At 39.5% G+C, this 69,072-nt stretch overlaps 6 protein-coding genes, 1 long non-coding RNA gene and 1 pseudogene across 7 annotated transcripts; 3 read left to right on the forward strand and 5 right to left on the reverse strand.

The window, feature by feature from the left end:
• Window positions 1–18,082: 18,082 nt before the first annotated feature.
• On the reverse strand, window positions 18,083–19,414 carry LOC131687607 (uncharacterized; annotated as a pseudogene).
• A 5,311-nt stretch (window positions 19,415–24,725) lies between these two features.
• Window positions 24,726–28,147, forward strand: LOC131687608 (uncharacterized). Its single transcript, XM_058971692.1, has 2 exons — window positions 24,726–24,801; window positions 26,049–28,147. Exons 1-2 carry the CDS (start codon window positions 24,726–24,728, stop codon window positions 28,145–28,147), a joined length of 2,175 nt encoding a protein of 724 aa, XP_058827675.1.
• Window positions 28,148–28,249: 102 nt separating this feature from the next.
• LOC131687609 (uncharacterized) lies at window positions 28,250–29,951 on the forward strand. Its single transcript, XM_058971693.1, has 2 exons — window positions 28,250–29,096; window positions 29,197–29,951. Exons 1-2 carry the CDS (start codon window positions 28,250–28,252, stop codon window positions 29,949–29,951), a joined length of 1,602 nt encoding a protein of 533 aa, XP_058827676.1.
• A 3,344-nt stretch (window positions 29,952–33,295) lies between these two features.
• On the reverse strand, window positions 33,296–34,997 carry LOC131687610 (uncharacterized). The gene is made up of 2 exons (XM_058971694.1): window positions 34,151–34,997; window positions 33,296–34,050 (listed from the first exon to the last, which is right to left on the reverse strand). Exons 1-2 carry the CDS (start codon window positions 34,995–34,997, stop codon window positions 33,296–33,298), a joined length of 1,602 nt encoding a protein of 533 aa, XP_058827677.1.
• Window positions 34,998–35,099: 102 nt separating this feature from the next.
• Window positions 35,100–38,466, reverse strand: LOC131687611 (uncharacterized). The gene is made up of 2 exons (XM_058971696.1): window positions 37,603–38,466; window positions 35,100–37,439 (listed from the first exon to the last, which is right to left on the reverse strand). Exons 1-2 carry the CDS (start codon window positions 38,464–38,466, stop codon window positions 35,100–35,102), a joined length of 3,204 nt encoding a protein of 1,067 aa, XP_058827679.1.
• Window positions 38,467–39,748: 1,282 nt separating this feature from the next.
• Window positions 39,749–41,154, forward strand: LOC131693059 (uncharacterized). The gene is made up of 3 exons (XR_009306149.1): window positions 39,749–40,293; window positions 40,353–40,520; window positions 40,677–41,154. It is a non-coding gene; the product is annotated as an uncharacterized LOC131693059 (long non-coding RNA).
• A 391-nt stretch (window positions 41,155–41,545) lies between these two features.
• On the reverse strand, window positions 41,546–59,724 carry LOC131687612 (zinc finger protein 93-like). The gene is made up of 2 exons (XM_058971697.1): window positions 59,107–59,724; window positions 41,546–41,941 (listed from the first exon to the last, which is right to left on the reverse strand). The coding sequence occupies exons 1-2, from the start codon at window positions 59,722–59,724 to the stop codon at window positions 41,546–41,548; spliced, it is 1,014 nt and encodes a 337-aa protein (XP_058827680.1).
• Window positions 59,725–59,812: 88 nt separating this feature from the next.
• Window positions 59,813–60,610, reverse strand: LOC131687613 (uncharacterized). The gene has a single exon (XM_058971698.1). The coding sequence runs from the start codon at window positions 60,608–60,610 to the stop codon at window positions 59,813–59,815; it is 798 nt and encodes a 265-aa protein (XP_058827681.1).
• Window positions 60,611–69,072: the final 8,462 nt, after the last annotated feature.

Here is a 69,072-nt window from a genome sequence, read left to right on the forward strand (position 1 = left end):
CTAGATACAAAATCGTTAAAACTAGTTTTCTGAGTTCTATCACATAGATAGTTTTCAAACCACTTATGTGCTATCCCTCCGATACCAAATCGCTCTAAAGTTTTCAAAAGTAAAGGTCTCGAAATTGTCTCAAAAGCGCGTTTCAGATCCAAAAATACAGCAAATATAGTCTCTTTAACCTCGATTTTCTCTTTCCATTTTGCTAACACTAGATTCAAAGCGGTTTCGCAAGAGTGTCCCTCTCGGTATCCCGATTGCTCCGGAATTAGCAAATTATTATTATTCAAATAACTCATCAGCTGGCCCTTAACAACAAGTTCTAAAATTTTCTCTAATGTGTGCAACATGTTAATGGGGCGGTACTCTTCGGCTTTATCCGTCCCAGTAACTTTGGGAATAGGAATCACAAGTGACTCCTTCCAAACTGTCGGCACGTGCCCAGTTTGTAGCGATTCATTTACAAGATCCAGCAGATCGTGTCCGATGACATGAAAGCAATCCTGTATCACTTTTGCATTGACATTATCGATACCAGCCGATTTTCCCAAAGAAAAACAAATATCTTTCAATTGTTCAAAAGTGATTGGGTGAAATCCGTCAAATCTACAGTTAGTATTAATCGGCTGTGTTATTTCCACAGGTTCACTGACCAGCTCAATACTTTGATTGATCAGTTGGACACTGTTAACGAAATAACTGTTCAATTTTTCAGCTATTATTTGTTCAGATTGTTCTTCTATCCCGTTAAAAGTTATGGACTGCGAGGAACTACGTTTAGGTTTAATTAAATTCTTTAGGATTTTCCATAACTCTTTGCTGTTGTTTTGATGTTGATCGATCTTCCTTTGAATATATTCACATTTGGTCTTCTTCAAGGCCCGTGAATAAATATTTCGCGCGTGTGTGTACCCATTCCAAAGACGTTCACTATTAGTTCTGCAAAATTTCTTGTACTTTTTATCCCTTTTACGTTTAAGACGCAAAAGATCTAAAGAGTACCAGCTGTTCGATTTATTTGAATTAACAAACTTTTGAGAAACTAAACTATTTGTACACTCTTTTAACACGTTAGTTAGAACAGCTGCCTTGTTATCCAAATTTCCATTCAATTCCGTAAAATCCATGCTTCTCGAAACCAGTTGAGACATAGCTTGTTTCGAATATCTTTTCCAGCACTTGATTTTAACTTTATCCTCTTCATGGTTAGGTTCATTCTCCAGTAAAATTGAAATTGTCTCATGGTCTGAAATTTTACAATCGGCCTCTACATACGAATGAACCCCATCAAAATTGGAATACACGTGATCTATCAATGTTCTACTGTGTCTGGAAATTCTTGTAAACTCACTAACCGTTTGCTTGAAATTGAAAAACTCTGCCAACTGCTTCAACTGATTCGAATTTTGATCATTGAGCCAATCAATATTGAAATCGCCCGAAATTACATTAAGTTTACTTAAGTCAACGAAATTCTCCCACCAGTTTTCTAAAATTTCTAAAAACCGTCGATCGCTTGAACTAGGAGAATGGTATACTACTGCAAAATTTCCCATCTGCATGCCTCTTTCAACTGATATACCCAAGAACCAATTATTATCAACTGCTTCGTTTAACCGAACGTTGAATTTAATCGATTCTTTGGCGTAAATAGCAACTCCACCGGTATGTCTGGAATGAGATAGGCAAAAAGCAACTTTATAACCCGGAATGCTATACTGATCAAATGCATCAGCATCAACAATATGTGTTTCTGATATTAAAACCAACAATGGACGTTTGTTTTCTACAAGATGTCGCATTGCGACAAAGTTTGTAGATAACCCAGCTATATTTAAATACAATGTTTCAGACAACCTCTCGTTTGTTAGTTGCTATTCACTTGACCAAACGTTGCTTTTTTTCAATTCTAGCAGTCTCCGATATACTGAACACTGCTTACTAAATGCCGCATGATTTACGTCCAAATTCATTTTACGTTCATTATTCTTTTTAATACAATTAACGCATTTAAAATCCGTTGACGAGCATTCAGATGTTCTATGTGCTCCATTACATCTGGAGCATGTTTCTTTATTCACGCATCCCGTGCTCTTATGACCATATTCTCCACAGTTGAAGCAGCGCAGCACGTTAAAGGCCTCAAAAACAGAACACCTATCCCAACCAATGTTTACCGCACGGGCTGACATCAGGCTGCTATAAGTGTCCTTATCAACTTCAATTATAACATTGTATTTGTTATATTTGAAGCGTGGATTTTGGAAATTGGCAACAACTTTAACATATTCAAACGGAATACCCTCATTCTGACTCTTCAATAAGTCAATGAAGACTTCTTCAGAGTATCGATCACTCATCCCCATTATTTTTATCTTCGGTTTACCGGGTATCGGTATAACAGCATTATACTTTTCACCCAGATTGCTTACAATGTTTTCTTTCACCGACTCAATATTATCCCGAGTTGCACACTCCACAATAATCGAGCCATCTTTACCGTTTTTAAAGTTGCTAATTTTGTGCACCTTTGGATCTAATTTATTTTTTAATTCATTCCTCGTGTCGTCACTCGATTGCAACGGCTCGACTGGTTTAATCACAATGACCGGGCGAGCCTTACGTTTCGTTTGACTTCTAGTTCTAATTTTATTCGTCCCTGTAGCTCCCGACAAAACATTCGCATAAGTAATTCTACTATTTTTATCAAAAACCTCGTCATTATTTCCATCATCGTCTATTTCAATTAACATCGGTTCATCTTCTTTATTCGTCAAAATTTTTCGTTTTCTACTGGGATTCCCGTCCGATTCAGAATGAACCTTCGTATTACTAAAATTCCTCTTTCTGTTCATTCCAACTAATTCAATTTCACGCTTAACATTTTCATTAAAACAACTTTTAAAATCTTCCAACTTTTTGGCAACACTGTTTTCCAAGCCAGCCAATTTACTCTCGAGAGAGTTGTTGAAAGACCTGATCAGTTTTTCTATTCCGTTTTCTACTGCGATGTTTATCTGTGCATCGATGTTTTTTCGGGCATCAGTGAGAGATTCAGAAATGGAAGCGAATTGTTCCATTTTCTTATCCAACTCAATGATTATCGAACTGACATCCTGCACACCAGAAGACTGGGTTGATAAACATTTTGCACATTTGTAGCAAAGACTTGCATTATCAGCCACCCAATTTACCATGGCCTTTGTTAACCCGGAACATTTTTGATGGTATTTATCGCCGCAAAAAAGGCATAGTACAAGACCTTCGGCGAGACTCACCGTGCCCGTACACTTTGCACACAGGCCACTCATTATAGGCAAATTAAACAACAGCTGGAGAAGCGGGACAAAACAAAAAAATATAACACTGCGTCACCTCGCTGCTGGGAAACGTACAAAGCCAGCCGATGCAGCGAAATGAAATCCGAAAATCACAGAACAATAATAGTCTGTATGACTACACACTATACTTATCTGAATGATATTCCGATTAGCGATTAGCGCCCACAAAGTTTTCAACGAAAAGCAAAGTATTTCTCACAAATTTAAGCGATTGCTTCCTGCACTATGTACACACAAGTTACCATATTCACTTTCACAAAAGCAACATACACACACACATATGCACATACACACACATACATACATACACACATACATACACACACAGACATTTGCCGAACTCGACGAACTGAATCGAATGGTATATGTCACTCGGCCCTCCGGGCCTTCGTTAAAAAGTCGGTTTTCAGAGCAATTGCAATACCTTTCTATTGAGAAAGGCAAAAAGGTGCGAAATCGGCAAAGTCCCAAAAAGTCGATTTTTATAAAAAAATAATTTTCGAGGTAACATAAAATCTCGACGTTTCATGCATTTTAAAGATGTTTGGCATCAAGAATACGAATTCTATTTCTGAAATTTCATGGGGTCCCCCCTTTGAAAAAAAAAATTTGAGTTCCGGCTTATATGGGAATTTCATATGTGACCGGACAATTTAGTCTATATTTCCGGACCCATATAAGCGATCCGTACGAAGTTTTATAGGCATCTATGGGGATATTATAGCTATCATTTGGGACTAAGTTTGTGAAAATCGGCCCAACCATTTTCGGGAAACTGATGTGAGTTCGTAAATTTTGAAAGATGGCCGCTTTTCCCGGGCACTTCCGGAACCGTCTATGGTGGTGAATGTAGTCAACGAAAGTTTGATTGGCCGTCGGTGACCTAGAACAGCAAATTTAAGTTGTTTGAGAGACATTTTAGCGAAATTTTTACCTTTTTTGCTTTCATCGGAGTATCGGTTTGAATAACAATTTGCTATGTGATCGCACGCCACAACCTGTAACTCCGGAACCGGAAGTCGGATCAGGATGAAATTAAATAGCCATTTACGGGGACGCAATACCTTTCATTTGAGGCCAAGTTTAGTCGAATCGGTTTAGCCATCTCCGAGAAACCGATGTGACTGTTATTCTGAATTTAGATACTTCCGCCGGGGCTTCCGGAACCGATGATGGTGGCCAATGTGGCCAAATAGACTTTGAATGGATGTTAGTGACCTAATACTACAAATCGAAGCAGTTGTGGTCACATTTTGGAAAATTTTTCACCTTTATACATTCATTGCAGAATTTATTAAAATCGACATTTTCTGCGTGTTCGTACTCATCACCCTGTAATTCCGGAACCGGAAGTCTGATCCATTAGAAATTCAATAGCAGCCTATGGGAATGTTGCACCTTTCATTTGAGACTAAGTTTGTCAAAATCGGTTCAGCCATCTCTGATAAAAATGAGTGACATTTTTGGTCACATACACACACACATATGCACATACACACATACATACATACACACACAGACATTTGCCGAACTCGACGAACTGAATCGAATGGTATATGTCACTCGGCCCTCCGGGCCTCCGTTAAAAAGTCGGTTTTCAGAGCAATTGCAATCAGGCCTTAAAAAGGGAGCTTCATTTGAAATAATGCGCTGATCGGCGAACGTGCGCCAAATCATCATTCGCATCTTGACGAATTCATTCGTTCGTGCTTCAATATACCGTTCGTCATAATAAGAACGATTGCTGCTTTTTCGTGCGAGTGTTCATTTGACCGAAGCTGGCAGTTGGGCAGCTATCACTCCTCGTGTTGCCGACGCGATCACAGTCGTTGTAAACAACCAACAAACTTCATTCATCTTGTGCTACCGTTCGTATTCCCTTGACCACAAAGAGGTGTGATGCATTGCAATAGCATTCGAACGAAAATTTCGTTTGACATTTTGCTGCCATAGGATTCGACTGTTTCGGCGATTGTGAAAAATAGCCGTGGATCTATACGGCATATTTTGCAATTCAATTCATGTAAATATGAGTGAGATAGTATCAAGAAGTTCAACTTATTTGTGGTGCAATTCCGAATTTATGATTTTAATAACCTTCACAACCGACTTTCATCATACAATACTACTTCAAGGTGAATCTTCTGACATACCATTTTAATAGACATGCTTTATGTTGGTGCAATGCATTGATGCTGCACTATCGAGTACGGTAGGTACTGTTTCTCGAATATAATATATATATATATATATATATATATATATATATATATATATATATATATATATATATATATATATATATATATATATATATATATATATATATATATATATATATATATATATATATATATATATATATATATATATATATATATATATATATATATATATATATATATATATATATATATATATATATATATATATATATATATATATATATATATATATATATATATATATATATATATCCTCTGCATCTTACTGCACGAATGGCAACCTGGTATTAAGACTCTTCTAATCATAGCTTATTGTGGTTGTTCATATATATTCACAGGTTTGAAGGGGGCGAGTGGCCAAGTGTGTAATAAACAAACAAATATAATAAACGAGCGGCAGCGATAATATTATTGAAAATATTAGCTGGGTTACGTATAGTATAATGTAAAAAATCCACCGATAAATATCACATTAATGATGACGTATTTGGTGAAATAAATTCTTCTGCACATGCGTTATTGAACTTTTCCTGTAACTGAATATTAAATGCTACTAACTCGATTAGTAAAAATTTTATTATCATACCGTTGGTCCCATTAGACACATAAGCTAATTTTAGACTGAATAATGTTTTCCTATCTTTCAGCAGAAGGATTCAAGTAAGCATTTAGAACTAAAGTTGTGGAGATGTAGCATACCTAAAGATTAAGAGATTATAGACAACAAGAACAGTTTAATAAATTACAGTAAAAGTATTGTTTAAATATGGACAGTTACATAATTCCATTAACTGGAAGCTACGAGTGGATTATTCAACGGAACATTTCACACTTTCTAATGTTTCCTGGGATATACTGAGAGTATTTATTTTTGATTTTTAATCGGGTTTTAATTTATCGAAATTGTTTACTAAATATTTTACTTTATGCTAGGATAGGACTCGACAGCTCAGTCCCTGATGTTGAACAAATCTCGAACCAGCTCATAATTGGATAAAATAGACATTGTGCCTCGATAGTACGTACACCTACCATCAAACTTTTTTTTTCGTTTGATTTTGTAAACTTCAACAAAATAGGACAAATTTTATGAAACTTCTATGGGTTTCTCCATACTTTAGAGAAGTTGTGTGCTACTTAGAGTAATTCTGCAAAGTCCAGAAAAGTGTTTTAAACTTTGAGTAAGCCACAACTAAATCGTGGAAATCTAACAAGTATAAAAAATTCTGCAAGCTTTAAGGACGCCCTACAAGTTTAAGGAAAGTCTAAATTTTGGAGGATTGCTAACTTACAAGGAGATCCTTAAAATTTCAGATAATTTGTACGACACTCAGGTTAGTTATAGTTTGTTTTTAACAAACTTCAGAGCATCGCAATGAACTTTAAGGATGATGATGTATGGAATTTGGGAAATACTTCTGACTTTAAAGACTTTCAATACTAATAATTTCTATAGAAAGCAGAATGTTCACGATTTTCACACACATTTTACCGACGTCGGGAAATTCTGCGAACTGAATATTCAGAAATATTATTACAGTTTCAGTAGATGAACTGAACTTCAAGAAAATCCTACGATATCAAGTAAAATCTTTAGAATTTATAGAATGTTCGCAATGTTTCAAGAATATTCTAAGGATTTATGGAAAAAATTTAAACATCAGGAGGCATCTGCACATTTCATCACATTCTATCAAAAATGCCAAGTGCATTTCATGAAACTCACAATTAACTTCAACGAACATAAGATTTGAGTGCTGAGTCCCATACATTCTAGGAGATGCAATGTTTGGAATGGAATGGGTGAGATACGCATGACTAGCGACTTCGATGGAAGCTGGTAATTCATAGAGCTGAAAAACGCATCTAAATGAGCATTTTCTCAATACCTCGTTTGGGATCTTGTAAACGGGATTAATAAAATGTATCCACTATGTTGGTGTGGTTTAAGAAATATTTCCTAGCGCAGTAAGACCTATCTTGTGTAGTCGAAAACTATGGTTTATATACTCTTTAGCTCATATGCCGGCATGATTTTAATTTAAAGTTATATCGCCTTTGCAAATATATTTAAATCTCCGTTTTCGGGGTTTTTGAAATTCATTAACGACCAAAAAGTGAAAAAAATAAAAAACAATCTGAAATCTTGTATGCAACTGAGTAGAATAGTCATCGCAACCATAAACTGGGAACTTTTAACCACAAACTGGGAACTTTTAACCCATCAAATTTTGGGTTGTTCCTATAGTTTCATAAACTGTACTGCTATTATTCAACGAATAAAAAAATACAAAAAATTCCTTCTGCTTCAGGAAAAACAAAAAAATCAAGAAAATCTTCAGGGAATTCGTAGGAATTTCAAGCAAATCTTACGAATTTCAGAGATTTAGGATAATTCTAGAACTTTCAAAAAGTCCTACGAAAATCAATGAGACCAAAGAATGGAATCCATTTTCAACCAACCTGGTTGATGGAAACCATAACATTTTAAGATTAAGTACTCGGTTATAGGACAATTTATCACTAATGGGGTGATGAATTTTGTGATAAGTATTATTTTTGTAAACGTACACGTAGAATTTAAGGGGCGCTTAAAGATTTTGAAATCAGTGTAAATGATTGCAAAAGTAATTTCAAACTGATAAACTCAAGTGAATATTTCGTTTTACAAGTTTAACCACTACTGTTTGGGCCATCGAAATTAAAAAAACAAAAAATAAAAAAATCAATCCACTTAACGTTCAAAATCGGGCTGTTTAATATATTATGTAAATATATTGGTTTTAATGCTTAACTTTTACAATCTTTGAACATTTATTGATGTCTCAGATGATGATTCAGAACTGCAGGATTTGCACAGTCAAAATCTTCTCCAGAGAGGAATTTCTTGAGATCATCTTGACAACTGTTATTTTGTATTTTTCCTAAAACTTTTTCATGAGAACAAATGAATATCCAACTATACGCAAGAAATAACACTATATTGGGTTTTGTCCAAAAACATTACGTGAGTTCTGGGTTGTGGTTCCGAATAAGTAATTACCTCAACCGCGTACTAACTTCATCGTGTTTGCATAAATATATCTAGTTGAATCGACTAGACACTAGAATGTTGAACACAATTCTCTTTAAAACCCCGAGAATAACAAAAATTCAATTTCTCTTCCCCCTCGTAGACAAACGTAGAATTTTGCTAGACCCCCGGTTTCCCACCACAATGAGCCTAAGTGGTTTATAAACGGCTTCTAACGTTATTTTTTAACTTTTATCCTTTTTCATGCGGATCAAATGAATCAGGTGACAAGGTATAAGTCACATCAAAAATAATTCTTCTATAATGTCTAAGCTGACCTAATTTTACTGTTCAAGTCAATTTTCATGAAATTGGTTCATATAGAATAAATTTTTAATCTAAATAAGCAAAGTACAGTACAAAACCAATAGATTGCGAACAGTTTATATTACTTTCAACAGGAATAAACAAAATATGAATATGTTTTTTGCGTAGCAAATGAAGTGGATTCTGTCCTAGACTTCGTCTGTTATTTGACGATTTTTAAGGAACAATTACAAACTTATTAATTACAACGTAGCGAATAATAATAATAGTAACGCAGAAACCGAGTAGTGAAAATAATCGTATGATTCCTAACCAATGTTGAAACATTATTTGGGACATTGGACAAAGAGCAACGCTATTTTTATTCAGCATGTTACTCATTCTATAAGCTGTTCATTTTTTATTGAAATTGAGTATGTGCTAATTCAAAATAAATACTTATGTTTTCTTATCTTGGATTGGTGCAATAGTATGTATTTATAGCATACATTCAATAATAAAACAGCATTTACATGTTCGCCAGGTTCAAGGGCGTATTCAACATAATCTGAACTGGAAATGGTACACTGAAACCTCAACTTATTTTATTTTGCCAGTAGAATGTCCTAAATAGCTATCTGAACGTTTATGATATTCGATCTACTGTATCCATTCTATTTGTAGACTCATTGTAATGTGTTTGAAATAACGATCAAAGGCTTTTCAAATTTTAAATATCTTCAAGACATTTATTTATTTCCCTCGTCGCTTAACTCGCTATTGTTGAATAAGGCGAATGATAACACTGTTGTTCGCAATATTTTAAAATACACATCGATATATCATTTGCCGTCCTTATCAAATACGAACAACACGCTCATGTCAATTTCCACATGATTATTAATCTTTTTTGTCAAATAAAAAGCATAAGTTACACTGCTATGTTTAACTTTACCACACTGATATATGTTTCGAAATTCGTAACGTAATATTAATATTCCTTTTAGGAATATGTATTACTATAAGTAGAAGCTTTGTTAGTGTATCCATACCACCATGCGAACCAAGCCCGAAAAAAGCAATCCAAACAGGCAGTAAAAATATCAAACGAATGCTTTCGTCTGAACTTCAAATCAACGTGTCATGCCACCTTGTATTCATGGGACTACGAACGACCGGTAGCGCTGATCGATACATCAACGCAGTTCATGCTATTGTGAGAACGTAATCCAATGATAGCTTTAAACTGCAACAGATTTTTTTGTGCCTCGCCCGAATATGGCGTTCATTCAAATGAACGCACTGCCCCCGTTGGTTCGATCGAATATGTTACGAAGGATTGGCGATTCTACGTTAAAATTAAAGATAGCGCTGGAAGCAAAGTGTTGCTGATTTCCTTCTTTTCTGTCATAGTGCATATATTTTCTGTAAACATTGGTAAGAAAATAACTTTTAAACAACATATCACCGATTGATTTGTTGATAATTATTAACGAAAACAGAGGAAAACTATTGTTTTATAAGATGGTGAGTAAATATCGTTGGAAAATCGTGAAAAACATAGTGATTTTTGCTAATATTCGTAGAGCTACAAGCTGAAATGTGTAGTTCCGGAATGTTTGAGAAGCACCGCGGCCGCCGCAACATTTCCCGTTCCTCCTAAATCAAGCAAAACCTTTTCGAGATGGTGTAAATTTATGAAATTGTCTGGATCGCGAGAGGAAAGAATATGTCGGGCTCATTTCAAGAAAAGTGATTTCATATACTGTAAGTTTTCATATAGCAATCAGATCAATATTTTAAACTGAGGATAACTATTCACTTCAGATTCGAATAAAAAATTGAAATCATGGGCTGTTCCATCCGTTAACATACCGGAATCGCGAACAAGAATAAAGGCTAAAAGTAGCTGCTGCGTCTTGGGATGTCGGACACAAACGCGCAAGAATCTAATTCGATTCCCATCCTCAAAGAAGTCAAATCTTCTACATCTTTGGAAGGACGTTTTCCTGATGAACGACGACGACAATACATTGAATATGAAAATATGCGAGAAGCATTTTCGAGAGCGCGATTTTAAAACAGGTATGCTCTTTTAATATTTCCTTTTATTTCATTTTTTTTTTAATTTCATGTCTAATGTTTAGTGCAATCGCTGTTCTTACGACCAAAAGCAGTTCCATCGATTAAAGTTAAACGACAAATAAGCCATCCTCGGAAATATAATCACTGTACCGATGGGAACATTCTCATCAGTGATCATACATACTGCATGAGCTTACCAAGATCTGTAAGATATCGAATGTGCACTGTAACAGGCTGTAAATCACGTGCTAGTGATACAGTAACATTACATAGTATACCAAAATGCCCAAAGAGTATCTCTGAATGGAAGAAAATTCTACGACTAAAACATTTGACGAAAAGCTCGAAAGTATGCAGCAACCATTTTATGAAGTGTGATTATATACCAGGTAAATGAAACTTTAGATAATAATTTTAGTTTGAAAGACTCATTAAACAGAGACTGATTAATCGAAAATCGAGACCGTTAAACAATGTATTCTGCTTACAGGTGGAAAACGTTTAAAAAGCAACACAAAACCGTCTAGAAACTTGCCTGTCATTGACGAACTATCTAAACGTAATCCGTACAACAAACCACGTATTTCATACCGTCGAGCAGTTCCTCGATTTGATGTTGTAGCAAAAGAAATTGCTCAAAGCGCAGGGTCCGCCGGGACGACTCCATACATCGATAATGATCCTACATTGGATTCTTCATCTACATTTGTAAATGTTGTAGATGTACGTAACCTTGAATCATATGATCACACGGACACTAAATTTATAAAGAAGCTGAGTAATTCAGAAGGATCATACGATAATTTAGGCAACATGACCTGCACTCAGAACTTGCAAGTACCTACCAATAATGATATGGTAATATCCCACAAAGGAAAGAGAAAAGAACAGTTTAAGTTTGCTGACCTCCTTGAGAGTGCCGATGATTTGAATACGTGGACCGGTCTACCTTCGTTTGATATGTTACAAGAACTGTGTTTGGCTTCAAAAAAACTCGAAGACTCAGTCTATCCAAACAAATTCAGCATGCAGACAGAGTAATTTTAGTTTTTGCAAAGCTTAAGCAAAACTTGTCATTTGTTGCCATGGGAATTCTCTTCAAGACTCACACTTCAACCGTAGCTAAATATTTTAATTATACGGTGCAAATATTAGCTCAAATTCTCTCTCCATTTGTTTACATGCCTGAAAAAGAAGAAATAAGGCAGAATATACCTCATTGCTTCAAAGGAAAATTTGCTAACGTTTCCATTGTGCTAGACTGTACCGAGATACCTTTGGCCACCTTGAAGTGTCTCAATTGTCGTTTAGCTACTTATTCTCAATACAAGTCAAGACGCACGATTAAGATTCTGATTGGAGTTAGTCCAGCGGGACTTATCACCTTTTGTAGTAAAGCATATTCTGGAAAGGCATCGGATAAATTTATATTTAATCAAGAAAATCTTATCGCTTCATTACATCCTCATGTGGACGAAGTTATGGTTGACAAAGGTTTCACCATAGAAAATGAGTTGTCAATGAAAGGAATAAAATTACACATCCCACCATTTATGCGTAATAACAAGCTCACAGCATCAGAAGCAGTTACGAACGAAGCAATAGCCAAGGCGAGAATACATGTTGAGAGGATCATGCAACGCCTAAAAATATTTTCAATCCTTAAGGATATCGTGGATTCACATACTGTGGGTAATATCGATGATATCATGATCATCATCTGCGGCACTGTTAATTTGACTCGTCCCATTCTTCGTGAAGATAAATTTTAGAATATAGCCAAAATGTAAAGCTAAACGATTTGGTATCATTAGTAAAGAAATACAATACTATATCTTGACTACCATATATTTATAAAAAATGCATGTAATAAAAAATAAGAGAGTATGGGCGAATGACCAACCAGGTTACAGCCCCAATAAATATACAATACAATAAAAGAGTATATTTTATTTAATTGTACGAAAGCAAAACACGATAAAACGATAACTTTTTGAAGAAAGAACTACTGTTCTCAATTAATTTATAGTCGCAACACATATTTCGTTTCAGCATATTGTAATCATAACTTTGAAATGCACTTGGTATTTGACATAAATTTGGCCTTAAACTAGAAAACCTTTCAATTAACTAGTATAGTATATTCGATTAGTAAATACTAAATAGTATTTCCGATAGTGCGATTCCAGCACATAAAATTTAAGACGAGTTTACTTTCTTTTTAAGTTTTCGCAAACCTTCATTCTGAATGGAATCGTTCCTTTAATTTTCAAAGTTAAAACATTGTGATTAGGAATTTTCTCTTATTAAAAGTAAATATATTTAAAATGTAAACTTTGTACTCCTAGAATAACAATAATATATCAAAGCAAAATTAAAAATGGATTTTAATTTGATACATTTATTTGTTTGAAATAAAATAATTACTATAATAATACTAAAGTTAATTAGAGATATCTCGGATGTAATAATTAGTACAAACTAACACATTAGATTTTAACAATGTTATTTACGATGTACTACCATCTGAAATGGGTTAATGGGGTGTGTAGGTGAACAGTACACTTTGCGCATTGCCGTTGTCCAGCATCACCATATCTGAAACGAAAATGAATTAACATATTAATGTGATAACACCGCTATTTATATTATTCGGATCGGCAAATTCTCAACCGAAATGCTAATAATAAGATCCGAAAACGTCTTCGCGTACCAACAAAATCCGAAATTAATTATCATAATTTAGCTGGCGGGATGTACAATTCCGAAAAATCAACCAGGTCTACATTCTTCCTGTCATGTCAGTGTCCGGTTGTAGACGGCTAGACGATCAATTTTCCCTTCAAGTAAGTAATGTAGAATTTCGTAGTGTGGCAGTTGATGAACTGGGCAGGTAGATTTTCAACTTAATGCTTCCATTGTACTCCCTCTTCGTTTGCTGTTGAGCAGTATCAATCATGCATGTCGCAATGTAGTATAGGACCAACGAGACCGTCAAGATTAGCAGATTAACGAGTAATGCCTTGTCATAGGTAAACGCAACTTTGTGCTGGTTGCATTGCCTTGGCTGTTACGCGGTTTCATCCGCGATAAATGACAATAGTTACTGATCACTCAACATATTAGGTTTCTTGTAATACTTATTCTTACTAAGAATACAGGAACGATTTGCTTCCTGTTTGCTCAGCAATACTTCCAGTTTCTTAAGGTACTTGGATTCCCGAGGGGTTGCCTACTAATATGCATATCATGTACAGGAGGATGAATAAGCACTAATGACAATTTGCCGGTGACCATGTTGAACACTGTCTATTGTCGTTGAATGTAAAACGATAACCTGTACGACGATCGGTAAGCGTATCTTCATGATCTACCAAAACAGGTAGTTTTAGACGGTTTTGAGCAAGGCAGTTTTTGACGAAATAATTTTTTTGCCAATCTTTCAATCACTCATGGAACAGATTTTACCATACTGGCCGTTGGACGAGGAAGTTGCTCCCGCGGTGTTATACGATTCCATATCTGCGAATTAAAAGAACAGATAAAATTGGCTAGAGAATCGATGAGATGGATTTTGTTAAATTTATTGTACAAACCTGTCTCCGGATTTACTGACAACAAGCTGTAAAACGTAACAGAATTTGCAGCATCCCACAATTGCCAAGCAACGTAGAAAAAGCACATCACGACTTTGGGAACTAGGTACACGGTAAACTGAATGTACCTAATAAATAAGTACTAGCGTAGTACCATAAAACAGGTAGAAATTCCACAATTTACTTATGGCGTTTTTGCTTGACCCCGAAACTGAGTCAGGTTCTAACCCCAACCGCTGTCAGTTCATACATTTTGACAGCAGTTGGGGTTAAAACTGACTCAGTTTCGCTTCAAGCAAAAACGCCATTAGAAAACCTGAAAAGTGCGCGAACGTAGAAGTAAATCACTCTACCTAAATTAGGTGATTATTAACACACTCACAGTAGCTTTGACCTGGATATGGATAAATATTACATTATTTTCAGCAATTAAGCAATCCATGAGTTCGGCAATATCGTTGATTCGATCTAATATCAAACGAATCGGACTAACGAAATATGTTTATCGGACGAGTTTTTCTGTCGCAGGAGTAGAGCAAAACAATCTTGTTGACAAAACCCACCGCTGAATTGTCAAACAAACGTCTCATGGACTGCCTAATTGAGTTCAGCAGGAAAACGAACCGGAATTTTGGCTGGTTTTGGTTCGTATTCCGGCTCCAGTGGCACAAGTCCTTCTAATTAGAATCGATTGTGTCACTGGAGCCGGAGTACTTATTGGAACCAGCAAGTAATCCGACTCATTTCCGGCTGAAGTTACTGGTTAAGTTCTCACTATAGTTTATGGATACTACCCAGTAAAATCAGTCTGAAAATGTGCCGGATTTCTGGCTGGTTCTAATAAATGTTCCGGCTCCAGTGACACTATCGATTCTGGTTAGAATCGGCTGTGTCCTTGGAGCCGGATTTCTAGTTAAAGCCAGTCAGAATTCTGGCTCATTTTCCGACTGGACTTACTGAGTACGCTAGTACTAATTCCCTAAGTATATCAAATTTACCGTGTACGATGTTATTCAGTACTGCGAATTTAATTATTCCATTAAGTAATATAACGCACGATACATCAGCTTTCTCCAACGGAACAGGACCTCAAAGTCACGTCACCGTTCCATCAGGACAAGTTGCATGCATTTTTTGTATATGCGCGTACACACGTTCGGTACATCAAAATGTTCCGTGTCATTGACCATGTGTGTCAACGTCTCCATAGGAACTTCTTGTAACAAATTTCAACGTTCCATTGACGTGTTGTGTCGGTGACGGAAGACTGTTGGATCGTGTAAATGGCACAGTACATGCTATTTCCAAAATGTTCGCAATTACATTCCATTTTCAATTGTTAGTAAAATGAAATTACTTCAGATTTCAAAGTATTATGTGGTATTATTATTTTGCTGATAACTTTTATTGTAACATGCACATTTCCCATTTTTAAATAAAAAGATACTTTGAGAGCATAATATTTTTTGTGTATAGTAGGTACAAAGAATGTAAAATGTACAGAACTAAACATCGTTTGACAAATAGTAAGGAACAGTAGACTTTTACATAGTTCTGTCTACACACATTGATATCAATCGTTCGATCTCTTTATGAGCCTTGGGAGCATTTCTGAAAAATATAGGCATTTTAGATCATTAGCCATCTTTTCTACGAAAACAATATCGAAAGATACTTCTATCAGAATAAAATCATCCTCTTTTGATGAATACAGTATAAAATCACAAGATTTGGTATTTGTTACCCACATATTCATTTGCACCTGAGCGTAATAAGCATGTTTGACATTCATTTTCAGAGCGCTCATTTGAGGACACCGCTTAACGTACTTTTTGACTGCATTGCAGTTTTCGATATTAGATATCCCGCCATTTTCCCCTACTACTGGACATTTGATTTCCAGAATCATGTCACCAATAGGGTCAACCCCATCTGGGGATGCTCCAAACCAGGATTCGTCCTGCTTAATTATGAAACCACTTTTTCTAATTAATGGATTCCTTCTACGTTTATAGCACTCGAATGCTAAATTCTCTGTTTTCGTACCATATTTCATTGCACTTGTTTTAATGTTGTTCATGCTCCAATATTGAGCAATTTTTTTATCGCAGTTAGGATTGACGTTCGTTAAATATGTATATAATTTGTAGCAAGAACTAGCCGTGATACGAAATGATCTTTGGATTTTCCAAAGATTTGTATTCTGATATTGGGTTTCAATAGCAACATCAATCACTTTATCCATATCAAGCTTAACGTTGTTTTCAAAGTATTCTCTTTCTTCTAATTTCATGAAGCTCGCAGTATTTATCGATACATCAGAAATTCTTCGCAGCATTGCACTTAGCTCTTCTCTCGAACAATATGCTGAAGATGAAGGATTTGATTGAAAGGCCCGAACTGGATGCACTATTGGTGGATTCAATACTCTTCCTTCTCTGTGCTTAAACACTGCTGAAGTTTTTGAAACTACAAAGACACACAAAACAAAATACAGAAGAACTATGCATACATATGGTATTATACATACCGTTCAATATTCTTGTGAAAGACTCCTTCACGATCGCATCTCTAAGCTCTGGATCAGTGGGAAGAATACGAGTAGGTGTCTTGGAACAGCAAAGCTCAGTAACTTTTTTCGCGCCCCATGAACCAATTTTCTCTGTTTTTAGAATCCCCCATGCTTGCTGCGTGTCAGTGCAAGACAGATATTCTATTTCTTCAGATCTAAAATATGTGACTAGATAAAACAGATGTGCACTTTGAAGTATAACGGCATAGCTACCGGTTTAGATGAAGTAGACAAGCCACTATATGTTTGCACCGAGCGGTTCCTGCTTTACATGAGCAGCAAAGGGCCCATTCAGAAACATTATTTGTTATCCTTAAGCTGACTTCATGCGGCATGTTACCAGGGTGAGAAGATTGTGTTACGTAGCCTTTGATGCAAACTTTGTTATCAATTTTTGTGGTATAACCTACACAAACTACATGCTTTGCATCATACACAGCAGATCCTTCTCTGATAGGTCTAACAGAATCTCCTACGTAGTCCAAAATATCAAGGAGTTTAACATTGGTCTTGATTGGGTCTCGGTTTCCAGCTGAAACGTAATTTAATTTTTATAAGCACCATAATGGTACGAGTATATTTCGAAGAAATGTATAAGCCAAATAGTTTAATAGTTGCAACTTCTAAATAATTGCAAATAAAACTAAATTTCTTACCCGTTTCATGCATATTTTGGCACTGGTAATGCTTTTTCGGGCATAAAATTGAAATTTTGTTGGAAGCTACGATTCACTTACGAGTGTATGAAAACAAACTGTATCACTTTGTTAGTTCATGAGCTGAATCGTAGGTGTCGCATGATCAAGTTGAGCTTTGCAGCAAATCGCCAATTGCGCAAAAAGCAATGTGTGAAATGAAATCAGTCGCCGTTCGTGCGTTCACAAAAACGGTCGACAGTCGAGAGCACTGATTGCAATACCTATTGAGAAAGGCAAAAACTTAGAATGTTATACGATTAAAGCATTAAAAAGACTTCTTACTTCTTTTTGAATGATTAATTCGCTGAATTTCTCTCCTACTAGAGAACATAGAAACAACAAGACGTCATAATCAGTTGACGACTCGTTCAAATTTAGATCTGGTTTGCAGGTAAGCGAGTATTGAATGATTTTTTCCTTTTTTGAAATGAAATACCATCGAAAATTGCCAATGTTCACTCCGGTTGCCTTTTCAAAATGAAAATTCAGCAACAATCTACGTCGAAGGACGGTAAATTGTGATAACATCTTCGCGGTATCAATTTTCTGATCTAGCTTGAATTTTACACAAGCCTGCGATTGCAGCAGGAGTTCCTTTGACAACAAGTTCGGATCATCACGAACCAATTGCGAATGTATAGACTTATCGCATTCGTTTGACGATTCTACCCAATACTCCTTGAGTGTTTCTGCTTGGGCATTTCGCTTTTTCTTCAGACTCGTTACAGCTTTCGAGCTTGAAGCCTGGACATTCTCAAAACGATTCAAGTAATTATTGCAATTAATCATCTTGTATTTTAATTCCACGAAACCTTGGCCGGCTCCGAAACCATCATCATCTGTGTAATCCAATCACGAGATCTTGTCTAAAATTCGACGTGCTACAGTCTCCATAGTCTCTGCTCTGATCTGGGAGTCAATCATGCGGAGCTGATCAACTACAGCATTAGTTACTCCAGTCAATTCAGTCTTAGTAATACGGATAGAGGCAGGTGGAAAGACGGCTGGATAACATTTTCTGAATTCTTCCAATACTTTCAAACGACCCATAAGATGGTCACTAATTTTGTTCCAATTTATATTAAAGCAACGAAATTTCATCTCTGTAGAAACATGTCTCTTGGTACTCTTTTGAAGGTGTACAGTCTCCGAGGTATCACGTTTCTGACTGGTATTTGGGGATTGATTCTCAAAATCGTCAATCGCACTGCAAGCCTGGTCGATCACTTCTTTATCCTGTTTCTGCTTGAAAGGTTGGATAAATTCGTCGCTCATTGCTATGAGCATGTTTTCAGGCACCTTTCGGTATTTGGTCATGCACGATGGTTCACCAAGTCGCTCTGTTGAATTAGATGAGGCATGAGCAATATCATCAGAAGTCTCTCAGATGGTTTCAACATTGTTATGAGGTTCATCCAGAACGGCATCTAAAAGCTCATCGTCTGTGTTCATAAATTGCCCAGCATACATATCTATGGTGTCCATAACAGTGCTTACTGACTGTAACGCATCGGCTTTTGAAATGACGGAAACAATTTGAGGAACTGTTACGGCAGGTAAAATAGATCGATCCTGTGTTGATTCCACCAAATCTGATACTGTAATAAATAAATGAAAGTATGTTCATAAATTTTCCAGATACAGAAATTCTTTTCGTAGAATTTAAATAAAAATAAAACGGTAAAATGACTATTAGTGTTGGATTGGTATTGTGTAGCAAGCACTACGATATTTTATACTAGGAGTCGCAAAATTTCCTTAGCATAATAGAAATGGGTAATCCGCTAGTTTTTGGATAAAAAAGTTTAGGTTGGATTCAAAAAGTTAGGCAGGATTAAAATTACTTCGGGGAAAAATTTCATCCTAAATGTATTTTAAATTGAGTTACATTTTCTTAGCCTGATATAACGCATAAATGCTAACAGGCATGCGTCACAAATAAACACTCAAATACAAACTAATGAATGAAAATATAGTCGACCGAGTTTTTGGATTTAGTACGGTTTTTAATGCCCTGCGTGAAATTGTCATGTTTCTGAATTGACGACATATCGATTTCTCGGAATTTTTTTTCGATTTCGACAAATGAAATGTACAATATACACATTGCATATTAATTAATTTCCAATTTAACTATACCCAGGTAACCAATAAGCATGCTGAATGCGTCTTAACGGCTACTTGATCTTAAGTCGTTTTAAATGCTATTTAAAAGTCGCTTTTGGCAAAATATACGGCTACATTACTGCTGTGCTATGAAAATGCTTTTTTACTACTGTTGTGCATTCAGAATGCTGCTTACTGGCAAGAAGTTTTTAAACAATTTTTCAAATGCTGATTAACAACAGTTATGCATAACGAATGCCAGCATACTGCAAGAAGCATCCGGAATGCAAATTTTACGCTACTTTACTGCATACACTAATGCTTGTTGGTTACCTGGGTAGGTATCGGAATTAGTGCGGTGCGGTTAGGTTTCGGAATCATTGCGTAGGAATTTCGAATATGAACCGGTATCAACATGATACCTAACAGGTCATAAGAACGTTCAAATTGCCACCAAAGTGCAGCGTAGATTTGCAGGTCTAGATCATGGATGATTTCTGTGGATACATCGTCGATCTTCCCTGTCCGAGTAGAAATTACCATTTGCCAGAATTAGTCACATCAGTTCGTCAGGGATGACTAAACCCATGCTCATAAACTATGGTATTTTAGTTTTTACCACTACACCATTGTAGCAAGTGAAAACGAAAACGCTATTAGCCGAGAAAAAGTGTTATTCTGCATTACGACGGATTGATTTTTCGAGCGCATCGCGGAATTGAGAATTCATATCGCATTCATTCGAAAGAAATCCGTCATAATGAAGAATAAGACTGATATTACCATACATAGACTGCGGTTAAATTTAATACGGATCGGTCTTATGATTACCAAATTTGTAATTGTAATTTTATTGCATACGGTATTCTGTTGGTTTACACCTAGTATCAGGACAAGGAAAAAATTCAAGCAATCCTTGAGCTCAAGAATTAGAACAGCATATTTGCACCACTAAATTGATAAAACGAGGTTATTATTGCGAAAACTGGGAATTTGCTTTAGAAATTGACATTATGATTTACTGAACATTGAAAAATTATTGTAGTATTTTGTTAAAAAATGTGATTTTATTATGTACTGTATACGGGGGGGGGATTCGGACATAGTATGCTAAGCTCATTCAGATGAAGCTATTATGCGCTCGAAATATGTGTTTAGCACTCAAATTTTCATTTCAAGTTTACTTGTTACAAGAAAAATATAGTCCGCTGATGTCAACTGTTTCGGGTTAACACCAGCCTTTAAGAAACAAGTGGTAGGGGAACATGGGGAGACTTGACCAAGCGCAAAATTCTATTTTCGGCTATGGCGTCTTCTATACGATTCTTAATTTTTTTTTCAAAAATATTTTTATACTTGTTTCGATCCCTTAAGGTAATTTTGAAAGTTTGGAGTAAAAAATCCTTTCATTGCAGAAAATATTACGTGATTGATAAATTTGCATTAAATGATGTAATTTTTTATCAAACTTTGTATGGACATATCTACTCGACTACTAATTACTATTAAAGGACTAATATACCATCTTAATCCTTGTGAAGCAGTGAAATGATTTTACATAAACTGGAACATTGGAATAGTTATTACTAGAATTCGCATGAAATTGAACGCAATAACTAATGTTGGGGAGACTTGACCAAGATTTTATGGGGAGACTTGACCAAGTGGCGATCAGCTGAAGAAAGATACAAAATTCTTAATATTTATTATGCTTTGGTATCTACTGTTAATGTTAATCACGCCATAAAAAAATCCCACCTAAAACATAAGTCGTTATATTTTTGTATTAGTAAACAAAGTTAGCAATAGTAGGACTGATTTCGTGACGTGTGAACATGCAATGCAAGCAGTACAGTTAATCCTTGAAAAGAAATGCATTTAAAAAAATCAAAATTTTTCAAATGCAACCCTTTTATATTTTTTACTGCTACCTAAGGATCTCGACAATAGGGAAAAAATAATTACAGTATGTTCTATGTCATTATTTTTTGTTATGATTTTTCAAAATTCTCTTGGTCAAGTCTCCCCACGCCTTGGTCAAGTCTCCCCGCAATGGGGCGACTTTACCAGAAAAAACGATCACAGAAAAACTTTTGTAACTTTTCAAAAATTAAAATAAAAATTCTGCAAAAAATCATGAAGACGCGCAATAACTTTGTGCATTATATCTGAATGATTTTTGGGGGATTGAAGCCTTTTTTAGAGATTTATGCAGTTTTAGCTGAAAACCTGGTCAAGTCTCCCCATGTTCCCCTATATTGCTACGTTCGGAGCTTCAGAAGATTTACATAGAATGCTTTTGATACAGTGATTTCCTTTTGGTCACTAAGAACATCAATGTGCAGAGCGACGGTTATGAGAAATTACCTTGCACTTTTACTCCTTAGTTCATTTCATACTTCAGGCCGATTTCGTAGAAAGGAAACAGACGCTTAAAAAAACCTTTGTCAAAACCCAATGTATCTGCATGGCAATAATGTTATATGGTGGTATTTGTTGCCGATCACTTCAAGTTGATTATTTGGCGCCGCTAAGATGCACAAACACTATGATGGTGAGCGATGTACCGGTTTTACCCGTTCCGGGCAGTTCTTGGACAAGATTTAGAGGACGTAATCAACCGTAATACTGGCGTCGCGGAATGCTTATTTTAGGCATGGTCGAATTAGTGCAAATTTATAACACTGAACTGAAGTGTATCGTACAGCTCTGGGAAGGGACCTGCGGATACGTGCTTTCTTATTCTTTCTTTTTGTTTGTTATATCTTACTTCTTCGAATCACACACACTAATAAATGGTGTAGTTCAAGAAATGACATGACTTTTTTAAAAAACAAGAATTCATAATGAACTTTCAATTTTTTTCGTGAATCCATTATCATGAAGTGCAAGGTAAAAAATTACGGTCGTAATAAAGCGAAAAATCCGGAGATAACTTTTCACCGTCTTCCGGTGAATCCCGATTTGGGAGAATAGTGGGAGAAGTTCACAAGAATTGACGATCTCGAAATTAATGAAAGCACGAGAATTTGTGGCGTATGTATTTTAAAAGCATTGATTTAAGTTATATATTCATGTGTCGTGTAATTAAATTGTCTGAATGGATCTTTGGGTTTATTTTATTATTTAGTTTATGCAACATTCTTCTTATTCAATAATATTTTTGATCACTATAGAATGTTATCGAACCTAAAAAATAATACTAAAAAAGTCCTCTCTATTGCACAAGCTTCTTTTTTTGTTACTATCATCTCCACTATGATTATTGATCTGATGAGTAATTTATTTACATATTTGAAAAAACAAAGTTAACATTTTCTCAATTTCAAATATAATACTCCCCATATTAATTACTCTGAGGACAGCCGGTTCAATCTGACATTTGCGTGCTGGATCAATTTGACACGCTTTTTTTTCTTTCCGCAGGTCCCGTCCCAGGAGTGCTCTAGTGGACAGTAGAGCACTCTAGTTAGAGTGTGGCCAAGAAGCCATGACGTATCCAAACGAACATGAAATTTGACGTATACACAATAGAAATACGTCAAATTTCATGTTCGTTTGGATACGTCATGGCCTCTTGGCCACACTCTATCTAGAGTGCTCTAGTGGACAGGTACTTGTCCTTTGGCCTGTCAGAGGAAAACGAAATGTTGGCAGAAGATAGAGCAGCGTAGTGCCTACTGCATAGGCAACTGTATCGAAATATCATATTTATAAATTACAGTGAATTTAAAACTAATTCCTAGCTGTTGTTTAGCTATTCAACGGTAGGTTTAAATTTTTCAAATTTGTAATTTGTATGTATTTACACCAACAGGCTTCTAGGCCCCAATGGTGGTTTCTTATACACTAGTTACATCAATTAATTTATTTACATTCAACAGACTTTTGCAGTTTAAATAAAACAGAAATTTGCAATCTTTACATGGCATGACAAACGAATGAAAAATAGACATTACAATATCGACAGACCTATTTAACAATATTCACATTCTAAACAAACATACTAAATTCAGCTACATTGTGAGTTCTAACGTCCAGGTCTCCATGTTGTATTATACTTCTTTGTAAATTCACGATATCGGATGTTATGTGGCCAAGTAGTTGTTTGCAGTGCAAGAGGTTTCCATTTACTATTAAGGCATACTCTGAACGAAGCATATTCAATGGTGTCGCATGATTTCGAAGCAGGCACAAGTTTCCTCACCTCCATTGCGTCGCTCGTACTAAGTCTAAGGCATTTCGATACTAAAGTGCTAACTTCTGCTTCGCTTACATGTGGTTCAATATTAGACAGGTATAGAGAGAACTCGACATCTGTCTCCAAACTCCGCGGCATAATAGTTGGAATAATTCGACTAGTATCGCTGGATGTGTTTTGACTTTTAACAGAAGAAACTGGAGTTGAGTGACGATCGCAGACTTTCGCCAGAGGGTTTAGTTGAGATATGCTATTCTGAATTTCATCGATTTTGGTTTTCATGTACAATATTTCCTTTTCCATGCATGACGATGGTGATTCCGACTCCGTTGGACCCAAAAGTGAAGCAATTAGAGTTTTGTGGAAAGCATCCAAGCACGAATCGCAAAGCCATATCACATTTTTTGTAAGTGCATTGATATTGGTTTCGTTTAATCCTACGCATTTGGCGTGAAACCGTCCACTGCAGCTTCCTTCGCACATAGTGAATAAATCCATTTTGCAGTCGATCACCGTATCACATTTTTTGCACATCATCCTTCACTGCTCAGAGTAATAACAATTAGACGCTGTATCCAATGAACAATGGCACCTCGGCACTTGAAATTTATCGAAATAATTCGTAAACTAATCGCAAAACCACTGTTCAATTTGCACTTTGGTATAACACAGCTTTAGATTTAGGCGGCAACTATATCTAATCACTTTATTTCCACGGAATCAGTACACTTCTTGTATATAATTCAACGAAAACGAAGAGCAGAAAATACACAGCTGTCGCGATAGGCCGGTCGAGCAGCAAATTTTGCAAATAGCGAGATGGTCAAGTAGGCCTTTCATTTGAAACATTATATAAGAATACTATTGAATTATAGTTTAATAATCATCCTAACAGAAGAAAAAGAAATAATCGGCTACTGAAGGCCAAAAAAACCACATGGTTTATTGAAATTGTACACTACTTTGTAAGTTAACCTATATACTTTATTTTCTACAATTTTCCTAATCAAACCTGTATTTACAGTTTGAAGCTTTTTGAATAAACAATTGCTCTCAAAATAGTGTCCTTTGTTCTACCCGAACAACGGGAGTGAGTTTTATATTGAAGGGTAAGTTGTTGGCAGAAGAAAATTAATTGGTTTAGTACCGCATAATGAGAGTATCCCAAACTAATCTGTCGCCATCGGGCAGTCCTTGATAGCTCAAGTAACTTTGCTGAAGACATCACCCTTCTAAATTACCGTCTTTAGAAGATATTGAAATAAAAAGATGTTTGCTGACTAGCTCCGCCTAGTGGGTGATGTCTAATTTTATTATTACATTATCAAACAACCCTTGTCGTCCTCAGAAACTTTACAGAAAACATCATTTTCCCAAATTATTAAACTTTCGTGACAAAACATCACCTAACATTTACTGGAAGTAGTATTCTCCCTAGTGCCGCCTAGTGGCTGAATTCTGAAATTATCTATTCGCCTCCGGGCAACACTCGACCCGCTGATGAATGTTGCCGAAGACACCACACTTTTAAATTATCATGATCTCGAGATATAGAATTTGAAAAATAGTACATGCTCACTTTAATTTGATTTGTCTCACACACACACACACATATATATATATATATATATATATATATATATATATATATATATATATATATATATATATATATATATATATATATATATATATATATATATATATATATATATATATATATATATATATATATATATATATATATATATATATATATATATATATATATATATATATATATATATATATATATATATATATATAAGCCCAAATCGTTGGATAATGTTCCTGAACCAGGACTACCGGCGGTTATATCCGCACATTGCACTAACAAGACGACTTCTCTTTTCAAAATAATTCCGGTAGTTCTGAGCAACAAGGGAAAATCGGTCACCACCTATGCATTCCTAGACGATGGATCTAATTTAACGCTGCTGGAGAACGCTTTAGCCAGTAAACTTGATCTTGACGGAATTGAAGCCCCTCTCTGTTTACAATGGACAAGTAATGTAACCAGAAAAGAGTTTTCGTCAAAGAGAGTACAGCTAACAATTCGGGCAGTCGACAATGAATCAGAATATGTACTGCAAGACGTTCGTACTGTAGACAATTTAGGTTTACCCACGCAAAATCTAGTTTATCAAGAACTATCACAGAGATTTGCATTTCTACGAGGTCTTCCGATACAGAGTTATGCAGAAGCAGTACCAGGTATTTTGATCGGGGTGGACAACGCGCGGCTCATGCTGCCACTGAACAAACGAGATCCACGTGATACGGAGCCAATAGCTATTAAGACACGTTTGGGATGGACTATGTTTGGCGGCCGCCGCGAGTCTAATGAACCAGAGAGGCTAATGGTACAAATCTGCAACTGCTCAGCGGACCGTGAACTAAATGACCTAGTAAAGGACTATTTTGCGCTGGAAGATGTAGGTGTCTCTGGATTTGCAGTCCCTGAAACCGCAGATCATCGCGCGCGGAAAATTCTACAACAAACAACGAGGCGAACCAAATCTGGAAGATTTGAGACCGGGTTGCTATGGAAAACTGACAACATCGAATTCCCAAACAGTTTCCCGATGGCCGAGAGCCGATTCAAATGTTTAGAGCGTCGGCTGCGATTAGATCCGGAATTTCAAAACATAGTTGCCGAACAAATCGTCGAGTATCAGGAACGAGGGTACGCTCATAAAGCCACTATAGAGGAATTGCAGGGTACCGATCCCCAGAGGGTTTGGTATTTGCCATTGGGAGTGGTTCGGAATCCTCACAAGCCAGCTAAAGTTCGCGTTGTGTGGGATGCCGCAGCAACAGTCAGTGGTGTCTCACTAAACTCGATGCTATTAAAAGAACCCGATCTATTGAAGCCGCTGGTATCAGTTCTATGCCGTTTTAGGCAACGACAGTACGCGATAGCAGCCGACATACGGCAAATGTTTCATCAACTTCTAGTTCGAAAGGAAGATCGCCAATCACAAAGGTTTCTATGGCGGACCGATCCAGCATCCCCTCCAGAGATATACGTCATGGACGTTGCTACCTTCGGAGCTAAATGTTCTCCATGCTCAGCGCAGTATGTTAAGAATACAAACGCAATGGACTATTCAGACCGCTATCCCGAAGCAGCGCTGGCCATTGTGGAGAACACATACGTGAATGACTACCTTGATAGTAGAGACACGATTGAAGAAGTAGTCAACCTGGCGATAAACGTTCGCCTAATGCATGGTAAAGCAGGCTTCGAAATCCGAAACTGGCAATCGAATTCGGAACAAGTTCTAGCATGGGTCGGGGAAGACGACCCCAAGGCCACGAAGAAATTCTCTGCGGAGAAAGCGACAGTGGCTGAACGTATACTGGGGATGATGTGGATCCCAAACGAAGATATATTCGCGTTCACCGCACAACTTCGACCTGAACTTCAACCCCTGTTGGACGGCGCTATTATCCCAACTAAACGACAGGTCTTACGAGTTGTTATGAGCCTGTTCGACCCTCTCGGCATCGTATCTACATTTACAGTGCATGGAAAAATCCTTATTCAGGACATATGGCGATCAGGGGTTGGATGGGACGATCCCATCACTAAGGATGATTTCTTAAACTGGCAGCGCTGGGTCAAGAGGACTTCAGAGTTAGATGTAGTGCAAATACCTAGATGCTACTTTCCAAATTACAAAAAACAAAGCTACGAGTCAATGGAGTTGCACGTATTTGTAGACGCAAGTGAAAAGACGTGTTGCGCAGTAGTATATTTTCGTACTATCGACGGTGGAACACCAACGTGTGTGTTGGTTGCATCCAAAACAAAGGTGACCCCGTTACGACCTCAATCCATCCCAAGAAACGAGCTTACTGCTGCCGTCCTCAGTGTGCGACTCATGAAGACGATTGCGGAAAATCATGATTTGCTGATTACAAAACGCTTCATTTGGACCGATTCAATGACTGTGTTGTCGTGACTCAAAGCGGACCCTCGGAAGTACCGCCAATATGTAGCCTTCAGAGTTTCGGAAATTCTCGCAGAAACCACCACTGAGGAATGGCGGTGGGTTCCAACTAAAATGAATATCGCCGATGAAGCAACGAAGTGGGCCGTGGACCAACTTTCGATGTCCAAAGTTGCTGGTTCCAAGGACCTGACTTCCTGTATCTACCAGAAGCACAATGGCCTTCTAGTAACTCCAGAGGATCCTGTGGAGGAACTACGCGCCGTACATGTGCATCAGGAAGTACAAGATCATACACTAATCGATTTTTCTCAATATTCTCGTTTGGAAGATATTCTGAAAAAGCTTGCATATTTGCATCACTTTTGGAACAGCTGTCGGTCGAGTGAAAAGGTTCCAACAAAATCACGGACGGTGTTATTGTTTCAGAAAGATTACATGGACGCAGAAAAAAGTTTATGGCGGATGGTTCAAACTGAATCGTATGAACAAGAACTCGCGATTCTCCGAGCGAATGAAGGACTATCGATTTTCCAGCGGAAGCGTTTAAAGAACTCTAGCCAGCTGAAAGGGTTGTCTCCGTTTCTCGACGAAGACGGTATTATACGTTTGGAAAACCGAATAGATCCGAAGGCCACGTATTACTGCTTTAATTTCCGCAACCCAGTAATTCTACCAAGGAAGTGTCCTGTGACGGAATTACTTATCTTTCGATTACATCAACGCTTTGGCCATGCCAATAAGAGCACGGTCATAAATGAGATGAAGCAGAAGTACTATGTTCCTAAGCTACGATCACTAGTCGACAAAGTAGTCAAAAACTGTGCGTGGTGCCTTGTATATAGAGCTAAGCCAAGCGAACCAAGAATGGCCCCGCTCCCACAGGTTAGGGTTCAGCCTTACGTACGCCCTTTCACATTTACTGGGTTGGATTACTTTGGACCGATGCTTGTCAAAAGAGGTAGAACCAACGTTAAACGGTGGGTGGCGCTGTTTACCTGCTTGACTGTCCGGGCTGTCCATTTGGAAGTGGTTCACTCTCTATCTACGGATTCCTGTAGGAAGGCAATTCGCCGGTTTGTCGCTAGAAGAGGGTAACCCCAACAAATCTAGTGACAACGGTACAAATTTTCGAGGCGCTGCAAAAGAGTTAGCCGAGGAGACCAAAAATATCAACCGTTCAATTGCTGCCGCATTCACTAGTCTTGACACAGAATGGCATTTCAACCCACCGTCCACCCCGCACATGGGTGGCGTCTGGGAGAGGAAAGTTCGGTCTGTAAAAGAGGTCTTCAAAGCATTATCGCACCGTGACAAACTAGACGATGAATCATTTGTGACCCTTTTGGCCGAGGCAGAGATGATTGTCAACTCCCACCCGTTGACATTCGTACCGTTAGAAACACCAGAGCAAAAGGTTCTAACACCAAATGATTTCCTTCTCATGAGCTCCAGTAGGGCAACCAATCAGGATAGGATTCCAGTTCAGGAGGAAATATCTCTACGGACCAGCTGGAAATTAATTCAGCATTTACTCAACCAATTCTGGAAACGCTGGATTCAAGTTTATCTTCCCACAATTGCCAGAAGAACCAAATGGTTTTCTGAAGTTCGGCCGTTGCAAGTGGACGACCTCGTGGTCGTGGTCGACGAATCCGTGCGAAATGGGTGGCTTCGTGGCCGCGTGATCAAAACGTATCCGAGTCTGGACGGACAGGTGCGTAAAGTTGACGTCCAAACCAACAATGGTGTATTGCAAGGACCAGCGATCAAGGTGGCTCTTCTGGACGTATTAGATGTTAGTAAGATCAATTAAGGATAGGTATTACGGGTCGAGGTGTTAAAATACGTACAGGATTAGCCGCTCGTTCACGAGCAGCACCGTGATCAGATGAGATCGACGTCATGCGTCAAAGCAGATAGCAGAGACGATCGTGACAATTAGCTGGACTTGATAGGTAGAACCCACATGCAAGAAGGTTGTATTAGCTAAGGTTACACTCCCGTGAAATATTTAAAGCTATACCCAGTTTCTTTTAGTGAGCTTAAACAAGAGAGTAAAACGTGAGCTTAAACAAGAGAGTAATACGCGATCGCGAGTACGGTGTGCTATCAGTGCAGGTGATTAGTTCGATCTACAACCTTCAACGATCAATCATTCCTATTAACATAATTTCAATCGTTTAGCAGATAATTATATCAAGGATTATTCTAAGACCCGCAACAATATTGTATTCCACGGAGGTGATCTGAAGTAAGATATATTTAATATCCCTGGGCATCCCTTAGTAGCCTATTTCTCTATCATAGGTAACCCGAACATAACCTATACAACCGCAGGTCAGTCGAGGCAATTGTCATCAAAAGAGAAAAAAACTAATTGTAAGTACATAGTACAAATGAATTTGAATTTAATTTAATAATAAATGAATTTACAGTTCGAGTCTCGTCGAACGGACTGCGAAAAGTTTCTTACAATAGTTCTTAAATAGGAAATAAAACCAAGTCTGGAAACATTCACTGTTGATTTTCTTTGAATGGTGTCAATGCTAGTATCGCTTTTCTCAAGAAAAAGTGTTGATTTCTTAGTTCTCAGTCGCGTTGAAAATTTGAGTAAAGTATAAACTTCAAATCGATTACAAAAAAAAATCGATTTTTTGGCTCAGTACAATATATAACCCCTTTAGGAAAATTCAGTTTTCCCACCACAATGCATTGATTGAAGAATTTAAATATTTTATTAACAGAGCATTAGCAATAATTCGTTTGTATGTCTATTTTATGGGCCATTTTTTCGCTTTCCCATTGATTTGGTTTGAGATTTCTAGCACTGATGTTGTCCTATGCTGATTTGAGCGATTCTCTGAGTCCTGCCACTATGCCATGTAGTATGTGTTATCAAAAACATTGCGAAGCATCAAGTTCTAAATGTTCTCAAACGATATAATATCCGAAGAGAGTGATAAGACTTATAAGAAATGTCTCATCACACTGTTAGGTGGATTAAAAGCGTTTTTTTAAATATTTTTGTTCGATCATGGATGCCTGTTCTCTGTGATTCAATTGTTTACACACGTTTTTTAAATATTTTTGTTCGATCATGGATGTCTGTTCTCTGTGATTTTATTGATTTCATTAATTGATTTTATTGTTTTTATTATTTTATTGACATCGCTGATTTCATTGTTTTCTTTAATTTCAATTTAAACATTTTGGCATTAACATCAATATATATATATATATATATATATATATATATATATATATATATATATATATATATATATATATATATATATATATATATATATATATATATATATATATATATATATATATATATATATATATATATATATATATATATATATATATATATATATATATATATATATATATATATATATATATATATATATATATATATATATATATATATATATATATATATATATATATATATATATATATATATATATATATATATATATATATATATATATTGATGTTAATGCCAAAATGTTTAAATTGAAATTAAAGAAAACAATGAAATCAGCGATGTATATGTATATATATATATATATATATATATATATATATATATATATATATATATATATATATATATATATATATATATATATATATATATATATATATATATATATATATATATATATATATATATATATATATATATATATATATATATATATATATATATATATATATATATATATATATATATATTGATGTTAATGCCAAAATGTTTAAATTGAAATTAAAGAAAACAATGAAATCAGCGATGTCAATAAAATAATAAAAACAATAAAATCAATTAATGAAATCAATAAAATCACAGAGAACAGACATCCATGATCGAACAAAAATATTTAAAAAACGTGTGTAAACAATTGAATCACAGAGAACAGGCATCCATGATCGAACAAAAATATTTAAAAAAACGCTTTTAATCCACCTAACAGTGTGATGAGACATTTCTTATAAGTCTTATCACTCTCTTCGGATATTATATCGTTTGAGAACATTTAGAACTTGATGCTTCGCAATGTTTTTGATAACACATACTACATGGGATAGTGGCAGGACTCAGAGAATCGCTCAAATCAGCATAGGACAACATCAGTGCTAGAAATCTCAAACCAAATCAATGGGAAAGCGAAAAAATGGCCCAAAAAATAGACATACAAACGAATTATTGCTAATGCTCTGTTAATAAAATATTTAAATTCTTCAATCAATGCATTGTGGTGGGAAAACTGAATTTTCCTAAAGGGGTTATATATTGTACTGAGCCAAAAAATCGATTTTTTTTGTAATCGATTTGAAGTTTACACTTTACTCAAATTTTCAACGCGACTGAGAACTAAGAAATCAACACTTTTTTTTGAGAAAAGCGATACTAGCATTGACACCATTCAAAGAAAATCAACAGTGAATGTTTCCAGACTTGGTTTTATTTCCTATTTAAGAACTATTGTAAGAAACTTTTCGCAGTCCGTTCGACGAGACTCGAACTGTAAATTCATTTATTATTAAATTAAATTCAAATTCATTTGTACTATGTACTTACAATTAGTTTTTTTCTCTTTTGATGACAATTGCCTCGACTGACCTGCGGTTGTATAGGTTATGTTCGGGTTACCTATGATAGAGAAATAGGCTACTAAGGGATGCCCAGGGATATTAAATATATCTTACTTCAGATCACTTCCGTGGAATACAATATTGTTGCGGGTCTTAGAATAATCCTTGATATAATTATCTGCTAAACGATTGAAATTATGTTAATAGGAATGATTGATCGTTGAAGGTTGTAGATCGAACTAATCACCTGCACTGATAGCACACCGTACTCGCGATCGCGTATTACTCTCTTGTTTAAGCTCACGTTTTACTCTCTTGTTTAAGCTCACTAAAAGAAACTGGGTATAGCTTTAAATATTTCACGGGAGTGTAACCTTAGCTAATACAACCTTCTTGCATGTGGGTTCTACCTATCAAGTCCAGCTAATTGTCACGATCGTCTCTGCTATCTGCTTTGACGCATGACGTCGATCTCATCTGATCACGGTGCTGCTCGTGAACGAGCGGCTAATCCTGTACGTATTTTAACACCTCGACCCGTAATACCTATCCTTAATTGATCTTACTAACATCTAATACGTCCAGAAGAGCCACCTTGATCGCTGGTCCTTGCAATACACCATTGTTGGTTTGGACGTCAACTTTACGCACCTGTCCGTCCAGACTCGGATACGTTTTGATCACGCGGCCACGAAGCCACCCATTTCGCACGGATTCGTCGACCACGACCACGAGGTCGTCCACTTGCAACGGCCGAACTTCAGAAAACCATTTGGTTCTTCTGGCAATTGTGGGAAGATAAACTTGAATCCAGCGTTTCCAGAATTGGTTGAGTAAATGCTGAATTAATTTCCAGCTGGTCCGTAGAGATATTTCCTCCTGAACTGGAATCCTATCCTGATTGGTTGCCCCACTGGAGCTCATGAGAAGGAAATCATTTGGTGTTAGAACCTTTTGCTCTGGTGTTTCTAACGGTACGAATGTCAACGGGTGGGAGTTGACAATCATCTCTGGCTCGGCCAAAAGGGTCACAAATGATTCATCGTCTAGTTTGTCACGGTGCGATAATGCTTTGAAGACCTCTTTTACAGACCGAACTTTCCTCTCCCAGACGCCACCCATGTGCGGGGTGGACGGTGGGTTGAAATGCCATTCTGTGTCAAGACTAGTGAATGCGGCAGCAATTGAACGGTTGATATTTTTGGTCTCCTCGGCTAACTCTTTTGCAGCGCCTCGAAAATTTGTACCGTTGTCACTAGATTTGTTGGGGTTACCCTCTTCTAGCGACAAACCGGCGAATTGCCTTCCTACAGGAATCCGTAGATAGAGAGTGAACCACTTCCAAATGGACAGCCCGGCCAGTCAAGCAGGTAAACAGCGCCACCCACCGTTTAACGTTGGTTCTACCTCTTTTGACAAGCATCGGTCCAAAGTAATCCAACCCAGTAAATGTGAAAGGGCGTACGTAAGGCTGAACCCTAACCTGTGGGAGCGGGGCCATTCTTGGTTCGCTTGGCTTAGCTCCATATACAAGGCACCACGCACAGTTTTTGACTACTTTGTCGACTAGTGATCGTAGCTTAGGAACATAGTACTTCTGCTTCATCTCATTTATGACCGTGCTCTTATTGGCATGGCCAAAGCATTGATGTAATCGAAAGATAAGTAATTCCGTCACAGGACACTTCCTTGGTAGAATTACTGGGTTGCGGAAATTAAAGCAGTAATACGTGGCCTTCGGATCTATTCGGTTTTCCAAACGTATAATACCGTCTTCGTCGAGAAACGGAGACAACCCTTTCAGCTGGCTAGAGTTCTTTAAACGCTTCCGCTGGAAAATCGATAGTCCTTCATTCGCTCGGAGAATCGCGAGTTCTTGTTCATACGATTCAGTTTGAACCATCCGCCATAAACTTTTTTCTGCGTCCATGTAATCTTTCTGAAACAATAACACCGTCCGTGATTTTGTTGGAACCTTTTCACTCGACCGACAGCTGTTCCAAAAGTGATGCAAATATGCAAGCTTTTTCAGAATATCTTCCAAACGAGAATATTGAGAAAAATCGATTAGTGTATGATCTTGTACTTCCTGATGCACATGTACGGCGCGTAGTTCCTCCACAGGATCCTCTGGAGTTACTAGAAGGCCATTGTGCTTCTGGTAGATACAGGAAGTCAGGTCCTTGGAACCAGCAACTTTGGACATCGAAAGTTGGTCCACGGCCCACTTCGTTGCTTCATCGGCGATATTCATTTTAGTTGGAACCCACCGCCATTCCTCAGTGGTGGTTTCTGCGAGAATTTCCGAAACTCTGAAGGCTACATATTGGCGGTACTTCCGAGGGTCCGCTTTGAGTCACGACAACACAGTCATTGAATCGGTCCAAATGAAGCGTTTTGTAATCAGCAAATCATGATTTTCCGCAATCGTCTTCATGAGTCGCACACTGAGGACGGCAGCAGTAAGCTCGTTTCTTGGGATGGATTGAGGTCGTAACGGGGTCACCTTTGTTTTGGATGCAAGCAACACACACCTTGGTGTTCCACCGTCGATAGTACGAAAATATACTACTGCGCAACACGTCTTTTCACTTGCGTCTACAAATACGTGCAACTCCATTGACTCGTAGCTTTGTTTTTTGTAATTTGGAAAGTAGCATCTAGGTATTTGCACTACATCTAACTCTGAAGTCCTCTTGACCCAGCGCTGCCAGTTTAAGAAATCATCCTTAGTGATGGGATCGTCCCATCCAACCCCTGATCGCCATATGTCCTGAATAAGGATTTTTCCATGCACTGTAAATGTAGATACGATGCCGAGAGGGTCGAACAGGCTCATAACAACTCGTAAGACCTGTCGTTTAGTTGGGATAATAGCGCCGTCCAACAGGGGTTGAAGTTCAGGTCGAAGTTGTGCGGTGAACGCGAATATATCTTCGTTTGGGATCCACATCATCCCCAGTATACGTTCAGCCACTGTCGCTTTCTCCGCAGAGAATTTCTTCGTGGCCTTGGGGTCGTCTTCCCCGACCCATGCTAGAACTTGTTCCGAATTCGATTGCCAGTTTCGGATTTCGAAGCCTGCTTTACCATGCATTAGGCGAACGTTTATCGCCAGGTTGACTACTTCCTCAATCGTGTCTCTACTATCAAGGTAGTCATTCACGTATGTGTTCTCCACAATGGCCAGCGCTGCTTCGGGATAGCGGTCTGAATAGTCCATTGCGTTTGTATTCTTAACATACTGCGCTGAGCATGGAGAACATTTAGCTCCGAAGGTAGCAACGTCCATGACGTATATCTCTGGAGGGGATGCTGGATCGGTCCGCCATAGAAACCTTTGTGATTGGCGATCTTCCTTTCGAACTAGAAGTTGATGAAACATTTGCCGTATGTCGGCTGCTATCGCGTACTGTCGTTGCCTAAAACGGCATAGAACTGATACCAGCGGCTTCAATAGATCGGGTTCTTTTAATAGCATCGAGTTTAGTGAGACACCACTGACTGTTGCTGCGGCATCCCAGACAACGCGAACTTTAGCTGGCTTGTGAGGATTCCGAACCACTCCCAATGGCAAATACCAAACCCTCTGGGGATCGGTACCCTGCAATTTCTCTATAGTGGCTTTATGAGCGTACCCTCGTTCCTGATACTCGACGATTTGTTCGGCAACTATGTTTTGAAATTCCGGATCTAATCGCAGCCGACGCTCTAAACATTTGAATCGGCTCTCGGCCATCGGGAAACTGTTTGGGAATTCGATGTTGTCAGTTTTCCATAGCAACCCGGTCTCAAATCTTCCAGATTTGGTTCGCCTCGTTGTTTGTTGTAGAATTTTCCGCGCGCGATGATCTGCGGTTTCAGGGACTGCAAATCCAGAGACACCTACATCTTCCAGCGCAAAATAGTCCTCTACTAGGTCATTTAGTTCACGGTCCGCTGAGCAGATTTGTACCATTAGCCTCTCTGGTCCATTAGACTTGCGGCGGCCGCCAAACATAGTCCATCCCAAACGTGTCTTAATAGCTATTGGCTCCGTATCACGTGGATCTCGTTTGTTCAGTGGCAGCATGAGCCGCGCGTTGTCCACCCCGATCAAAATACCTGGTACTGCTTCTGCATAACTCTGTATCGGAAGTCCTCGTAGAAATGCAAATCTCTGTGATAGTTCTTGATAAACTAGATTTTGCGTGGGTAAACCTAAATTGTCTACAGTACGAACGTCTTGCAGTACATATTCTGATTCATTGTCGACTGCCCGAATTGTTAGCTGTACTCTCTTTGACAAAAACTCTTTTCTGGTTACATTACTTGTCCATTGTAAACAGAGAGGGGCTTCAATTCCGTCAAGATCAAGTTTACTGGCTAAAGCTTTCTCCAGCAGCGTTAAATTAGATCCATCGTCTAGGAATGCAAAGGTGGTGACCGATTTTCCCTTGTTGCTCAGAACTACCGGGATTATTTTGAAAAGAGAAGTCGTCTTGTTAGTGCAATGTGCGGATATAACCGCCGGTAGTCCTGGTTCAGGAACATTATCCAACGATTTGGGCTTAGGCGCATGCAACAGTTTATGATGAAGTTCCTTGCAATCATCTATACCACATGTACGCTTCGTTCTGCAGGGCCACTTGCCGTGACCGGTTAGGCAGCACTTGCATAAATTATTTACTTCGACAAGCTGGAGACGCTCGGCAGTCTGAGAAATGTGTTTGATTCGGTTCCGTAGCTACGAATGGTTCTTCCGATTCTGACCTATGAGCATCGCCGTTGGAGTGAGCGTTTAAAAATCCATCTTTTTCTTTCTTCGAGCTCCGTCGTGTGCTCTAATCATCTCTGCCAGAATCTGTCGGTAGACTTACGTTACAAGCAGCAGTTTTAATAGAGGAAGCATAATCGCTGAATGCTTTTAGTGTGACCTCGGGGATCCGCTGACTATGGAGGCCCCAGTCCAGCCGCAAACTCGGCGGAAGCTTCCCTACCAGTTCCATTAGCAGCATCGGGTTCGAGAGGTGGGCATGCAGATTTGCAGCCTCGATGTAGGTGACTAAGTTTCTAACCTCTCTGCCAAACGTTACCAGTATTTTCAGCTTGGTGACATTCGGGTTAGGAGCGCAGCGTATTTTCGACAACAAACAATTCACTAATTGTTCTGACCGCCCACATTCATCTCGAAGTGTGTTGATGATTTCCGGAATCGCGGAAGGTAGAGTGAGAATACTCTGAACTTTCTCTCGGGCACTCCCTACCAGACTTTTCTGCAACCTTGCCAGATTTTCATCGGGCTGAATTCCGCACATGGCCGTAGTTGACTCGAACGAGCTTAAGAACATTGGCCACTCCAATGGATCTCCGGAAAATTTTGGAAGCTCTTTGCTCACAACGTGACGGGCAGCAAGCTGTTGCGGGCTGATGACACCATCCGATGGCCACATGGAATTTAGTGGCGGAAAGTACGGCATAGTTGTATGCTGAGGTAACGGATAATATGTCGAAGCATTTGGTGTTGGTATCGGCTGCTGTGTTGTAGAGTGCATCCCAATTGCGGGGCCATGTGAACTGGGTACACTTAGTTGTGGAGGGTCATTCGGCAGTAACTGGCTACCAGTTCGCATCTTCGTATTTACGATTCCAGTCATAACTGGTGCATATTGCTGTTCGGTGAATTGTCGAAATAGACCTTTCTCGTCGAAAAAATTTATATGCAGAACAGCTTCCGTTTTCATCGCTGAATCGATTCTGATTCCTGTCACGTTAATTTGGTGTCTCTAACTATTGAAAAAATAAAAAATTCTTCGAACTGCCCATTTTACTCTGTATTCCCCTGTCCTATTTTACCTCGATTCTCCATACTTTTACACCATTTGGATGAACTGCGAGTGGGGAATATGAAATAAAGTTACGGCGGGTAGCTTATAACAAAGTTCCAGTAGCCTACCGCTCGCCGGCATCAATTTCAATCTGGCTATTCGCCGTTTTGTTTACTGGGTATGAACTCCAAGAGTACATTCCAATTTGTCAAAAACATTGTTTTGACCAAAGAGAATAGTGAAAGAGACGAAGAGTGAAAATCAGTCAAAACGGCAACACTCCCTTTATGATGATTTCAACACTAGAATTTTGGCAACCGCTTCTACAGGCAGCACTTTAAATGACTCCTATTATATTTTGAAAACAAACCGTATGTCGATCGATGGATTTGTTTATCAAACGATGTGCATTTCGAAACAAAGAGATGAAATAATTCTAAAGCTTATTTTTACTCATACATATACTCTAGAATGCACCTTACAATCACGATTGAACTAAATTCTGACAAAAGTTCAAATTTCTTTTTTGATAGAAGTACAATACTTATCTCCTCCAACTCAGGCATGAGTAATGTTTATTTACATTGCACGATTGGTCTGCTCAATAAGGTATTTTTGGCTTCACACTATTCGTCTCTTTCCCTATTCTCTTTGGTTTTGACGTAGATGAACCCCAAAACAGTGTTGCAGAATATACCGATTCATCGATATCTAAACCGATTTTTAATTTCAATACCAATAAAGTTACTAAAATACCGATTTATTTTTTCTTATCAAAAAATAACGATTTTCATATAATACGATCAATTAATATCCGGAAATTGATTCAGCAATCAGCCAGGTTACTATCAAAATTTCAAATGAAGCTCAACAACCGATTCTAAAATCGATTGAGCTCGGTAGGTTTGATTACATAACATTAGAATGATCTATTATTTAAAACCAATAATTTGCAGGTAACTTTTGGTTAGCATACATCTTCACACCGATAAATACGTATTTTTATTTAGAACTATACCGATATTAGATTTGTTCCAGTGCCAGTAGAAAGTGGAAGTACTCCGGAGAGAGAAAATCGTTCCTATTTTGTCTTCTCTTTTTGCTTCTTCCGTTAGCAAGCTGGAGTAAAAAGCAAGTATTGAACAAACTTATTATACAAAACCGTCTGACAACGCTGCTCTAAAGTGAAAAGTGCTCTTCAAACATCGATGACATCTTTTTTGTTTTTTTTTCCTGTTTTCTCTACCTATCTGTTATGTTTTTCATCCTGCCAAGGAATCCAAAAACATCAGCTGTCTCCCGTTTCCCGAGAGTTCGCCGACCAGTTTTGCTTTCAAACTGAAGAAAAAACTACAGTTTAACTTCACCAGGCACAATCATCAGAATGCGATGCAGGAAAATATTTTCATTTTACCGTTCAGTATGAGAAACATTTTACAAATGATAATCGTGTATGCCCAAAAGGTATTTGTGCGGATCTGCGAATCCGGTTTTTGTGCAATAATTCAACCAAGGGCTATGATGTAGCAGCGGTGGAGAGTAAGTCAAATCATACGGCTTCATCCCACCCCGGCAGCAGATGAGCGCTGTGTTCTCAGCCACCTGGAGGAGGAGGTTCAGCGCGGAAGAAATGTTACCAGACATCGCCGATCTGGTGTCTGGACTTTTTTTGATAATTTCATAGAGATTGGGTGTGCAGATGGGCGGTTGGAGTTCTGGGAGGGAACGACTGGTAACTTTAAGGTAAATTGTATGGAGTCACTTGTTTTTTATTACAGCTATTAACGGACGTTTCATTGCAGGGTATATATGAAGCTGAAAACATCCACAACAATGGGGTAATTAACATAAAGCTTGCCGGTGACAAAGTGATAGTCGCACGGTTGAGTGGACGAATCGATTCTCTGAGACTAGAAACGTACACGCAAGGTTGTCAGATCGATTGGGGTTTACGTCTGCATATGGGCGAAGTAAGTCCTATGTTTCAAGCAATTTTTTAAGCTCACGTAGGGCGCTGAACAGATAGATTTTAATTGTCATTTTAAAATACTGTATATTCTAAGTCATTTAATTTTCAGTCTGCATTAAGTATGTCATCAAGTGCCTTAATTCTTATTCTTTTTTAGCCCACGTACGCACCGGTTCGGCAGGAAGCATTATTTTATTTCAGCAATCCGTCCACAGCGTTGCCAGCTTAACATAACGCATCCGAGGAGGAGCTTCGATGTATTCTGGAGTTTCACCAACAGGGTTACCGGTGACATGTTTGGAAGTGGCGGGCGGTACAGTCATGACTGGCAGCCAGGGCCACACTGTTAAAGTGTTCCGACTCGATAGCTACCTATTGCAGTTCACCCTAAACGGCCATTGCGGTCCTATCACATGTATTTTCATAGACCAGTGGCAGGCCGAGATGGGCGCATCTGGTCGCCAGGATGGTGTGCCATGTGTGGGGGGCTTGAACTAGAACAGCTCCTACAAGACAATGGTTACGAGAGTGTTCATCAGGCCGTTGGTAAGGGAGTGGATAATTTTTATAGTGTCGATTGTTGATAACAGGGTCATTTAATGGCGCCGCAATTAAATATAGAAAGTTACTAAATACATTTTGATAATAAACAAGACTTCTATTTATATTACTTTCGATCAGATAATTTATGTTACAACTTTCTTTTCCTCTTCTATTTTCCCATTACCGCCTCCAGTGACCGCGTGGATGCATTCGGTCACGGTAGAATCTTTAATTTTTCCTTTTCGCCTGCTACCATTCCTTGACCATTCGTGCAGCTTCTTGTGTCCCATCAAATGACTACGTTCAACGAATCATTTTCCACACTATTCACAGCCATGGGGTCGTTCGCCAACATTCCTGCGATTATGCTGGGTCAAATGTGCTCTTCGAAGAAACTCCTGCCCGCAGAGGTCACATTTGTACAGGCGTTCGTTTATATGGATTTGCATGTACCGAGTCATGTGAGAATATTTTTTAAACCCGTCACCAGACTTCACATCTGAATTCTCGATCTTTGCTGTGGATAGGTTTGTGCTGCGTAAGTTCTTTAGATTCAAGAAATTTTCTACCACAGATGTCGCAACTAAATATTTGATTCGCAAGATTCATATCGATGTGTACACGCTGGTGACGTTTCAAACTGCTGCTTTCCACGTAGCCTTTGCCACAGATTTCACGCTTATACGGACGCTCGCCAGTATGCATGCGCATGTGGCGAGTGAGTTTAACACTAGTTATGAATTCTTTGCCACAAATATCGCATATGTGCGATCTCTCACCTGCATGGATAAGTCTGTGTCGCGTGAGACTACTGTTTTCGGTAAACTTCCTACTGCAGATATCGCAAATGTAAGCCTGATCTTTATGGGTAAGCCGGTGCTGATCCAATTGCCCAGAAGTGAAAAATTCTCAGCCACATATCCGACAACGGTGCCGTCGTTCACGGTGTGTATCCATTTGTGCTGCCTTAGATTTATACCCTTGGTGTATGCTTTACCGCAAATATCACAGGAGTACGGTCGCATGCCGGCATGTTTTTTTTTACAATGGAGAAGACCTTTATGTCCTAGCCCAGTACACGTGCTATTGGTAGGGTCCAATCTACCACACGGGGTGCACTGGGGGCGTGTCGGGCTCGAATGGTGACCAGCCATTAATACCGACTAAACTCCATTGGGCTCCGCCATCATTCCTCCCAGGAACTACCTCTCGGTATTACTTCTGGGGGGATGGCTGTACTAAATGTACTCATTCACTCTCACTCACGCGTTCATACATCCTGTATGAGGCTTACTTGGGTGCTCTCTCAATCGCACTTTGATTCACTCTCAAACACTCCCACATGAGGCTGACTTTTGTGCTCACCTTTTACGTTCCATGCGAGGCTGACTTGTGTGCTCACCTTACTCATTCCTTGCTAGGCTTACTTTTGTGCTCGCCCCACCCATACCATGTGAGGCTGACTTGGGTGCTCACCCTATCACCTGATTCACTCTCAATCGTGCCACTCTATTGTACCTTTGTCACTCCCCCTGGCATCCCATGTGGGACATTTTTCTTAGGCCCCACTTCTGACATACCATGCGAGACTGACTTGTGTGCTCACCTTTTTCATTCCTTGCTAGGCTGACTTTTGTGCTAGCCTCTACCATACCTGTGAGGCTGACTTTTATGCTCACCCTTAACATGCCGTGTGAGACTGACTTGGATGCTCACCCTTTCACTCCTCTGCCACGCCATGAGGCATCGATAGCTAAGTTCCAACATACTACGCTACGACCCTCCCGTCTTGGCATGAGGCAGTCCACTTATACGCCTATACACTCACTCATCTGTCTTGCTTCGGGGTGGCTGGGTTTACCCCTTACGCGGTTGCCATTCGCTGCGCCAAACCTGCCTCGGCATGAACAGACCATTCACTCCCTTTTTTGCGCTTGGCCTTTTTCGCTCCAGCTAACCAATCACTAGTTAGCCGTGCCCGTCGTCTGTTGCTCGGTTCGCCAGATTACCTGTAGCCTACTGGCAATCTGGATGGTAGCAGCAGAGAGGGCGTTCCACTTCTCCACCGATTGACACATCGGCTGAGTAAGGGTATCAGGGGTTGTGTCCCAGCCACAGACGTCAAGCATTGCTCTTCTTTCGACGTCGAACCGATGACATACGAACAGTATGTGTTCGGCAGTTTCATCTACACCTGGGCAGTCCGGGCAGACAGGGACCTCCGCGTGCCCGAACCTGTGGAGGTACTGACGGAAACAGCCATGGCCTGACAGGAATTGTGTCAGGTGGAAGTGAACTTCCCCATGGGGTCTTCCCACCCAGCTCGATATGCTAGGTATCAGCCGGTGGGTCCACCTACCTTTCGAGGAGTTGTCCCACTCACGCTGCCATCTGGCGACCGAGGTCACCCTGGTGCGCTCGCGGGCTCCCCTATTTCCACGTAGCTCAAAGCACTCCTCATCTTCCCGAATGACCAGCCCGACTGGCATCATGCTCGCTATCACGCAGGATGCATCGTGTGATACCGTGCGGTAGGCAGATATCACTCTGAGGCACATCACGCGGTAGGTGCTCTGATTACCCTCAGTGCTCTTGACCATGACGGGCCGCCGTACCTGAGGATAGATACGGCAACGCCTGCCAGTAACCTACGTCTACTGGCGCACACCTTTGAGCTGTTGGATATCATTCTCGATAGAGCCGCAACAGCAGTCGACGCTCTCTTGCATGTATAGTCGACATGGCTGCCGAAGGTCAGCTTGTCATCTATAATGACTCCGAGAGACTTCAGACTTCGCTGTGAAGTGATCGCGACTTCTCCCACATGGATAACTGCATGTTGTGCCGACTTGCGGTTGTTGACGATAACTACCTCCGTCTTATGATGAGCGAGCTCCAGGCCTCTCGCGCTCATCCATTCCTCCACCGTGCTAATCGCGTGTTCTGCGGTTAGTTCTACCTCAGGAATTGACTCCCCGTAGACCTCCAAGGTTACGTCGTCGGCAAAGCCGACGATCTTGACCCCAGGAGGGAACTTCAGTCTCAGAACCCCGTCATACATGAGGTTCCATAGCACCGGACCTAGGATCGAGCCCTGCGGGACTCCGGCGGTAATCGGAACCCTTTTCTGACCGGCATCAGTCTCGTATAGCAGTACGCGGTTTTGGAAGTAACTTGCCAGGATCCGGTACAGACCCACCGGTAGGCTAAGCCGGTGTAACGAGAGCGCGATGGCATCCCAGCTTGCGCTGTTGAATGCGTTCTTCACGTCAAGTGTCACTAACGCACAGTATCGAATACCTCGCCTTTTTCGTTGGATCGCTATCTCGGCAGTATTTAGCAGCACCAATTTCTGCCTTTTCCATCTATCAGGGAAACGGCACTCGTCAAGGCATCTCTGCATAGCTAGCCTGAACATGTTCGGGTTCGCTATGATCGCTGCCTTGAGAGCGTTGTTTGGAACTCCATACGGCATGTACGCGCTTGTGAACTGCCAGCTGTCTCTTCTTGGGGAATGATTGGTCACACATTCCGCACTCATAGGTTTTATCGATGGTTGTTTGCAGTACGGTGACATGTGTGAAATTGTCACCTGGACTTGTTGACTGTGTTGTCTGTCTAGAATGAAAATAGATAAAAGTGCATTCGATTTTAATATTTTTTTTTTAAAAAGCATTCTTATATATTAAAATCTCCGAAAAACGGGTTATGATCTCAAAAAATCTAACTTATTTTCGAAGCATATGAATTCAATGAAGCGGAATAAGCATATCATAACAACTTATCGTTCACCTATCTCCACCTTACCGTCCTATCACATGTATTTTCATAGACCTGTGGCAGGCCGAGATGGGCGCATCTAGTTACCATTGCCAGGATGGTGTGCTATGTGTGTGGGACACATTTAGGTTCACTAGTCGTATGGGACGACAATACTGGAGATGTAGCTCGGGAAGTCAGGCTTGACTGTTCCAATTCACAACTAAGTCCGAAGATTATGCTACCTGCCAGTGGTTCGGTAATTTGTGACTACGGAAATCAAATGTGAATCGTTCATAATATCCATTACATGATCAAATGCGCTGATGGGTTAGGCTTTGGATTCGGCTATATTCCATCGTCATTGAAGCTAGATGTAGAATCATGTTAATTTGACAGTCTGCAAGTGTTGTTAGTAGCACAAACAGCTAGCAGCTCAGCTAGTATTGTTCTTTCTGCTTGCAACCAACCTGGTTATATTGATGTCAATGCTAAATTCGCTGTTGCAGCTGTATGATCGCTATACTGTCCCATTTGTTATGGGATTCGCTATTAACATGGGACAGTTATGCTTAGAGCACCAGATTCTAAAAGCGACCAATTTTGGCCAATCACTGGAGACAAAATCACGCGTAACAATCAATAATAAATTAAATTATTGCTGAGTAATTTTTGTTGTACATGAATAAAACATATCTATTTTCTCGTTACCTATGGCTAAATAACCATTAGAAAGGCTATGAGTTTATGTTGTGCTGCAGGATTTTGCCAACATTAAATACGTTTATTTAGGCCCAAATGCTTTAGCTTAACGAGGCCGATAATTCATTTTTTTTAATTACATGTTACATGTTAGTGGGGGAAGGGAAAGCCGTTTTTAGGGGCGGCTTGCTCCCCTCTTATGTAAGTAAAGGAAAAAGGTAGGAAGTGGGATACATATTGTGTAATTGACATCGTCGTTTGCTGATTGATCATTGTGGCGGATATGCACACTTTGTTGTAGTGTTGTAGTTTCCAGCCTGTAATCGCAGGGGCGAGGGGAGGGTCGATATTTCGGATAATTATTGGCACTCTATATCATCTGCATGTGAGGTATGTCATGATGTTCTGGATAGACGGTTATCAAGAAGGGTATGCACCGAAGACTCGTGAAGCAATGCCATATTGTAGATACAGGGATAGGTTGGTGAGATTTTACTGTGAATGAGAGAGGGGAAAATGTATTAAACTTGGACATCAATAGTTTTCAAAAAGATATAGATAAGAAAAATATAGGGGTGGTCACGGCTTGCTAGGACGTCCCGGGTGATCTACCTCGGGCCCGAAGGGAATCTATTAGTTGGGACCTGGCAACACAGTACTCTGCGCATAGCCAAACAACATGCTCGATGTCGTGATAGCCGTTCTCACAAACACAATGATTACTTTCAGCAAGCCCTATACGACGGAGATGCGCGTCAAACGAGTAATGGTTGGACATGATCCTTGACATCGTACGAATAAAGTCCCGGTTCACATCCAACCCCTTAAACCAAGCATTCGTTGATACCTTCGGGATAATGGAATGTAGCCACCGTCCCAGATGCCCATTGCTCCATGAGGTTTGCCAACTATCGAGCGTCCTCTGGCGAGAGATACTGAAAAAATCGTTGAAGCAAATTGGTCTTTCGTAAGTGTTGCCTTCTAATGCGCCCACCTTGGCTAAAGAGTCCGCCTTCTCATTGCCCGCAATAGAACAATGTGACGGGACCCAAACCAAGGTAATCTGGTAAGATTTTTCAGATAAAGCACTCAGATATTCCCGTATTTTCCCCAGGAAATACGGTGAGTGCTTTCCAGGCTTCGCCGCCCAGATGGCCTCAATGGAGCTGAGACTATCCGAAACGATGAAGTAATGATCTGAGGGCAGGGTGTCAATGATCCCGAGAGTATACTGAATGGCAGCTAATTCTGCGACGTAAATTGAAGCAGGATCATTGAGTTTGAATGAGGCAGCAAGATTTTCGTTGAAGATACCGAAGCCTGTGGACCCGTCGAGAATTGATCCGTCAGTGTAGAACATTTTGGCGCAGTCGACTTGATGGTATTTGTTATAGAAAATATTTGGGACCACTTGTGGGCGAATATGATCCGGAATTCCACAAATCTCTTCCTTCATGGATGTATCGAAAAATACAGTGTGATCAGAAGTATCTAAGAGATGAGCACGGTTGACGTTATACGTAGATGAATTGATGTTCTGTGCCATGTAATCGAAGTACAAGGACATGAATCGGGTCTGAGAATTAAGCTCGACAAGCCTTTCGCAATTTGCAATCACCAATGGGTTCAGAATATCGCATCGAATCAGCAATCGATATGAGAGGTCCCAGAATCGATTTTTCAGCGGAAGAACGCCCGCCAGTACTTCGAGACTCATCGTATGGGTCAAGTGCATGCAACCCAAGGCAATACGCAAGCAACGATACTGGATTCGCTCCAGTTTGATGAAGTGTATGTTCGCAGCGGAGCGAAAGCAGAAACATCCGTACTCCAACACTGATAATATCGTTGTTTGGTACAGCCTGATCAGGTCTCCTGGATGAGCACCCCACCATGTTCCAGTTATTGTACGGAAAAAGTTGATCCTTTGTTGGCACTTCTGTTTCAGATACCTAATGTGACATCCCCAGGTACCTTTAGAGTCGAACCATACCCCGAGATATTTGAATGTTGACGCCTGAGCAATAGTTTGATCCATTAATTGAAGCTGTAGTTGCGCTGGTTCACGCTTTCTAGAAAATACGACTAGCTCAGTTTTCTCCGTGGAGAACTCGATACCCAGCTGGAGAGCCCAAGCAGACAAATTGTCCAAGGTATCTTGCAAGGTTCCTTGCAAGTCGACGGCTTTAGGACCTGTAATAGAGACCACACCGTCATCTGCAAGCTGCCTTAGCGTACAGGAATTGACAAGACATTCGTCAATGTCATTCACGTAAAAATTGTAGAGGAGAGGGCTTAGACATGAGCCCTGGGGAAGGCCCATGTAGCTAAATCGTGATGTCGATAAATCGCCATGCGAGAAATGCATTTGTTTTTCAGACAACAGGTTTAGCAAAAAGTTATTTAACATTGGCGAAAGACCATGCTGGTGCAACTTCTCATAAAGAATGTTGATCGAAACTGAATCGAAAGCCCCCTTAGTATCCAAGAATACTGATGCCATCTGCTCTTTGTTAGCATATGTCATTTGAATTTCTGTTGAGAGCAACGCAAGGCAATCGTTCGTCCCTTTGCCTTTGCGGAAGCCAAATTGTGTATCTGACAGTAAGCCATTTGTTTCGACCCAATTATCGAGGCGAAACAAGATCATTTTTTCGAATAACTTCCGGATACAGGACAGCATTGCAATCGGACGATACGAATTGTGGTCGGAGGCTGGTTTTCCTGGTTTTTGGATGGCGATGACCCTCACCTGTCTCCAGTAATGTGGGACAATGTTACCCTCAAGAAACCTATTAAATAAATTCAACAAGCGTCTTTTGGCAGAGTCTGACAGATTCTTCAACAAGTTGAATTTGATTCTATCTGGCCCCGGGGCTTTATTGTTACATGATAAGAGAGCAAGTGAGAACTCCACCATCGTAAACGGTGTTTCGTTCGCGGTATTGTAAGGCGACGCGGCGCGGTAGATTTTCTGTGCCGGGGCGGAACCCGGACAAACCTTCTTGGCGAAATCGAATATCCAACGGTTTGAATATTCCACGCTCTCGTTAGCACTGTTTCGGTTTCGCATACGGCGGGCCGTGCCCCAAAGAGTGCTCATCGATGTTTCTCTTGTTAACCCGTCGACAAACCGGCGCCAGTAACTGCGTTTCTTAGCTTTCATTAAATTTTTCATTCGCTTTTCTAATATCGCGTACACTCGATAACTAGCAACTAACCCGTCGTTCCGGAAGGTTTTATACGCGGCAGCTTTCTCCACGTACACGTCTGAGCACTCTTTGTCCCACCACGGGTTGGGAGAACGTTTTTGGGTGTTCACGTCGGTTACTCGCTTCGTCTGAGTTTGAATCGCGGTATCGAGAATCGAGTTGGACAAAAACTTATATTCTTCCTCCGGGGGAAGTACCTGTGTTGAATCGATAGTTTTGGATATCTCAGTAGCGTAGCTCTTCCAATCAATGTTTCGTGTGAGGTCATAGGGAACATTGATTGGTGCCGATCAGTGCTGGGAAAATCACCAAAAATCAAAAATCATCAGTGATAATTATCACCAGGGCCGTCGAGAGCCGCGCCGGGCCCCGGGGTTCGAAGTACTGACGGGCCGTACCATATATGACTTCTTATTTCAACATCGATTAGAGGAACTATACAAATGCAACCGTTTCAATTAAACTATTTTTTATGAAAATTGTTTATTTGATACGATTCAATGCGTTAGCTTACCAGAGTCGTCAGTATTTTAAATAAGTAATAGATGAAAAAAATAAAAATAATAAAGGAATATTTGTTTGTGGCTGGCGATTAGAATGACTTGCGTCCGATTTGCCATTGCAATTGGAAACCTTTTTTGCGACATTGCCATACAGTCCATATCGCCATCGTTCATACTCCCTTGACGCACGTTAATGCTACCATCGTTAATGCTGCTCAGAATCCGAGCTTAGAAAAATTGACATCCCTTCGTGAGCTTGAAAAAGAAATAAAATTCTATTTATTCCCGCCGCGATGAATCGAAGGTTTGTTTGTTTTCCTCGTCCGTCCGCTCTGATATCATCAAGCAAAAGTGCACCAGATATAGATTATGCAGTTCAGTTATGCTCGAAAATGTAAAAGAACTTCTGCTTTCAAACTGTCCACATAATAACAAATGAATGCTTTGGTTTGTGAGTGAATTTATATTTCCTCTGCACTCAACCATTCGATTCTGCATAAAATTTCAGTCAGTTTGGAAGTGAATGAATGAGGGAAGCATTGAAACTGAATATTAAATTCAGCAAATTAATCAGAAATAGGCAACTGAATGTAAAATTTCGCACCACTGATGCTGCCTTGTTTCTTATTGTTGGTACATGTTGATGATTTTGAGGCACTGGATGCAGCTATTGCAGTTGTCACTATGACCTGAACGAATTTTCTTTATTGGTTTCTGAAGATGGTAAAATCGGTTTTGGAATCAGTTGTTACATTTGCGCCAACATTCAGAGAGAAAACATTCCGAATGCGATGAATGGGATCCAACAGCGAAGTCTGCTGTTAGAAAGACTGAGACAGAGAGTTGTGAGAGAAAGAGTTTCAACTTTTGGTGAATACTAATAGGTAGAATAAGTATCTAGTTCAATTCCCACATTTTTCTGCATCAAATGTGTACACTGGAATCTCTATTTACGGACCAAGCCAAGGGTTCGTAAATTGAATTAGTTCGTTTTTTGGGATTTAGATCATAAAATCGCTTCACATTCTTATCAAAATTCGTTGGTTGAGCAACATTATCGATAACCCTAACAATATGGGTATTTCCGGAACGGGCTTGACAAGTACATGATGAAAATGAATATTTGGCACCTTTTTGAAATCCAGGATGGAGACTTCCGATTGAACAATAATCTCGATAACCCTAACAATTTGGGAATTTTTGAAACGGGCTTAATGAGTAGATGATAGAAATGGTACCTTGGAGCTATTTCAAACAATATCTGTATAAACTATGAGGGTATTTTTAAGCGGGTTTGCCGAGTAGATGAGCGATGCCCTTTTGAAGGCCAATATAGCGTCTTCTGGTTCAGAGAAGTTTTCTATAATCATATCATCCGCATCACAAATCAATATACCTATATCAATTCTATGATTATCTTTTTCGAAAATGTCAATATTTTAGGTTATAGAGATGTCTTAACTGGAATTCGCCATCTTGGTTTTCAAAGTGGCTTCATTCATTGATTTTCGTCATCTACTCGTCAACTCCATTCCGAAAATATCCAACTTTTATTAGTAACATTAGCTAAGAATATGATAAATTGTAAACAACTTCATACTGTACACTTTGACAAACACTTGCGATAAATGAAACCAGAATGGTTCTATTGCACTGTTGAATGAATCTAATTGGGTTACGTTCACGTACTTCAGAAAACCATTGGAACGATTGGAACGTAGTTATTATTATTGAGAGGGAAAAAGCCGCGGGAGTGGATTTTCAAAAGCTCCTTCTCCCGTAGGCACAAAACCTCTATCTTTTAGGTATCAACATTTAACAAACAAACCAAATGATACAATGACTAACACTAAACACTGCTTAAAATAAACACTTCTTAAACTCTATCTTACATAGGTAAAGTATTAACATTAACATAAAAAATTGGCTAACACTATCAGGTTTGGGAAAGGGTGCGCAAAAACAATTTTTTTAAAGAAGTGCGAGACAAATTGAAGTCAAAGACATTGTAACATTGATTGAACACTCTACACATGCTGCTGACGGGTTCATTTTTGCCATAATTAGTACGAGACACTGGAAGACGGACAAAAGAGTAGGAACGAAGGTTTCGGAGGCGAATATCAATGTTGAGAAGACGGAGTAAATCAGGGCAGTCAATGCGAGACAATAACAGATCAGAGACAAAAGACGCTTTGGTCACATTGCGGCGCAAAGACAGTGTTTCAAGACCAATGAGGTTGCAACGATCTTCGTATCTGGGCAGATTGTAGGGATCGCTCCAAGGCAGGTGGCGCAGCGCAAAACGCACAAATTTACGCTCAATACTCTCGATGCGTTGAATGCTGTTCTTGTAGAAAGGAGCCCAAACAACGGCGGCGTATTCCAGTGTGGAACGAACGAGCGAGCAGTACAACGTTTTTAAGCACTGTACGTTAGTGAAATGCTTAGTAACCCTAAAAATAACTCCTAGATTACGCGAAGCCTTAGACGAGATAAAAGCAATGTGATCCTTAAATGTAAGCTTTGAATCCACAAGAACCACTAAATCTTTCACTGTAGTTTCTCTTTTTAATTTGTTTTGCAAGATAGTGTAGTCGAATGTTACGATGGAGCGTTTTCGTGCAAACGTAATCACAGAACACTTCGAGGCATTCAAAACCATCCTGTTAGTCATGCACCAATTAGCGAAAATGTCTAACTGAGATTGCAAAAACAAAGCATCAGAGTAACTTTTAACTATATGGAATAACTTATAATCATCGGCATAAGACACCTTGAAGCACTTAATCAATGAATCCAGATCGTTTATGTATAGAAGGAAAATATAAGGACCGATATGGCTGCCTTGAGGTACGCCGGACGTTTCGTCGAAGGATGAGGATAAATGATTCCCGATTTTAACAGACATTTTACGGCCTGACAAGTAAGATCGAAGCCATTGGTTGATTTTATTGAAGGCGGCCGACAGATCGGTGTATATTGCATCAGCCTGCAATCGATCCTGTAGCGAGCGAGCGATAAATGAGGTGTAGGCTACTAAATTAGTGCAAGTAGATCGCCTGGGAATGAAACCGTGTTGAGTTTCTGAGATGTATCTAGAACAACAATGTGTCAAAAACTCGAGAACGATGAGCTCCAATAATTTCGATAGTGCACATAAAGATGCGATTCCTCGGTAATTGGGAACTTCGCTTTTGGATCCTTTTTTATAAACCGGAAAAACGTAAGATGATTTCTAGATGGTAGGAAACACTCCGGAACTTAACGATATATTGAAAACGACGGACAGAGGTAGGCAAAACAACGACGAGCATTTTTTAATGATAGATGATGGGATTCCGTCAGGTCTAGGAGTGTTAGAACACTTGAGTTTTGTGCAAGCTTTTTGTACAATATCGGAAGATATCGTGAAATGAGGTCCAATACTAGTCCTACGGGGAATGTTGTCGGCTGCTGCGGAGACTTGTTGATTATTAAGAGTATCATTGGTAAAAACACTGCTGAATTGTTGGCGAAATAACTCACAGATGTCCGGCAATGAAGTCGCTTCTAAATCACCCAGCGACATAGAAGTGGGTAAACCTGACTCACGCCTCTGTTCATTAACGTAATTCCAAAACTTTTTTGGATTGTTACGAAGGTGACTCTGAATACGATGAAGGTAGGAATTGAAGAGAGACTTATTAAGTCTCTTGTAACAATGATTTAAAAAGATTCTGATTCTTTGCATATCGGTTCGGTATTTCGAAAACTTTTTTAGAGCTAACCTTTTGGCCAATTTAAACTTTTTTAGTGTACGATTCGACCATGGAGGATATTCACAGCCATGATTGAGTTTTTTAGGAGTAAACTGGTCGATAGCATAAATCAGTACGTTCGAAACAATTTCAGCCGCTGCGTTTGCATCAGATTGTGACAAGATTGCATTCCAATTGATACGAGACAAGAAAAGGTGCATTCCTCGAAAATCTGTCTTGCGATAGGCATATGTCAGTTTCTCAGTGGTATCTTCGAATGTACAAGGTACACATTTTCGGAGAAAACAATGAAGAGCAGGGTGATGTTGGCATAGTTTAACGAGAGGAGCTGGAGCACGACAAACGGCAAAGTGATCGGAGAGCTCCTGGCTTCCAAAGCAAAGATCCAAAATACAGTTGTTGTCATTAGTGACGTCACATAGTTGAACTAGCCCCGCGGTGCTGTAACCGTCGAGTAGCTGAGTGATACACGTGTTAGTTGATGAGTGTGATGAGTCTGGGTACAGAAATGATGTATTATTGCGAACCCAATTAATGCCGCTAAAGTTGAAGTAGTTGATTGTAATATATTTGCAGTGTCGACAGAAACAATAAACTTCATCAATTAAATTAAAATAAATTTAATTCAGTTAAAAATGCGGGCCCCCAAAACAGACCCGGGCCCCAGGGTAGTTGCCCCCCCTGACCCCCCCCTCTCGTCGGGCCTGATTATCACTGCTGATCATGCTGTGCTATGATCACAACCATAAAAAATCGCTAGTGATTTTCTCTGAAGCGATAATGTGCTAGCAAAAAATCATTGCAATAAAATCACCGCCTGTGATCACGGCCTGATTATGATTTTTTTTTATCAGGATTATGAAGTTGAGAAAATCAGGTACGATAGAAAAGATGCAAAATCGGGGTTGATGGTATTGTACATGATTATTGTAAGAAACTCCTTATGATGATGATTTAGCCAAATGATTTTGGGAGTGAGAGCGATCCAGCACACATGTAGGGATGCAAAATAATCCAAATTCTAACGATTTCAGCTTTTCGGGAATGTGTTTTATATTGAAGGACAAGTTGTTGGTAGTTGAACATCAATAGTTTTGAACATTTTCAATGCACAGGGGGGTCCGCCGATGTGTCAAAATGGAATTTTTTCAACCTTTCGGGAAAGTGTTTTATATTGAAGGACAAGCTGTTGGTAGTTCAAAATCAATAGTTTTGAACATTTTCAATGCACAGGGGGGTCCGCCGATGCGCTAAAAATTTTTTTTTCAACTTTTCGGGAAAGTGTTTTATATTGATGGACAAGTTGTTGGTAGTTGAAAATCAATAGTTTTGGCCAGTTTCAATGCACAGGGGGTCCGCCGATGCGTTAAAATTGATTTTTTAAACTTTTCGGGAAAGTGTTTTATATTGATGGACAAGTTGTTGGTAGTTGAAAATCAATAGTTTTGGCCAGTTTCAATGCACAGGGGGTCCGCCGATGCGTTAAAATTGATTTTTTAAACTTTTCGGGAAAGTGTTTTATATTGAAGGACAAGTTGTTGGTAGTTGAAAATCAATAGTTTTGGACATTTTCAATGCACAGGGGGTCCGCCGATGTGTCAAAATGGAATTTTTTCAACTTTTCGGGAAAGTGTTTTATATTGAAGGACAAGTTGTTGGTAGTTGAAAATCAATAGTTTTGGACATTTTCAATGCACAGGGCGGTCCGCCGATGTGTCAAAATGGAATGTTCTTCAACTTTTCGGGAAAGTGTTTTATATTGAAGGACAAGTTGTTGGTAGTTGCAAATCAATAGTTTTGGACATTTTCAATGTACAGGGGGGTCCGCCGATGTGTCAAAATGGAATTTTTTCAAACTTTTCGGGAAAGTGTTTTATATTGAAGGACAAGTTGTTGGTAGTTCAAAATCAATAGTTTTGAACATTTTCAATGCACAGGGGGTCCGCCGATGCGTTAAAATTGAATTTTTTCAACTTTTCGGGAAAGTGTTTTATATTGATGGACAAGTTGTTGGTAGTTGAAATCAATACTTTTGGACAGTTTCAATGCACAGGGGGTCAGCCGATGCGTTAAAATTGATTTTTTTCAACTTTTCGGGAAAGTGTTTTATATTGATGGACAAGTTGTTGGTAGTTTAAAATCAATAGTTTTGAACATTTTCAATGCACAGGGGGGTCCGCCGATGTGTCAAAATTGAATTTTTTTGGAACATTGTTTTGTTAATTTCTTTCTTTTTGATAAATATGAGGCTGACAAAATCGTCAAAAGCTAACAAAATTGGGGATAAACAAAATCGGGGGCTGATAAAGGTCTTTTATTTGTCTACAATAATTTAAGGCTAAAGGTTGCGTTATCCATTTTTTATTTTTCGAGCAATTCAAAATTGTTCAAGTTATTACTTAGAAAAGTTAATAAAGTGAAGACCCGATTTTATCAGCTCCCGATTTTGTCTACCCAGATTTCATCAGCTTTTTAACCCGATTTTGTCAGCCCCTGATTTTATCAGCTTTTTAACCCGTTTTTGTCAGCCTCATATTAACATATGTTTGATAAGCTTTAGCAGACGAACCAAGTCCAATTCGTGTAAATCCTTTCTTGAGCATATTTTCCGTGCCTTAGAGTTTTTTTTTAATTTTGCGCTGGAAGACCTCCTTAAGTGAAATTTATACAAAATCAGAAAATGTTATAAGCCTATGTTTAGGGACTATAGCAGAATACATTAACAGCTTCGGTTTATAATAGTAAATTAAGTGTTTATTATAGTAAATTAAGAGTAAAAACGAAATTAAAGTTTGTTTTGTTATTGGTAGGATTATATTGATTTGTAGACAGAGCTGCGCTAAATAAAAACGTATTGACTCCAAAAATACGTCTGTTGAACTTTTTTTTCATAACTAGTTCGTCGGAATAATGACGGATATCAATATTTTTGTAATTACCTTTGTTTTTGGAACGAGTTTGACGAGTGGGTTTTGAAATACCGTCATCGGTGATTACTTTACGCCAAAAATAGAACGTTTTGTACATTACACTCAAGAATCAATAGTTTTGGCCAGTTTCAATGCACAGGGGGTCCGCCGATGCGTTAAAATTGATTTTTTAAACTTTTCGGGAAAGTGTTGTATATTGAAGGACAAGTTGTTGGTAGTTGAAAATCAATAGTTTTGGACATTTTCAATGCACAGGGGGGTCCGCCGATGTGTCAAAATGGAATTTTTTCAACTTTTCGGGAAAGTGTTTTATATTGAAGGACAAGTTGTTGGTAGTTGAAAATCAATAGTTTTGGACATTTTCAATGCACAGGGGGGTCCGTCGATGTGTCAAAATGGAATGCTCTTCAACTTTTCGGGAAAGTGTTTTATATTGAAGGACAAGTTGTTTTATTTATTTATTTATTTATTTATTTATCACGCGCATCAACAGGCCGTACTCGGCCCCAATGATGGAAACTTAAACTAATTACATCTAAAAAACTGCAGGAATCGATTTCTCAATGATATTCGAGACAAATGAAAGTCGAACAAGTGCGACACACGATTGAAGAGGCGTTGTAGTCCCGTGATAGCGGCATTAGCTGTTTGAATAGTTCGTCGAAACGGCACTCTCAGAAGAACGTTTCCGCGTAACGTTCTGGACCTTGCTTGGATGTTAACTCGCTCTAGTAAATCTGGAGAATCGATGCGTCCTGACAGAAGATCAGAGATGAATAAGGCTCTTGCAGTTTCTCTACGACGCTGGAGAGTATCGAGCTGGATGAGTTGACACCGACTCTCGTAGCTTGGTAGACGAACAGGATCGCGCCAAGGCAGGCGTCGAAGAGCATACCGTATAAATTTTCGTTGAACGCCTTCAATTCGATCGCTGCTGTTCATGTAATTCGGGTTCCAGACCGCCGAACAATACTCCAGCGTAGAGCGCACTAAAGAGCAGTATAGGCTTTTGAGACAGTAAATGTCTGTAAAGGATTTAGCCGTACGGAAAATGAAGCCCAGGCTTCGCGATGCTTTACCAACAACATACGAAATGTGATTCTTAAATGTAAGTTTCGAATCTAACAGCACTCCAAGATCCTTAACGCAGCTCACCCGGGAAACAAGAGCTCCAGACAAGTTATATTCAAACTCAATGGGATCTTTTTTTCTGGTGAACGATATCACAGAACATTTCGCCGGATTCAGAATCATTCGGTTGTTTTCACACCATCTGCTGAAAGTGTCGAATTGCTGCTGCAAATATTGTGCGTCCGATCGGCTCCTAATTCTGTTGAAAATTTTTAGATCATCTGCATACGACAACCGTGGTCCTTTCAGCTGATAGTTTACATCGTTGAAATAGAGAGTGAATATTAATGGTCCGAGATGACTTCCTTGCGGAATACCAGTCGTTGCGGAGAACAGTTTGGAGTATGCATCACCTATGTTCACACTGAGTTGACGGCCAACGAGATAGGATTGAAACCATCGCAGGAGTGATCCACTGAAGCCAAGTTTTTCCAATTTAGCGACTGCGATATCGTGATTGATTTTGTCGAAAGCTGCAGATAAGTCAGTATATATAACATCAGTTTGTTGATTCGCATCAAACCCTTCGGACACAAAAGAGGTTAGAGATAGTAGATTCGTCGACGTAGATCGATTCGGCATGAATCCGTGTTGGTCTTTAGAAATATATTCCTTACAGTGAAAAAACACTGACTCCACCACGACTAACTCAAAGAGCTTGGAAATGGCACAGAGCGCAGATATTCCTCGATAATTGTCAATGTTTCTCTTATCACCTTTTTTGTGAACAGGAAAGATGAAAGCTGCTTTCCACAATTGAGGAAAAATCGCGGTTGTCAGTGACATTTTGAATAGTTGACAGAGAGGTTCCACCAAACCAGATATACACTTTTTCAAAAACACAGCAGGGACACCATCTGGCCCAGGAGATGACGATGCTTTAAGCTTGGATGCTGCTGATACAATATCCGAGTGCTCCACATGAATCTCACTCACTGACCGTTCGAGTTGGGCCACGCCGCTAGCTGCAACGTCAATCTGCTGCGAGGACAGAGTCTCACTGACGAACACACTCGCAAATTTAGAGGCGAACAATTTGCATATGGCTTGTGAATCATGCCCAACTTCACCATTCAAGAACATTGTAGAAGGTAAGCCGGTTTCTTTCCGCTGCTCATTGACGTATCTCCAAAACGATTTAGGATCCGACTTAAGCTTACGTTGCATTTTTCGTTGGTAGTTTGAGAAACAAAAACTGTTCAGTTTTTTAAAATCGTTATTGAGCCTTACATAATAAGCTCTAAGTGACAAGGTACGGCGTTTGGTAAACTTTCGTAATGCTGCTCTTTTCGCAGTTTTTAGCTGACGTAGCTCGGCTGTCTGCCAGGGGGATTGATCACTTCGTTGATTACACTTTGGGACATGACGGTCGATAAGGTAGCTCATTATATGGCAGAACGTTTCAGCGGCGGAGTTCACATCATCCTTGCTTAGCACAGAATCCCAGTTAATACTGCGTAAAATATTCAAAATGCTGCTATAGTCGGCCCGCTTATAATTGTAACACACGGTGGGCGCGTGGCTCGAAAACTTCATAGGCGGTACGTCCTGGAGTGTAAGATGTAAAGGCGGATGGTGACGAACATACTTTACTAGCGGGGTGAGGGCGGTGGAAATATACGGCGATTGATCTCTGGCATTGACGAAGCATAGATCTAAAATCCGGTCGTTCTCGTTCGTGGTGCTGTTGATCTGCTGAAGTGTAGCCGTGCTATAGCCATCCAGAAGAGTGATGCTGCCAGGATGAAAAACAGATTCGTCTGGGTCGGGTTGTAGAAATCCGTTATGAACGGAACGCCACTTTATTGTAGGAAGGTTGAAATCGCCGATAATCATGATTTCGTCAGTGAGTTGCGCCATCGCGGAAACAGAAGTCAATGATTCAGAATGAGAATCAACTAGTGCAGAGTCGCGAATTTTATCGGGAGGGAAATAAACCACACATATATATAATGTTCGATTTCCCAATTTTATCGCTGCCCATACTTGTTCGATGCTGCTCCAAGCGTCATTTGTTATATGTTGAACTTTTAATCCACGACGCACAGCGAGCAAAACACCGCCACCGGTGGATTTGTTGCTGTTGAGAGGGCTACGATCACATCTGAGAACCTCGTAGTCAGAGCAAATCACCTGGCTGGATAGAGTCTGCTCATTTAGCCATGTTTCTGTCAATACGATGATGTCGTAACAGCAGTCCGAGGTAGCTAGACGATAGGTATTTGCACAGGAATTCATGCCTCCCACATTTTGATAGTATAAGTGGATGGGCGACGATTTTAGGCACGGAAGGCTGACCGGCACTCCTCGATTCATTCGTCTGGAATGTACACCGGGGCGATTGGAATGACTGCTAACAGCGGAAGGAGCGGGTGAACTGCATGAATTGGTAACACTCGTGATGGAAGTTGGAGTGCTCCTCAGGAGGTTTCCAGCTGACGGCTGACAGCGATGACTCATTAATTGACAGTCGGAAGCATTCGAGCTAGAACAAACAGTTCCATCAGGAAAAACGGTTGATTCATCAACATAATTTTGAAAATACTTGCCAAAGAGGGCAATTTGGAAGTCCCCCTCTCCATTCCCAGACACAGGGCCCGGACGACTGAAGATACTGCTGACTGCAAGGGGCACGACTGTGCTGGGAGGATTGGGGGATTCCATATTGCTTTCTACGGTGCGTCCCGGTTGCCGTTGATCAACAGGCGAATTGTCGGTGCGTGGTCTAAAATAACTGCTATTTGCGATGGATTTATCCCAGTCGAGGTGTTTTCCGAAACCCAAGCTTCCCGTCATTATTACGTTCTTGCCGAAAGTCGATGAACTCGCGGAAATACATCCCATCCGGCCAGGTATCGGCATTGAGAGCCATTTCACGAAGTTGAGGGTCAACACCAATTTTGAAAGAAATGAAATTAAGCCCGCTCAGATTTGCGTCTTTTTTCACTAACTTCTTCACTTCGACCGGATCGTCCGTTGAGAGGCACTCCTTAACCATAGCACCAACCTCAGCTTCGGAAACGGTGGTAGCAATTCGTGACAAGTAAATCCAGCATTTACTAGTAGCGGGTTGAACAGTGATTGTGGGTACCTTTGCTACATCACCCTTTTTCTTGCCACACGATAGACTAGGGACATCGGATTTAGAAGGAAATTTATCATCCTCCGTCTCGCGAGCACGTTTGACTCCAGCTCTATTTGGAACGGGCCATGATATGGGAGTTGCAGGCAATGTCGTTGCGGATTCCACTGATTTTCTGGTTTTCTCCATTTCAGCTTTTAATGCTTCAAGCGCTGTTTTATGTGTGTCGGTCAGCAAACGGAACGCTTCGCTCAATGCTGTAAAAGCTGCATTCACTGCGGAGGATTTCATCAAATCCACACAGCTGTCGCAAAGCCAGAATATATTCGCTAAGTCGTTAATCATGTCCAATTTTGGACGAGTGAGCGTTGAACACGATAGATGCATGATTCTGTCGCAAAATCCTTGGCATTTCAGCTGATTCAAAGTGGTTACCGGCTCGGAGCACTGTAGGCAGATCGAATCCATTGCGAATCGCCTACAGGTAGGCAACAGTAGCTACTTCGCGAGTAAGCTTTCCCGATATGCATCCACGGTTTCACCACAAGGATTCTATCACTACCGACGACACTTTGGGAGAACAAAATGTTTATCAATTGTCACCGCACGACCAAGAATCACAAATTATCAGTCAATTGATCAATAACTGCAGCTTAGGCGAGGGCACAAACTCTATTCTAATTGAGAAATCACTTAATATACACAAAAAAACGATCCAAAGTACGAGAACGAAAATAAACAAACTGATTCACAACAGTGTTACCAGAACGGTTTGTTGGTAGTTGCAAATCAATACTTTTGGACATTTTCAATGTACAGGGGGGTCCGCCGATGTGTCAAAATGGAATTTTTTCAAACTTTTCGGGAAAGTTTTATATTGAAGGACAAGTTGTTGGTAGTTCAAAATCAATAGTTTTGGACATTTTCAATGCACAGGGGGGTCCGCCGATGCGTTAAAATTGAATTTTTTCAACTTTTCGGGAAAGTGTTTTATATTGATGGACAAGTTGTTGGTAGTTGAAATCAATACTTGAAGTACGATCACGCAACTTTAAATTTGAAACTATTCGATATTTTACATATGGAACTAGTACCTCCAAAGTCATTGAAAAGAACTTTTGGAAAATCAAGATTGTACGTGAAATCTAAAGAGCTAAAACTGGCGTAAAGTCACCCCCACAAGGCGGGCTACTTTACGCCAAAATTTTTTTTTCGCAGAATCATGTCCTTGATTTATTGTTATGGATTATGCTCGTTATTTATGTGTGAAAGCAAAAGAATGTAGTGCTCGTAAAATAAAAGGTTGTGTTAAAAAAATGCGTACCACGCATCCAATGACCTTGTTTTGGAGAGTCAATAATTCCTACAATGAAAAAAGCAAGCCGAGAAAAAAAAGCTCTACATGATATACTTGATATTGATGATATTGAGCTTTAAAAATTAGACCACCTTGTTTTAGTATTTTCTAAAAGTAGTTTTAATTGTGTTACGGAGTGCAAAGGCTTTTCCAACAGAAACGTTTTAATGGTCAGGTCAGTTCGGGAAATATTTTTTAGAGGTGCGCCACCTCTAATTTTTCCCTACAATCGGCGGCGGCGGGGCGCACCCCTCTTATATTTTTATCTTTCTTTTTAATAAATCGAAGCTATTAAAATATTCTTCTATCGTCCCTAGACATAGCCTTGTAATCCTTTCGGATTATGTCGTAAAAATTTCCCTTAAGGGGGTCTTCCAGCGCAAAATTTAAAATAAATGATTTTTTGGTTTTTGCTAATTTTGCATCTCTAAGACAAGAAAAATATGCTCCAGAAAGGATTTACTATTTTGCCAATTATAGAACCTCGTCCTTCACATAGTGAAAAAATCATCTTTTTAAAAACAAATCTACTTTGAAAATTTGTTCGAGGTCTGTCTCCTTTGCTTAAACATTTATCAAAAGCCCCTACTGTTTAATATTTGTAATACATTGACAGACCCCAAGCTCATTTAAAATGTCAATAATTGATTTTTATCTGACAACAACTTGCCCTTCACTATAAAACACTTTCCCAAAAAGTTGAAATCATTCTTAATTAGATACTTCGACAGAGCCTCCTGTACATTGAAAATGTCCAAAACTATTGTTTTTAACAGTCCTCAACTTGCCCTTTAATATAACACGCTCCTAAAAAGTTGAAAAAAATTCCATTTTGACACATCATCGGACCCCACTGTATATTGAAAATGTCCGAAAGTATTGATTTTTAACAGCCCTTAGCTTGTCCTTCAATATAATACACTTTCCCAAAAAGGTGAAAAAAATTCCATTTCAACACATCGGCGGACCCCCCCCCCCCCTCTACATTGCAAATCTCCAAAACTATTGATTTTCAACAGCCCTCAACTTGCCTTTCAATATAAAACACTTTCCCAAAAAGTAGAAAAAATTCCATTTTGATGCATCGGCGGACCCCCCCCCCCCCCCCCCTCTGCATTGAAAATGTCCAAAACTATTGATTTTCAACAGCCCTCAACTCGCCTTTCAATATAAAACACTTTCCCAAAAAGTTGAAAAAAAATTCAGCTTGGCTGATTGACACCCCTAACATATCCATAATGTTCGAAAATAGATAATGATCATTGATCCAAGAATTAAATCAAATCGCAATCATGGCTGATAATGCTCACTTGTGATTTTTTCCGAATTGCTCGCTGCAGATAGAATCATGCCGTGATCGCCCTCTCAATTATCAAATTCAACCACAGATCAAAATCACAACTGATAGAGGGCAAGAAAAAATCGGTAATGATTTTTGGGAGATGATCTTTTGATAGTTAATAGAGTGATCACGGCATGATTTTATCGGCAGTGAGAATTTTCGAAAAAATCATAAGCGATAATTAACAGTCATGATTGCGGTTTGATTTTTTTTTTTGATTATGATTTTCCCAGCACTGGTGCCGATGGTCTTGAACCAGTGGTGATTGCAATTACAATTGGTAAGTGGTCACTACCGTGGGGATCAGATATTACCTTCCACTTGCAATCTAACCGTAGTGATGTCGAGCATAAAGATATGTCCAGTGCACTTGCTTGCGCAGGTGGTCTAGGAATCCGTGTCATTTCCCCTATGTTCAGAATTGTCATATTGAAGTTGTCACAAAGGTCTTGAATTGTCGAAGATCGATTATCGTCGTATAGACAGCCCCACCCCGTACCGTGAGAGTTAGTCTCCAAGAAGCAGGCGGGGCGAGGGAAGGTGTTCAATCACGTTGGAGAATCTTCGATATCCCATCATGGCCCTAGGAGGAATGTAAATAGAAGCAATGCAAATATCTTTGCCTTTGATTGTTGTTTGACAAGCGACAACTTCAATGCCTGGCGTCGAAGGGAGGTTGATTCGATTGAAGGAGTAGCACTTTTTGATCCCTAAATGTACCCCCCCATATGAGTCTTCCCGATCCAAGCGGATAATGTTAAAATCGTGGAAGTTGAGGTTTATATTAGAAGTTAGCCATGTTTCACATAGGGAAAATGCATCACAATGATTGTAATTTAGCAAGTGTTTTAGTGAATCAATTTTGGGGATAATACTTCTGCAGTTCCACTGTAAAACAGTGATCAGATCGATACGATCGCTGTAAGGAGGGGCCATTGTTCAGTCAACTGTTTTAAAAATGTTCTTACTGTTGGTAGAATAGCAACCAGCAAGCTTTTCATAGGATCGGTAATGTTGAAAGCTGTGAATATCCAGTCCACAATGTCAGAAAATTTAAGGAATCCCGTTTTAGGTTGAGTTTCTGACTGTAAAATTGGAGCACTTGGGATTTTTGGTGCCCCGGGGAGTGCTGGGAACTCCTGGTTGTATCTCAATTTCCCAAAACCAGGAGGTATTATCTTCGGATTTGTACCAGCACTTCTAGTTGATGAATTATTTTTATTTTGTACCCTTGTTTGGGACAACCTAGGACCCTTACGAGGAAGTTCAGGTGAGTTTTGATTAGGTCTTTTCCTAGAGTTTCCAAGCGGAGCTAAAGAATGCCCATCGCAAGGGTCGTTAGAGGCGTTATCGTCAGTAGGCAAGAGAGCGAATGGGTTTTCGGAGATAAGTGGAACAGCTCTTTTAAGCATTTCTGCGTAAGAGCGTCTGGAGCGATCTTTGGCGAATCGCTTCAGTTTATCCGCGCGAAGTTTGTACGTTGGGCATGTCAAAAGTGCATGCAGATTCTCCCTACAGTAAACACACTTCTCAGCGGGCCTACTGCAAGTATCATCCGCATGGCGTTCCCCACATTTACCGCACCGTTGCTTGTTGCTACAGTAGGTGGCCGTGTGACCTAGCTGCTTGCAATTGGAACAATTCATGACCCGCGGTACAAACAGGCGTACAGGTAGACGAGCTCCTCCCACTTCAACGTAGCTCGGAAGTGCAGATCCGGCGAAGGTTATGCGAAACGAGTCTGATGGATAGTAATTACCATCTTCGATGGACTTTGAGTGCAATTGCTTGCACTCCAAAATCTTAACTGATTGAAGGTTAGGGTCCTTAAAGCGGCCAGCCCCATCATTCATCAGATCATCGACAGTTAGACCCGCATCACTTACCACACCGTCGATCTCCACATCACGAGAAGGGATGTAGACGCGATACTCCAGCGTAAAGAGGCTATTGCTAACGATTTCATTGGCCTGTTTCAAGTCAGTAACGACTACGCGCAGTTTATCTGACTGAACCTTTTTAATCTCGGTTACGGCCGAGTAACGTTTTGTCAGCTCCCGTGCAACAGTTATGCTGTTTAACGGTTTATTTTTGAGCCGAAAGTATACCACCCAAGGACCAGCGGATCCATCCTGGTAAACCTTGACTCGGGAGGGCTGTGAGACATTGGGGGAAAGTGGGGGAAGTGGATCGACCATAACATTATCTGTCTCAGTATCAGATATACGTTCTTCTTCCCCATAATATTCGTCTTCGGAGGGTGATCCTTCTGTTTGTTCCATTTTGTTGCGGGAGCAACACGCTCGACCGCACTATTTAATTTAAATCAAAATAAAAAATCAAAAACAATAATACAAAAATCGATAAGAAAAGTAAAAAAAAACGAAACACTTCACCAGTTTGTTCCTGACGAGCTGGTAGGTGAATTGATACTTCGTTTGTTTTATCCATCACCCGCGTGACCTTCACACAGTAGAGCTGATATAGCTCGTCTAAACAAAGCCGTCTTTCAGGCAAGAAAATTGTTTAGTGACGCACTTCACTGATATCGCAGGTAATAATTATCACTCGCGGGACTGTTTATTAGAAATGCTTTACTGCAGCCTCTGCCACAGCAAGCACCTTCGTACTACCGAAAAAACTAAACCACACCGGAGAGAACAAAAAGCACTTGTTTCCCGGTACAAAGTTGGGTTACGAATGACGTGTACATTATGTATATGTACTTCTAAATTTGGTAATTGTTACGAATCACACTCGGCCTGGCCTTGGGTACAAGATAATAACTGCTTGATCTCCCACGAACATGGTCCTGCCGGAGTGTTTGCCTTGCCCAATACCGGGGCAGCCTGTCCTCTTGTGAATCGGAACCGCTGAACATTCCGATGAGGGTATGTCCAACGGTATTACCGACGGAGCCGATCGGTACACTACCAGCAGTAACCATTGGAGCTACCATTGGTGCAGCGACAGCCGAGTGTGACGCAGGCTGGACCATCGGCTAACTCGATTCCGGCGAGGTGGAGCGGCTGCAACTGGTGCGGACCTATGAAGTGATGTACATAATTTCAAGGACATTTGCAACGCAATTACGAGAGATCATCAAAATGTTTCGTGGCTAACATTGTAATTCAGCAAAAAAAAAAAAAAACAAAAGTTAAATTGATCGCAACAAATAAAATCGCTTTCTTCAACGAATCGTGGACAAGAAAAATCCAAATGCCAAATTTAACGGAACATTGCCTAACGACGTCAAATAAAAATGAAAGCCTAGCGAGCTTATTAATACAAGATATTCGCATTTAAAAGCGAACCAAATCAAGTTTCTCATACTGTGGTCGAATACAAAAAATTAAAGGGTTGTGTACAGGACACGACCACGGTGACATTAAAAATGTAGCTTTTTTCAAGAGCGTGCAAATCAATTTTATCTATCACACATATCGACTCACGTTCTTGTTCACTCGCCTGTTTTCATATGTTACAATTTGCTATATACCCTCCCCATCAAAACATAATTTATTGAAGGTCTTTTAACGGTAATCTATTAATTAATCAAGTATCTCACTAGGTGGTTGGCATTATTTGGCTGATCCATCTAGTAAAAATAGGTTGGTCTGTCCAGAAAATATATTCAAAAGAAAAGTTCCATATTGAGAGCTGTGATGAGGAAGCCCACGCCCGCCAACGGAAATATACAGATTCTCCATGAAATATGAAATTTCATTTTCCATTTAAATTTTCAATAATGTACTAATGAACTTAAATAAACAATCTTAAGTTTAAGTATTTCTTGATCGATTAGTGGTGGAAAAAATGAAATTATTTGATAAATTACATTGTTATGCAACGTTCGCACTATCAGTTAAAACGGGTTTTTATGCTATTTTGGTGACATTTTTCTTGTTGCTAATTATTAAAACGTGTTATAACTCTGTAGTGTAAACATTGTATTATTAAACCAATTCTGCAGCGTTTTATGTTATATAGGTGTTTTATGTGGTAATAGTACTGACATAATTATATCTTCAGTGCAGCGGTTTGTTTCATAATTTAAAACAGATTTATTTTAAAATTCAAATTAGTATACCCAACCGTTCTATTTGTTGTATACTTTAAAACGCAACTAGAACTGTGTTTTAAATACATAGGGTAGGACAGATATTCTGACTGGATAAACTGGGAAAACAATTTTAAGTCCAGTAACGCTTAAGGCATGGCTTGAATTTGAATCGAAAAAGAACACCCGCTCCAACTGCTGCTGGGACGGTAAGTTCTGTTTTAAAATTTTCCGTTTTGTGCAGTACGAAACAAAAGTGTTTGAAATTAGAAAACAAAAAGTTCTGCTGGGAATGTGATTGTTTCCGATGCAATTACATTCAGATTTTTCACGCAGGGGATACAGGCCGTGTAAATGAAAACCGGGTAAATTTCAAAATCCGCGTAAAGAAACCTGAGTGTACTCTCTTATATAAAATACTACGCTGCTGAACAGTGCAATAGCTACAGAAGCACGTTGTCAGATGCCTTACTCATAAAAAACATAAAACCGAAATATGAAACATGAAAAACAATAGGCTCTTTACCCTACGCAGCTACAAAGCGCCGTAAACATGGATTAACAAGTTACAACGCACACGCATGCATAAAAATAAATATATTTTTTTCAAACGCAACACTCTTAAGCAGCACACACCGTATTGAATTAAATCAAAACCACCCCGCCCACCCACTTTGCAAATCATTCTGTGACACCGTGCTGGTACCCGAAAAATCCGCACACGGCCACCGCTGCCGAAAATGCATAGCGTCTACCGCTTATTGTAATGCCCAGACGCTGCAGCCATGATCTTACCCGTTCGACATAAGAACAAAAACTGATTCAAACGGGTACGCGTCACCTCTATTTATAAACTAACAGTATATGGTTTAGTCACTTAGGTGCGAGTGTGTGCAAATGCCAACGTTACCGAAAATCGATAGCGCTTATTGCATCGCCCGGAGACGATGTTGCCCGTATGGGATAAGAGCAACAACTGATTTAAACGGACATGCGTTGCTTCTATTTATGACTTTTCGTGTTTCATTGAGCAACTAAGCTGCCCTCTCTTGACGGCTGTGTCTGAGAAATCTGCCTCACGAATGGTAATTTTCCCGTTTTTCGTGAACTTTTTAATTTTACCAATTTCCAAAAGTCTACTTTTATTGGGGAGATATTAAATTATTACCAATATTTAAGTTAGGTATTTCTGAATCGGTTGGTGTATGAATGATTAAAATCCATCTAGTAATATCGGAGTTATAAGCGTGCAAACCTTACATAGTTTCGTTACATGGGAGATAGTTTAGATTTTAGAATGACACCTAGCCCCAGATAGTGGAGTAAGACATTTTTAATGTCAAAAATTCCAAGTCTATGTAAACAAGACCTGCGAACTGTCAAAAAAGTGAGGTTAAACATTTTCATCCAATGTTCATACAGCGAGAGGTTCATTTTAGTTTGTTTACATTGCTAATGAATTTTGTACTGCGATTCACCACTTCAATTACCGCGTTGCCAAGAACTTAAGTGAAAATATTCAAAGCAGTGCTGCCCAAACGCATATTTTAAGTCCCACCATTCTTGCTGAGGTGAAAAAAATATTCAACATTCTTGCATATTTCAAATTTTAAAAAATCATTAAAAAATCATGATAGCTCCTAAAAATCTCATTTTTACGGAAATGTTCTTATAAATGTGTAATCTTTCGATTAAAAATAAGAAAAACAGGTGTTAGGTCGGACGAGAAAGGTCTATTGACCTGGGAATGGGATCCTTGGTGGGAACATGTTGATGCCAAATGTGGGCCATGCCATCGATTGTTGCTGAGCCATCATATAGTGCGACGACGTATTTGGCACCAGTCCAGGTTGTTGAATTGTATCACGGTTCCCATGCGAATAATGTGGTAGAAGATTATTCTCTGGCAAAAGATCGAAAGATGTCCCTGTAGCAATTCCAGCCACGAACGATGAAGGTGGCTGTCCCAAGGGTGGGAGAATTGGCTTTGATAGTCCATACGACATATTGGAACCATTTTGCTGTTGTTGACTTCGAATCGGAAAAACTGGATCTTGTTGAGTATAACCTGGCTCATGCTGGACTGGCGGAAACAGCGCCTGTTGTTGTGTAGTGTAATGTGTCACTTGTTGACGTGCTAATATCGGGGCAATTGTGTACACGGGTTGTGG

Source organism: Topomyia yanbarensis, chromosome 3 (genome assembly GCF_030247195.1).
Source record: "Topomyia yanbarensis strain Yona2022 chromosome 3, ASM3024719v1, whole genome shotgun sequence".
Classification (NCBI taxonomy): Eukaryota; Metazoa; Arthropoda; class Insecta; order Diptera; family Culicidae; genus Topomyia; species Topomyia yanbarensis.

What these genes read in the sequence shown, in the direction of transcription:
- LOC131687608 (XM_058971692.1), top strand. Translation starts at nt 24,726, where the DNA reads ATGGCACCTCGGCACTTGAAATTTATCGAAATAATTCGTAAACTAATC. An exon ending in ACTGTTCAATTTGCACTTTG is followed by an intron (nt 24,802 to 26,048) that starts GTATAACACAGC and finishes TAATTCCGGTAG; the next exon opens with TTCTGAGCAACAAGGGAAAA.
- LOC131687609 (XM_058971693.1), top strand. Translation starts at nt 28,250, where the DNA reads ATGAATATCGCCGATGAAGCAACGAAGTGGGCCGTGGACCAACTTTCG. An exon ending in ACCGATGCTTGTCAAAAGAG is followed by an intron (nt 29,097 to 29,196) that starts GTAGAACCAACG and finishes GGATTCCTGTAG; the next exon opens with GAAGGCAATTCGCCGGTTTG.
- LOC131687610 (XM_058971694.1), bottom strand. Translation starts at nt 34,997, where the DNA reads ATGAATATCGCCGATGAAGCAACGAAGTGGGCCGTGGACCAACTTTCG. An exon ending in ACCGATGCTTGTCAAAAGAG is followed by an intron (nt 34,051 to 34,150) that starts GTAGAACCAACG and finishes GGATTCCTGTAG; the next exon opens with GAAGGCAATTCGCCGGTTTG.
- LOC131687611 (XM_058971696.1), bottom strand. Translation starts at nt 38,466, where the DNA reads ATGAAAACGGAAGCTGTTCTGCATATAAATTTTTTCGACGAGAAAGGT. An exon ending in TTAAAACTGCTGCTTGTAAC is followed by an intron (nt 37,440 to 37,602) that starts GTAAGTCTACCG and finishes CACATTTCTCAG; the next exon opens with ACTGCCGAGCGTCTCCAGCT.
- LOC131687612 (XM_058971697.1), bottom strand. Translation starts at nt 59,724, where the DNA reads ATGGAATCCCCCAATCCTCCCAGCACAGTCGTGCCCCTTGCAGTCAGC. An exon ending in GTGGCGGTGTTTTGCTCGCT is followed by an intron (nt 41,942 to 59,106) that starts GTGCGTCGTGGA and finishes CAATTGGATCAG; the next exon opens with CACCGGCTTACCCATAAAGA.
- LOC131687613 (XM_058971698.1), bottom strand. Translation starts at nt 60,610, where the DNA reads ATGGATTCGATCTGCCTACAGTGCTCCGAGCCGGTAACCACTTTGAAT.